Consider the following 72,089-nt stretch of genomic DNA (forward strand, 5'->3'; position numbering starts at 1 on the left):
GAATCATGTTCATTGTTCATTTAACACTTGACAATCAAGGTTTACTAATATTTACAGGATATACAATTGAATACTTGAAATCTCATAATTTAATTATACTGTTTTTTATATTGTAAATCTTAAAGTGGAAAATAGTGCCTATTGGTTAATTGAGAGATCCTTATTCATGTTTTGATTGCCCATGCTATTAATGTCTGTATTCCACTTAGTAACCAAGACTTCAACCATATCTGTTATATATCAGAATGTCTAATGCCTTGCTTTGTTTAAGTTAGTTTTGTGCTGTTTTGATGCTTTCAATTTTTCTAAAGCTCTTTGTTGAATGTAGAGTTTAGGATTTATAATTTAGAGATGAACATTTGATTTGAAATATGCTTAGTTTTTCAGAAAGATGAATCGTATATATTCTTTTAATTATTGTGCATTTCCTATGCCATTTAGAAACATAATTTGTTTGCATATTGTGAATATGAATGTCAAAAGCAATGGAGGAGTTTGCATCAAGAGTTTATAATACATTCCAAATTATTTTCATGAATCACATTCCTTCTGTTATGTACAATTTTGGAAGAGTTTGCATTATGTATTTTCCTTCCATTATGTACTATTTTGGAAGTAGGTTTCTCTATTTAGATATTATTTATCCAATTGTAAAATGAGATAATATTCTTATAAGCCATGGTTCTGTTTTCATTCATTTCTCATCATTTACTTTAAGTTAAATTAGTTTTTTAAAGTTTACAACACTTTATGCAATTGTTTGGGTATATGATTGACTCAAATGTTTTCTTAACTCTTGATTATTATACATTAAAACATAGAATCTTGAAACAAGCATGTATGGGACATCTATTAGTCAATTGACTTGACATCATAATTGAATCTCAAGCAAGTTTATTTTTTAAATTTACACATGCATGTATACAAATTAATTCAGTATTATTTTTCGTACTCCACTCCATGCCTAAAATAACAAATATGATTGAAACAAAGGCACAATTTTAATTTACTTAAGACAGTTTGCAAGAATTGCAAATTTGAAGTGCTGAACCCTTTTTTAAAGGTCTCTGATTTAATTAGCTTTCTTTGACAGAAGTAGAACTGGAAGTTTAGAATTGCTCAATCAATGTTGAAGTTTGTGGTGGAGAGCTTGATGTTGATAGTTAAAATGAACATCTCTTTACTCCAACAATGGGAAAAGTTTCATGATGATCAGTTCTGGTTGGATTTGGAGTACAGCGCTGAGCTGCACTCATTTCCTTCTTGGCTTCTCATATGAATAATTTTGCTGATAATATCTGAATGCAAAGAATATTTATTATGGAAAATGCGAGCATTTCACTCCATCCAAATATTTAAAGTTATAACCCGCATGAGTAGGTTTTGCTATCCGGCCCAAAATCCCCACAGTTCCTGTAGGGTACTTGGGGGCTAGGGAACTCATGTTTTTACCGTTGGATTTTTGACAATTGTTGATTTTAAAATGATTTTGAAATGAGTAATTTAATTGAGAAAAAGAAGGTATTATCTTAAAGTTGTTATATTTTAATTTTTTTATTTTGTTACATATGTCAAAAGTTAATTGAGCATTATACTAATTACACACTTATTGCACTATACTTAAGTCGGGTTGTATTTTTTAGTTGCTAGATTTTCAGAAGAAAGAATGCGGTCCCCTTCTGAGCAACTCTATAAATAATTTAATTACATGACTATTAATATGAATTCTTAGTCACGGCTACTTCAAAAATCTCATATTAAAATAAAAAAAAAATTTTAAACTAACTATGAGAAAAGTGATATGCAAACCCTAGAAACTCTGATCAAGATGATCTAGAACCATATGATGATGCAAACAATCAATCGTCATACTCTACACAGATTATTCAACTAACAAAAATTTTTTTTCAAGAAATTCTTGAGTTTCTTGAAAATAAAACTGAAGTATGCCCCTGACAATGCACAGGTTGAAGGCTTAAACCGTGTAACTGATTTATACGTTTTCATTTTTGTAATGTAACTTGATGCATTATTCAGTGATTTACAGGTTGAATGATTTTTTTAAAGTGGTAAGTGCCTAAGTACGTGCAAGTTGAGAATGACTAATTTAAATTAATTTAATTTAATTTAACTTTCAAAGCGCCCTAGAAGTGACCTGCATTTCATTGACCAGACCAGCTTTGGGGATAAAATAAAATGTTTTAATAATATATTTTAAAAGTAATTTTTCTGTGCATTGGGATTGCATAATTTTGTTTTGTTTTTTTGTTTTTTTTGTGTGTGATGTGGAGCTGTGTCAGATTCTTATCATTGGTTCAGTCCAGAAAATTAAAGTTTTGACTATGTCTAAACTCAAATATGACCTCATGAATAGTTTGGGCTGGGTTTAACCAGTTTAAATTTAAAATATAAAACCCATGGCCCAGCTTTATGAGTTTGGTTCTTTGGAGTAAGCTAGGATTGGGCCGTTGGATTTGGTTTGAATTGATCCGTTGTTATTATTATTTTTTTTAACTTTATTTTATTAAACTGTGTTGATTTAAAAATAAAAAAATAAAATAAATAATAAATAATTTTAAAGAAAATTACTTTTTAGTCCCTGCGAAGTTTCAATCTTTCTGTTCAGTCTTTCTGACTTTTTTATTTTCATAAAAATCTTTCCCTTAATGTTTACATTTCCTCTTTAGTCCCTGTTGTTAAAGGCGTCAGTTATGAAGCTGTGAAATGGTAACATTGCCCTTGTCTCAAAAGCAAGCATTGGAGGGCTTTTTCCCTCCATGTCAAATCAACTTTTGTAAAAAAGTTAAAAAGTAATCCAAAGAAGCTACCAATGTCAGAGCCCTTTCATTTCTTTTTTATATAAGTCTTGTTCTTGTTCTTCATCTTCTTCTTTTTTTTCTGACTTCTTGTTCTTTATCTTCTTATTATTATTCTTACTCTTGGTGCTGAAGCCTCTCGTATTTTTGACCTCCTTTGATTAGTTTGTTCTCTTTATATCTGTGTACCTTCTTAATTCCCGGAAAAGAGCTTTGTTAGTTTCGTTATTGTCTCATTTTGTATTCTACATCCTGTAAAGGCCGAGGCCGTGGGAAAGTTTGTTAAGGTTCTTCTTGTTTTCATCTTTTATACTAAATAACAGACGATAGTCTTTGTAACTTTTTCAATTTTCATATAGGTGTTCATAATTAATGGAAACCTTTTGTGCCGTGGCACGATACAAAGGAGAACGACGCATGCTTTAATTCACCGAATTGAGTTCATGGGAAACAATAATGGGTGACATAAGTGAGCGGTGGCCATTGGACGGTTCTAAGGTCAGGGTAAAGTTCGTGACACCTGACTCGTCAAGACGCTTTGTCCAATTGAGTCGGATGCTGACTTTCAACGCATGTTCCATATACATCATACTTTCAAGAAGACCATTGTCGACATCACCATCAAGGACGCGAGTGGGTCAATGGATGACAACTCGGGCTCATTGATTCCATCGTAATTGCAATGATAATTATTAGCAGTTACCTTTCATTTGTGTATTATGTGTAATTTATCTCGTACATGTTTATTAAATTAGTCTCTTGTGTATTAAACTACTTTTACCTGTGTAAGATTATGTGTTTATGTGTAAATTTATACTTTACTGTCTAAAATAACTTATTCTTGTGTAGGTTTGATGTTTTTTATGTAATAAAGTCTCGTATTGATATTGTCTGTTTTACGCATTCTCATATAGGGACGCCTTATCAGCAAGTATGAACGCAGATGTCGAAACATATCTGTCCCAACATTCTCCGGCGGGGGGGCTTAGTATTGTTCAGTCTTCGCAAACACTTGATAGAGTGACCGTAAAAGTAGGTCAGCGCTTTGACAATGCAGAGCAGTTCAAAGATTGCCTACGCAGCAACGCCATAAGACAAAAATTTGAGTTTACGTTTATAAAAATGATAAACTTCGGGTGACTGTCAAGTGCGCTGCTCCAAATTGCCAATGGCGTGTGCATGCATCGAAAGAGGGAAATGTTGGCAACTTTCGGGTGAAGACAATGCAAGTAACATACAGTTGCGGTGGGGGTATTGGTATAACATCGCACTCAAAAGCAAGTAAAAAATGGGTCTCTCAACGTGTAATACAAAACTCAAGGAGCGGCCATTATATAGGGTTGTCGACATTCAGAAAAGATATATTACAGGACCATGGAGTTCACCTACCATATAAGCGTGCTTGGATGGGGAAGGAGATTGCACGGGCCGACATTCATGGTAAGGAGGTTACTAGTTACGATTTGCTTTTTCTGGTATCCGGACAAAGTAGCTGAAATGAATCATGGCAGTTTTGTAATCGTTGAGAATGACGGTGATCGATTTAAATGAGCTTTTTTCTCGTTTCGGGCATGTTTGTTGGGTTTCAAGTTGGGATTCAAGCCACTACTTTTTGTGGACGGAACTCACTTGCTTGGTAAGTACGACGGGATTCTGTTAAGTGCTACTGCCAAAGATGGCAATGAGGGTATCTTCCATGTAGCATTTACAGTAGTAGATAACGAAACAGATGATAATTGGACTTGGTTTCTTGCTACCCTCAGGGAGGCATTGTACGGAGAAGATGATTACGACAAAGTTGTTACATTTATCTCGGATTGATCGAAAGGTCTTGTTAACGCAGTCGCGCGCGTGTTCTCATCATCACCGCATGGTTATTGTTTGCGTCATTTGGAAGCTAACTTCATGAAGGTGAACGACAGCCTTGGGAAATCATTGAAAGAACAATGTTGGTCAGTAATCATGAAAATTGAGTACGCGTACACGTCTAAAGAGTTTGATGATGTAGTTGTTGAACTTGTAGCGCTTTCGATCGATACACATGATTGGTTGTTACACAAGTCTGACATTGATCATTGGTGTAACTATTTGTTCAAGGTTGTGCGGTGGTACAAGATGTACTCTAATGTAGCGGAGTCTTTCAATGCCTGGATCAAAGAGGCAAGGCATCTACCGGTAACAAGCATGGTTGATACTATAAGGTAAGATAAACCTACAGTTCATTTTTTAATGTGTAGTAATCAACAATACTTCATAATAAAAACTACTATTATTTAAAATCCTCTTTTATCGTGTAGTTTATATAGGTCATGTGTACAAATGCAAGTTTATATGTAAATTGATAGTTTACTGCGTATAAATTATAAATACATGTGTACTATTTTATGTTACTGTGTAATATTTTGCATTAGTGGTTAAAATCGTGAGTTGCTATGTGCGCTTACGATCTCATGTGTATTAAGTTATCTTTATGTTCATTAGTAATTCTTACCACACTTCGCGCATGTTAATACCTAGGTTTAAACTGATGAACATGCTTACTAAGTCGGTTTACGAGGGTGGGTCGATCAAGAGATGACACTTACAAAGTGGTTGACGAGCACAATAATGCCGTCAACCTACGCTTACGTAAATGACCTTGTAGGAGATGGGACGTACATGGATTGCCATGCAAACATGCAACTGTTGCGATTATGCAAACAGACACAAATGTGTACTGCTATGTCGACGAATATTTTACAACAGAATCGTATCGCCGTGCATATGTCGAACCAATATACCCGATCCCTGACAGTGACAAGCCATCGGATGACGCCCGTCAGCTGAAAATGCGGCCACCGATAGCAAAGAAACGACCCGACCGTCCACGAAGAAAACTGGATCGAATCACAAGCATTTGATGTGCGCGATTTATATTGTGGAAGGTGTCACCAAAGTGGGCATAATAGACGATCTTGTAATGCAGTTATTGCGGACTAGCTATAAAAACTCCTTTATGCAGTCATTTTACTTTTTGCTAGACATTTATAGTGTGCTAGTGTAGTTAATCAGTTGAATTGTGTAGTTAATTAGTTTCCAGTGTATTACAAATTTTCCTTGTGTAATATTTGAGGTTACCATGTAGAAAACTACTCTATTGTGCAAAATAACAAGTTTCTGTGTTCTTAATGATATTCTTGTGCATATAATTAATATTACTGTGTAAAATACAACTAAGATATGTTTGAGAGAAAGTTAAAATCCTAGTAAACTGGATTCATAAATGATTTAAGTACAAACATTTACAGTTTCAATTCATCATGTTATGAAAATGTTGTCAACAGTTGCCATCTTTGATATTCTCGACGGGAGGTTCTTCGTCGGGTACAGGATCTACAGTAAGTTCTGCGTTTTGGGCAATAACAGTGTCGTCAGCAGTCTCGACGGCAGGTTCTTCGTCCGCTGCAGACTCTGCTGTAGTTTTCTCTTTCGCCTCCTGGGCTGTCTCTGCAACTGTGTTAGAAATAATTTTTCGCCTTATTCCATCAATTAATATCCGTAACGGGATGTCCCCCCATGGTATGTCCAGTCGTTCCCCATTCAAAATTTGCTCTATGTAGCGTAGGCAAAATGTTGGGCAGCCATTGCTTCCTGGGGGTTGTTGGGGGCAGTCACGCACATGCTCTAGAGGTAGATCTCTAAATTTGTTGTGGCCCAAGTTAACCTCCAGTAAGAGTTTAAAAAGATCCCGTTGAAGCATCATATTCCATCATCAGTAAGGAGCATATTAGAAGAGGAATGACAAGCGATTGCGAAGGACTTACCACGTCGACGGTATCTTAGTCGTATATAGATGACTGAAGTGACGAGTAGTGCATGTATTTTGAATTCTCCAAGTCGAGCGTTAGCAAATGATATTGGCCGTTGAAGACGATTGACATCAGGATAATGTCAGCATTTTTGTAACCAAACATTATATCCTTCATCATGTACACAACCAGGTCTGCCATAGTTTATGACTTCTGCATGGCGAGCGCCTGAGGACGTGTGGACGTGTGATGATGAGGACCAGAACATCGACGACATCGTCTGGGATTTGATATTTTCCTTCGAGGAGAATGTAAATGCTATCATGCGTTGTGTATGCGCAGTCATTCCTCTACACTACTGAACTGAAAAAATATGACAAGAAAAGTTCAACATGAATCATATATTACACATAAATAATTGGTTTCACACATTTACTATTTTTATTACACAGATATTTCAAATTGTAGAAATCTAAAGTGTTATTTACACACAAATATCTAAATTTACACAGATACATATTTATTTACACATGTATAATGTAATATAGACATATATAGCCATCTGTTACACAAGTAAAGACTTTATTTACACATGTATAATGTAATATAGATATGAAAGCAAGAGTCATACACAGTCAACGGATATTTCCTGTCCACTCGGGTGTTCAAGTAATGCGTAAGGGATGTTCGATTCTAACATGGTCAACCTACCGAAGCCTGCGTACTTCCTTTTTTGTGGGAGAAAACCCGGATGTGTCTTCGCTTCGGGGGTCGTCTCTCTTGGTGGTCCCTCTTATGGAACTATTGTAAGTGGATTGGTTTCTTCTGATCTATTCTTCATTCCAGTTAGGGATTCAACAAGTGCTGCCACTTGTCCGAAGACCTCTTCGTCGGTATCTGTTGTGTCAGCTGAAGTGGAGTCAATGGGAGCATTCTCCTCGGCGGGGCTCGCGCAGGTGGTTGGTTTTTCAGAGCATGTGTCCTTGTGCTTCTTGTTCTCTTTTGCGTGGCTTTCTTAGGTGGAACTTTCTTGGGGGCCCTGACTGGAGCTTTCTTTGGTGGAACCTTCTTCGCTGATTGTTTGGGTGAGATTGCTTCAGATATATCTGCCTTAGCCGTGCGGCGCGTTACGCGCCTTGGCGGTGTATCAACTTTGCTACCTTCGCTGGTGGAAGTCGGTGCAATAGGCGCAAGCTCTGTCACAGGTGTAGGTTTGGCAACAGGTGCAAGTTCTGCAACGGGGAAAGACACTGGGCCATCATGGTTAGTACTTTTATTTACAAGTACATCCTCCGCAACATGAGAAGGTGCAGGTACAGGCTCTGTAACAGGGGACGACGCTGGGGGTTCTAGGGTATCATCAGCATCAGGAGCGTCAGGGGCCATTTCTGAAGTGTCCCTTTCCCAAGTCAGGCCAGACCGACCCCTAAAACCCCAGGCTACTCGCTTGAATCTCCTACCTGAAAAAAAGGGAGAGAACAAACCGTTGGTTCCCGCGGTATGTTACTATTCGGCGGTGGTGACCTTGATACGGCCCTCCATCGCCTTTCATCATTCGTGTCATGCTCGTCCAAACGCGCACGCATACCACGAACTTCCTGTAATACTCGCTGCAAGAGGTTGTGTACATCATCGCCGTCTCCCTCTGATTGACGGCGAGAGAATTTTGATGAGTCGTAAGGGGAAGAGCCCGTCCTGGCTCACTTCCTTGCCTGCTGTTCACTTGCTTTTGCTGAGGATTGCTTGGGAGACGCATGTTTCCTTTCTACAAGCCTCGTTGTTGGGGAGTGGCATCCGACCTTTCTCTTTCGGCCGACCACTTCAAACGACATCTCATAACCTTGCTTTCTGGTTTCCAGCTTTCCAACGGCAATGAGTTCAGTCTCCTCACCGTTGGCTGGAACAAGTTCGTAGAACTGCAACATTATACATAGAAACTATATTAAGTTAAACACCTAAGGATTATTATACACAGGAACTATATAATTTAAACATGAATATGTTTCTTTACATAGATAGGCTTTATTATGCATAGGTAAATATATTATTAGACATGTAAAATATATTATACATAGGACAATAATATTATACACAGTTAAACAATTTCATAAATAGAAAATAACGTGATTTACATAATTTTGCTAGAGTTTGACACAAACTTAATTCTCTTCCTTTAAACGACTTCAACAGAGGACCGATTGAACTCGCCTTGATGTAATCGGTTTCCCCATAACACATTATACGGGGTGTCCTTTCTAGCTGCTGTTTTTTCATACTGCCAGTTACCTCGTAGAACCAAATGATGAGGGCGACAGTGCACCCTTTCAAGTAACCTGCGGTGGTGTAGTTTCCTTTGCACCGCATCTGTACACGTTCGGCCGTTATGGGGAGATCGACCATTAGCCACCTGTGAACGGCATGGGCCCAAGCGTAACGCCCAAGTGAGATAAGATCATTAGCGTACCTGGCTGCAAATATTGGCGCATTAAGAGAAGTGCTAGGGAAGAAGATGGTAGCCATGAAGTAAACGACCAGAAGCTTTACAAATGTCTCCTCGTCACCGCCTTTTCTTCGCACGAGCGAGCATTGGTTGTCTTTAATTGCGTCACGGTAACGATTATGCATTTTACTAAGGAATGACTCCTCAAACTCGTATTGGATCTTCTCGTGTTTGAACGATACAATATCCCCTCCACAACGGAGACCGAGGATGAGTGCCACATCTTCTGGCCTGAATGAGAGCATGCTCTCTCCTATCTCAAAGCGCTGGGTGCAATCGTTATACACCTGCAGCAGTGCGTCAATCTCTCCTCTCTCCGGATGATGGGTGTGACATCCATGAAATGAGCAAAAGGAGTGCCTCGGAGTATCTCCCAGTGCCTCCTATTCATATCCTTAAGACGGAGATCAGTTCTACAATAGGAGCTAGGTAACACAGTGCATATACAAATATTATCGATATTGTCTGTTGTGGAAATAAAACATAAAAAATCAATATCTTAAACACAAGCGTACTTATTTTACACACGAAGAAGGTATTGTACACAGGAACACCTCATGTTACACATGAACTCAAATGTTACACAACACGATGCACAAACTAAATGACAATCTCAAGTATATACGCATCATCATAATAATATCTTATTTCACACACAAACGAAGCAATGTTACAACATCTTGATTTCACGCATAGCACTATCATCCACCTTCTTGAAGGCATGTTTTCTCCCCTTTTGGTTGCGATTTCCTTTGACAGACTTCTTCAGTGGCCGGCCGTTAACGGGAGAACAAGAGATTCGAGAAGACGAAGCCGACGCTTGCGGGGAAGATGATTGCTAGAAGACAAACAGACGCTACCATTAGAGAAAAACGGCAGCTCCGCGAATCCCAACGCCTCACAAATCCAACCGTCAAACCGTGCACGATTGCCGAGATTTTCAAGGGTATACTCATCATTTCGCGGGCCTGGGAAGTTTCTCCATACAAGAATGACATTATGGTAGCTTCCATAGCCATTTAACACCTTTATTAACTCCGTTTGGGGAATAAGGGTTGAAAGGAAAAGACCCAATAAAGGAGGGACTAAAAAGGAAGTGGAAACCTTACAGGGACTCAGAGGGAAAGTGCAAATTAGGGAGGGATGTTTAATTACTTTCTTGATAATTTTATTAATTGATTAGTATTATTACATTTTTACTTGAGAAAAAATAATGTATCATTACAATATAAGTATATCCAAACTATATTAGCATCTATTCATTTGTCAATCATATGCAATTTTTTCCATTCTACATAAAATCGAACCTCTATGTACTTAATTGATCAATGAAAATATAATCCTCTTCCAAATTGAATCATGGAGGGAGTCGTTAGTTGGCATGATATGACTTATGAGATTGGTCTATGACAATCAATCACTTATAGCTAGTTAACTCTCTTGTATGATGGGTTTATTTCAATGAATCAATTGTAATATTTTTTTCTTAATTTTTATTATTAATATTTAGTAATAAATCCAATGGGCTAGAGCATGGATCGACCTTGTTAGATCAACCCAAAAAAAGTTCAAAATGGGTAGACTCGTGGGTTGACTCATCACTTAAAAATAATATCCATATCCAATTTAAGGTTTGTTTGGGCAGTGCTTGGACTAACCCATCAAACATTGACTTTGGATCAAGTTTGGGCCAACCTTAGACTGGTCCATAGGCCTTGGGCCAAATGATGGGAGTGAGCTATATGCAAGTTGCAGTGATAGTATTCTATTTCTTTTCAAAAGAGAAGAAAAGAAAAGAAAAAAAAGGGTCCGTATTTTAATTTTACACTAAAAATATATTCTAATAATATTTTTTTTGCACATCCTTTTTATTATTACTATTTAATCACAAAATACTTGAAATTAATTATTTTAAAAAATAATTTAACTAAATATTTATTATAATGTAAATTTATTAATAAAAATAATTTCAAATATTTTAACGACTTCAATAATTTTAATCTATGATTTAATTTATTTAAAAAATTAATTATAAATTTATTAATTAGCTTGATAAATAATAAAATTATTTTTTCATGCAACATAAAAAATATTTAGTACTTAAATACATTATTGTTGATTACAATTTTGTTCTAAATTCATAGTGCATGTGCCTTTTATTGTTTTTAATATATATTTAAGTATTTTAATTTAATAAATTTATCATAAATTAATTTAATTTACAATTTTATTATTAATTACACACAAATTTATAATTATATAAATTGACTATATTGATGAATGGTTAATTTTATAATTTTAATTATAATAATAAAAATTATTAAAAAAATATTAAATATGTTGTACTCTAAATTTGGGGTTAATTTTTTGGGTGATCTTAAACCAAAGTTTCAAAAATCGGCTTGGACCGGCTGGTTCAATGGGTTTAATCAGGAACTGGCCACTTATCCGGTTCACTCATATAATTTAAACCGGGTCCTGATCGAATCGATCATGAACAGGTTATGGACTGAGAACTGGTGAACCGGTTTGACCGGGTTTTAAATAAAAAATCTATGCGCTGTGAAGGTGAACGGGCATGTGAAGGAACGTCACACAAAGATGAACAAGCAAACCTTGAAAACAAGCAAATCCTAAAGCCAGTCTCTCACAGACTCATCCCAACCTTGTTGGCTTCTTCCGTCTTGAGCGCCCTCATGACAATTGTAGTGAAGTACGGCGATTATAGAAGGCTCAGTGTGGCGGAGAAGCCACTTGGTCGTCTCGCAGTCTGTTCGGTGATCGAGCTCACGGGTGAGCTAAAAAATCCTCAGAGCGCACTGCGTCAGCATGAACACTCTCCGGCCGTGCACATTCACCTTCATGTGCCGATCCTTTGTTGGTTTTTCTTTAATTAATTATTTGTTAAATATTTATTTTTAGATTATATATATATATATATTTATGGAATTCATGAAAGTGATGTGCGATTTACTTTTGGAATTTTTTTTTTATTGAAATAAGGAAAATGAAAACAAAAAGACATACTCAATCATCTGATTCTTTGGTTTGGCTTAATATTTTGATGCTGTTTAATTACTAATAACAATGATTACAAATGCAAGTCAATGTTTGAGAAAAATTCTTTTGTTTGACTTAATATTTTTCTCCATTTTTTTTCTGAATATATTTTTTATAATTTTATGATTTTTATAATTTTATTTATTTAAAAAAATTTAAAAAAATAAAAAAATTGTTGGTCAACCAGTTCATGGATCGGGTTATTAAACTTTTGTTCAAAACCCCAAATTTAGGGCAAGAAAAGGTGGTGGTGGGTGGGGTTGGTTGGAGATGGTGTTGAAACTCCTTTTAATTACCATGTTGGATTTCAGAGGCTGGTTCCTTATCATACTTCTGATTAAAACTTCCAAGTGATCATCAAAGAGCTGTGTTTTGGCAACAAGAAGAAAAAGAAGAAGATCATGGCAATGATAGTGGATGCATTTGCAGGAAAGCTGGTGGAGAGACTGGCTAATATAATTGAAGAGGAGGCCATCATGGTGTTAGGTGTCAAGGATGAACTCCAAAAGCTTCAGCGAAGGATGAAGATGATCGCATGCGTGCTCAAGGACGCTGAGAAGAAGAAGATCCAATACGAGACTGTCAAATTATGGGTCGATGAGCTGAAAGATTGGATGTACGATGCCAAAGACATCATTGATCTTTGCATGATACAAGGCTCTGGACTACTCTTGCAAGATGATGATCATCATTCTCTGGCTGAGTCAAGCACTACTGCCTTCAAAAGGGTACACCGTAGTTTATCTTCGTTCTCTAGTATTGTGCGCAGTGTACCATTTCGGTATGAGATTGCTGATTAAATTAAAAGTCTGAATGATAGATTAACTGAGATATCTGAGGATAAGGATAAGTTTCATTTCATAACTTCTTCTAAATCAAGTAGTGATGATGCATATGTCATGAATGAAGCTTCTTATAGCCAAAGTTCCTTCTTACCTGAACCAGACATTGTGGGGTGGGATATTAGAGATGCAACTAAGAGTCTTGTTGACTTATTGGTCAGTCCTAATGAACAGAAATGTTTCCTTTTTTCCATTGTCGGTATGGGGGGTATAGGCAAAACCACACTCGCACAACAAATTTATAATGATTCAAAGATAAATGATCATTTGGTGTTACATTCGTGGATTTGGGTTTCAAAATCTTTCAGATCAGAGGCTGACTTGTTGAAAGAAATCATAAGAAATGTTGGGGGTAGCTATGGAGAGTCAACGACAGTGGCAGAGTTACAAAAAATTCTTTCTAATGTTCTGCATTTGAAGAGTTTGTTCTTGGTTTTGGATGATGTTTGGAATGCGGATGTATGGATTGATTTAATTAAAAATCCGATACAAATAGCAACAACAAAATGTAGAGTCTTGGTTACCACAAGAGACAGAAATATTACTATGAGAATGGGGGCAATTCATAGTCACAATGTTAATAAATTGTCTTTGGATTTTGGTTGGGAATTATTTTGTAAGAAAGTTTTTACAGACAATGATGTGAGTGATATGCAAAGAATGAAGGATATTGGGTTGCAAATCGTTGAGAAATGCGATGGTCTTCTGGTCGCGATCAAAGTTATTGCCGGTGTTCTTATAACAAAAGACCGAAATAAGGGAGAATGGCAGAATCTTCTTAACAGCGATGCGTGGACTATGACTGGACTTCAAGAAGAGCTCCGGGGAGCATTATATTTTAGTTACGAAGCTTTGCCTCCTGCTCTTAAACAATGCTTCCTTTTTTGGTCCCTCTACTTAGAAATGCTCTCAACTAGTTCTTTTACTTTTGAAAATGTGCCCACTTAAATAGAATTGATCCCAACTAGTCCCTTTACTTTTAAAAATGTGTCAATTTAGTTCCTCTAATTGGGTAATTTTTAAAAGTAGAGTGACTAATTGAGAGCATTTCTAACTAAGTGAGCATATTTTCAAAAATAGGACTAGTCGGGGGCATTTCTGAGTAGAGGATCATAAGAGAAGAGAGAGAAAAGTAGAGAGACTAATTAGGGCATTATACTTTTTTTTATATGTATCTAAGATTATTTTGTACAAATTTTATTGCATTAATATTATTAATATTGTTATTGTAAAAAAATAATGTTATTTTTAAACTAATACTATAATTATTTAATTTTTTTATATTTGTTTATTTTTTTGTATTATTATCATTATTATTTTAATAAAAATGTTATTATTAATCTTCAATTGACACATTAAATATTAAAAAAATAATAATATGAAAAATGAAATTAAATTTTAAATATGTTAAGAATATATGTTATAAATGTAAAGATAGTAATAAGACTAGAGATCTAGAGTATTTACCAAAAACCCAAAAAACCCTGAAGAATTAACTTCTTCTTCTTTATTTCTTCTTTTATTTCTCTCATTTCTTTCTCTTCTCTATATCTCAAATCATACAAATGAGGGGGTATTTATAGGGTTACAAGAGTTGAATGAACGGCCAGGACCGATTTGATCCGACGGTCCAAAATACCCTGGTTGGTGGAATAGTAACAGTACTGGCGGCTGCTACAATATCACATTGGCGGCTGCTACATTGTTTTCTAGATGCTGATATAGTAATTTGCTACAGTAGGCCCATCCATTATATAATATATATTTATAACACTCCCCCTTGGATGCCTATGACCAAAGGATATGCCTCGTTAAAACTTTGCTAGGAAAAACCCAGTGGGATAAAAATCTAGCTAAGGAAAAAGAGTACACTATCCTTGATATATCTGAGAGTTACTGCCTCATTAAAAACCTTGCCTCGGAAAAACCCATTGGGACAAAAACCTTGGCGAAGGGAAAAAGAGTACAGTCTCCCCCTCAAATAAATAACATTTAACTTATATCAGAAGTACTTACATCCTTAAGTCTTCTCATCCTGATTTTGTGTATAAGTCTCTTTTGAACTTCTATAACACCTTCTTTCTGGAGATCATGAGTGTAGAAAAATTTTGGTGATATATGTTTCGTTCTGTCACCTTTAATATAACCTTCTTGTATTTGAGAAATACAAGCACTGTTGTCTTCATAGATTACTGTAGCATTTGTTGTTACTGATGGTAATTTGCATGATGGCTGTATATGCCCAATCATAGATCGTAACCATTGGCATTCACGACTTGCTTCATGGAGAGCTAGAATTTCAGCATGATTTGATGAAGTAGCTGTAAGAGTTTGTTTTGTGGAACGCCATGAGATAGCTGTACCATTGTAAGAAAACATGTATCCAGTCTGAGATCGCCCTTTGTGAGGGTCAGACAGATACCCAGTATCAGCAAAACCTGTGAGGTTGGATGAGAATTCTTTTGGATAGAATAAGCCCAGATCTGTAGTTCCTCGTAAATAACGTAGCACATCTTTTACTCCTTTCCAGTGTCTTCGTGTCGGTGTAGAACTGTATCTTGCTAGAAGATTTACTGCAAAAGCAATATTTGGTCTTGCAAGGTACATTAATGCACCGATTGCACTTAAATATGGAGTTTCTTGACCAAGAATGATTTCTCCTTCTTCCGGTGGGCGAAATGAATCTTTTTGAACATCAAGAGTCCGGACGACCATTGGCGTACTCAGTGGATAAGCCTTATCCATATTGAATCTCTTTAGCACCTTTTCTGTATAGGTTGATTGATGCACAAATATTCCCGAGGATAAGTGCTCGATTTGTATACCTAGACAGAATTTGGTCTTTCCCAAATCTTTCATTTCAAATTCTTTTCTCAGATATGATGCTACAGTTGCAATTTCAGAAGGAGTGCCTACAAGATTTAAATCATCCACATATACTGCTATCACAACAAAACTGTTAGTATAACTTTTAATAAACACACATGGACATATACTATCATTTTGGTATCCTTCTTTTATAAGATATTCAATGAGACGGTTATACCACATCCGTCCAGATTGTTTTAATACATAGAGAGATCTCTGTAATTTAATAGAGTATAAATGTTGTTGATTTGTAATATCTGATATCTTATATCCTTCAGGGATTTTCATATATATGTCATTTTCAAGTAATCCATATAGATATGCTGTGACAACATCCATCAACTGCATATCTAATTTATTACTTGCTGCCATGGCAATTAAAAATCGAAAAGTAATTCCATCCATTACAGGAGAATATGTCTCTTCATAATCAATACCAGGCATTTGAGAAAAACCTTGAGCAACCAGTTTTGCTTTGTATCTCATAATTTGATTATTTTCATTTCTTTTTCTAACGAACACCCATTTATAACCGACTGGTTTTATCCCTTCTGGTATTGGCACTATCGGCCCAAACACCTCACATTTTGATAGGGAATTTAGCTCAGCCTGGATAACTTCTTTCCATTTTGGCCAATCATTTCTTTGTCGACATTCTTCAATAGATCGTGGCTCTGGATCATTATCAGTATTCATTTCTATATCTGTAGCCACATTGTAGATGAATATATCATTTATTTCGGTCTCATGCCGATTCAATCTTTGACCATCATCTACATAGCAAATTGGATTTTCAACATTTTCAGAAATATCATCCCCCATTGATTCTTCATTAACTTGTTCTGAGGGTTTTATAATTTCCTCTCCCTTTTCACATGGGAGATTCTTCTCTTTATTTTTCTGCTTCTTTTTTCTAGGAGCTGAATCTTTGGCACCAATTGGTCTTCCACGTTTTTGTCGTGGTTTATTTTCTACTTGATTTTCTATCAATGGATTTTTAGGAATCTCAATTCTTGCAGGAGCATTGGCAGCTGGTATATATGATTTGGTTACCATTTTAGTATTAGTGAATGCATCAGGTATTTCATTCGCAATATTTTGCAATTTAATGATCCTTTGAACTTCAAGTTCACATTCATTGGTACGAGGATCATATGTATGTAATCGTGATGCAATCAATTTCTTTTTGGCTCATTTTGAGTAATCATTTCTCCCCCTAATGCAGGGAAGACAAATTCATCAAAATGACAATCTGCAAATCTTGTAGTAAATACATCCCCTGTTAATGGTTCTAAATACCGTATAATTGAAGGGGAATCATAACCAACATATATACCAAGTCTGCGTTGTGGACCCATTTTTGTACGATTTGGTGGTGGCATTGGCACATATGCTGCACAACCAAATATTCTTATATATGAAATATCAGGCTCTTTACCCATAACAAGTTGGTGTGGTGAATATGAATTACATGCAGTGGGTCGGATCCGTATTAAAGCTGCAGCATGCAAAATAGCATGACCCTACGCACTTGTAGGCAGTTTCGTCATTAATAACATTGGACAGGTAATAATCTAGAGTCTTTTAATTAATGACTCCGCCAACCCATTTTGGGTATGTACATGAGCTACTGGATGCTCAACATGTATTCTAACTGCCATACAATAACCATAAAATGATTTTGATAAAAATTCACCAGCATTATCAAGACGAATTGTCTTTATGGGGTAATCTGAAATTGTGTTTTTAAGCCCCGATAATTTGTGCCAATAACCTTGCAAATGCTACATTCTTTGTAGATGAAGTGAAACATGGGACCATTTAGTCGATGCATCGATTAAAAACCATAAAAATACTTAAATGGTCCCACATGATGGATGTATTGGTCCACATATGTCTCCTTGTATTCTTTCTAAAAAAATTTAGGAGATTCACCGATCACCTTAGTCATAGAAGGTCCGGTTATTAGCTTTTCCCATTGAGCAGTCTGAACATGCATATTCATTATGTGTTAGGATTTTATAATTCTTCGATGGGTGTCCATGAGAACTAGTAATAATCCGGTAGCAACATTATAGCACCCGGATGTCCAAGTCTTTCATGCCATATTTTAAAAATCTCTGGGTCATTAACCTTCTGGGTTAATACCGTATGTGATTCCATCACTTTAATACGTGTTAAATTAAATCCTGAGGATATACAGGGAAAGCTTTCAAGTACATGTTTTTGGCATAAAATAACTTGTGTAATATAAAGATATTTTTTTCGTTCCTTATCAACCGTCTCTAAATGGTATCCATTGAGACGTATATCTTTAAAGCTTAAAAGGTTCCTCCTAAACTTAGGGGAATAGAGAGGATTTTTCATCTGCAAGGATGTCCCATTTGGCAACATCATTGTTGCTTCTCCAGAACCTTCAACCAGGTCTGATGACCCTGCTATTGTGGCTATACATGCCTTTCTCATTGATAAGAATATAAAATATATTTTTCTTGTCAAAATAGTATGCGTTGTCTCACAATCAATAATGCATTCATCATCAGCCACATTCTAAACAAAACAAAAGAAAAACATAATTTAATAAAACATAAAGACATATTACAAATTAGTCCATAAGAAAATCTGACATATCTAAATATGTATTTTCAGTTACATTTAAATTATTTATAGAATTATTCTCAATTGGATCAACTATGGGGTTGTCAGCAAAATTTGTCTCAATATCTTTACCTTTCTTATTTTTATGTGATTCTTGGTAAAGATGGACAAAATGTTTAGGGGTCCTGCAAATTCTGGACCAATGACCTTCCTGGCCACAATGATAGCATGTATCCTTCTTTGTCTCTGACCCCATCTTGTGGTTTTGTTGCTTTTGTTGATGTACATCAATTCTGTTATCGCGTGGTCCGATATTATTTCGGCCCCCACCACGACCGCGTAGTCATCGACCACCATAATGTCCTCGTCCACCACGGTTTTTAAAAACTAGTACCGCGACCACGCCCATCTTCTTTGCCCAAAAATTAATTTACGGCGAGTAGTGCTGATCCGGATGGTCGAGATTGATGATTCTCGCATCAATAATTCATTGTTTTGCTCCGCCCATAAGGAGACAAGAAATTAATTCGGAGAATTTTTGTAAAAATTCTTTTCTCTATCTTGTTGTTGTAATATAACATTTCGATGCGTGAAATGTTGTAAATGTTTTTCTCGAGCATCATTCCTTCCAGTCAATTTGTTTCTCCACGAGACGTAGCACTCGAAAACAATTTTAAATAGCTCGGAATTATATTCTTGCACGCTTTTAAAATCTTGAAACCTGAGGCTTGACCAATCATTGCGTGCTTTGGGAAGTAGACCATTCTGAGATGTTCAAATCTCTCTTTCAGGGATAACCACAATTCCTGTGGATCCTCAATGGTCAAATATTCATTTTTCATGCCATCATCAATATGATGCCTTATAAATATTAATGCTTTCGCTTTATTATCACTAGGCTCACTGTTATTAGCCTCAATAGTTTTGCTTAGGTTTTTTGCTTTCAGATGGAGCTTGATATCGAGGCTCCAGGATATATAATTGCTCCCTGAGATTTGAAGGGTCTCGAATTCTTTTTTTGCAATATTTGTCATTTTCTCTTCAAAATAATATAGCATGTAATTAGAATAGAGTGTATAGAATAAAATATAAAGCATATATACTGGCATGTATAGGTACTGTTCATATATACGGTACTGTTCATGTATGATACTGTTCACATATACGGTACTATTCATATATAGTACTGTTCATGAGCTGCAATTATTGCAGCATTGGAAATAATGTTTTGTTTGAAAGTGAGTATAAGTTAAGAAGAAGGAAAGATAAGGGAGAGAAGAGGGTAGAGGCCGACGAAGAAGAGAGAAGAGCCGATGGAGAAGATTGAGGGGGCCGACGGAGAAGAAAAAGGATCGGAGGTCCGCCGGTAAAGTTTTTACCTGATTGTCGGGATCTGAGGTTCGCCATGGCAAACTTGGGGAAGATCATGCCAGAAGATTTGGATTTGATGGAGAAATTTATTGTAATAATAATATTATTGTTTTTCTTGTTTATTTTAAAGTTCTGGTAATATTAGCCTTAGTGGCTTTAGTACTGTATGTTTTTTATGTATGCTTCTAAGAAAATCTTATGTATGGTTGACTGAAATTATGTATTAAATTAAATGTATGGTTTGCTAGTATTATATATATTACCTATCGAACCTTCCTGCATTCAGTGTTAGAAATGGATTCCACATATATAACATATATATTAGATAAGCCAAAGAAAATTAAAATCATATGATCAAATTCGTGCTGATAACGTGTTAAGAATATATGTTATAAATGTAAAGATGGTAATAAGACTAGAGAGCCAGAGTATTTACCAAAAACCCAAAAGACCCTGAAGAATTAACTTCTTCTTTCTTTCTTCTTTTATTTCTCTCCTTTCTTTCTCTTCTCTATATCTCAAATCATACAAATGAGGGGGTATTTATAGGGTTACAAGAGTTGAATGAACGACCAGGATCGATTTGATCCGACGGTCCAAAATACCCTGGTTGATGGAATAGTAACAATACCCTGGTTGTAAAAAGTCTCCCTCTTTTTTTATCCAGCCATCGACCACTGATCCACTGGTGGTCTGGCCAGCCTCCGGCGACCTGCCGACGGTCCGTCAGGCCAATTACGACCAATCATCGGTCCATCGGTGGTCTAACCGACCTCTGGCAATCCGCCGACGGTCCGGCCGGCCGGCCTCTGGGAGACACCGGTGGTGCGGTCCGCCTTCGGCGATAAGCCACAGGTCCACCAGCCGTTTGGTCGCCGATCGGTTGGCTTCCGTAATTTTTTTTATTTTGTTAACCAAACACTCATTCTGTAATAATAAAATATGTCATAATTTGTATAATAATCATTTACAATTCCTACATAATAAAATTATGTCATATTTTTTTTATTTTTGCAGCCAAAATGTTTTGATATGTATGGGTTATCTATTTTTTTCACATAAAAAAGAAATAATACTCCCTCCGTTCCTTTTTATCTATCATAAGTTCTTTTTTATCTGTCATTTTTTAATATAAAAAATCATTTATTATTATTTTTTTCAAAATTACCCTTAGCTTCTATTCAATTCCCTTCTGTAATTAAATATGAAAGAGATATGTGAAGATATAAATTAGGAGTAATTTTGGAATGTTAACTACTTTCTTAGAAAACTGTGGAATAATTAATTATCTTGATATGTGAGATTCGGTTAATCACAACAGATAAAAAGAAACGACAGTTAAAAAGGAATGGAAGGAAAAAAAAGTTCTATATCCAAATAATAATAATAATAATAATAATAATAATAATAATAAAACGTTCTATATCCAAATAAATATCCAAATAATGAAAATTTTTTCCAAGAAATTCGTGAGTTTCTTGATCAACCAAGAAGGATTCTTGATGCAATATAATATGATGCATTGATGTTTGTTATATACAAGTTTAAATGATTTGTTAATTAATTACTTTCAAAGTACTTGATCTGTCACACAGCTCATTCATCATGTTTATTTGACAAAATATGTATTAAAACCATGTAATTAATTGGTACGGTGTTATTAAACCCAAGGTTTTTAGAACTTGGGTTTTGACTCAAGGTTTAAGTAGCGTCAATTATTTCATTAAAAATTAAATTATATTTTAATTATATATGATTAAAAATTAAAATATAGAGAATAAAAATGAAAAAAAAAAACAATATTTTTAAAGCTTAAAGTAATTCTACTGCATATTCAAATACATCAAATAACTTATGAATTTGTTCAAATTTCTACGAATCAAAAGTTCACACTATAATTTTGCAAAAATAAATAAATAAATAAAATATTCATAATAGACAAACATATAAATAATTAAATATTTACAAAAATAACATAAACATGATCTTGTTTAGAAAGAGTTTATGACCATGGGAATTTAAACTTTACATTTGAGTCAGTACAATAGTTTGAAATTATTATATAGGTATATTATATTAAAAATTAAAACTTAAAATTTGAAAACTGATTTTTTTTAAAAAAAAATAAATCCGGGTTGGTGATCCCGGTTGGTTCACCGATTCACTAGTCCAATTCAACAGGTCACCGGTTCAACTCCGGATTTTGGGTAGACCGGACTGGTTTTAAAACCGGGTCTGGGTGAACCCGGTTGGACAGGCCAGGCCGGTCCGGATCAAAAAACCAAATTTAAACCATCTTCTTAACATAAAGTTAAACCATCTTCTTTAACATAAACATAACCATATATGTTTTGGGATCTAGGGCTTTTCCTGGCAACAAGAAGAAGACGAAGAAGAAGAAGAAGAAGATCATGGCGGTGCTTGTTAGTACGTTTGCAGCAAATCTGGTGGAGAGGCTGGCTGATGTCCTTGAAGAGAAGGCAATCATGGCGTTAGGAGTCAAGGATGAGCTCCAAAAGCTTCAGCGAAGGATGAAGAGGATCGCAAGTGTGCTCAAAGACGCCGAGAAGAAGAAGATCCAAGACGAGACTGTCAAATTATGGGTCTATGAGCTGAAAGATTTGATGTATGATGCCGATGATATCATTGATCTTTGCCTGATTCAGGGTATGGGGCTCTTGCAAGATGATCATAATTCTCCAGCTGAGTCAAGTGCTACTACTGCCTCAACAAGGGTACGATGCTGTAACTTTCCTATGCTCTCTTGTGTGCGCAGTGTGCAATTTCGCTATGAGATTGCTGATAAAATTAAAAGTTTGAATGATAGATTAACTGAGATATCTGAGGATAAGGATAAGTTTCATTTTATTACTTCTTCTAAATCAAGTAGTGATGATGCATATGTTGTGAACAACAAACTTTATTCTCGTCAGAGTTCCTCCTTACCTGAACCAGACATTGTGGGGTGGGATATTAGAGATGCAACTAATAGTCTTGTTGAGTTATTGGTCAGTCCTAATGAACAGAAATGCCGCCTTTTTGCCATTGTCGGTATGGGGGGTATAGGCAAAACCACACTCGCACAACAAATTTATAATGATTCAAAGATAAATGATCATTTTGTGTTACATTCGTGGATTTGGGTTTCTAAATCTTTCAGATCAGAGGCTGACTTGTTGAAAGAAATCATAAGAAATGTTGGGGGTAGCTATGGAGAGTCAACGACAGTGGCAGAGTTACAAAAAATTCTTTCTAATGTTCTGCATTTGAAGAGTTTGTTCTTGGTTTTGGATGATGTTTGGAATGCGGATGTATGGATTGATTTAATTAAAAATCCAATACAAATAGCAACAACGAAATGTAGAGTCTTGGTTACCACAAGAGACAGAAATATTGCTATGAGAATGGGGGCAATTCATACTCACAATGTTAATAAATTGTCTTTGGATTTTGGTTGGGAATTACTTTGTAAGAAAGTTTTCACAGACAATGATGTGAGTGATATGCAAAGAATGAAGGATATTGGGTTGCAAATCGTTGAGAAATGCGATGGTCTTCCGGTTGCGATCAAAGTTATTGCCGGTGTTCTTATAACAAAAGACCGAAATAAGAGAGAATGGGAGAATGTTCTTAACAGCGATGCATGGACTATGACTGGACTTCAAGAAGAGCTCCGAGGAGCATTATATTTGAGTTATGAAGCTTTGCCTCCTGCTCTTAAACAATGCTTCCTTTATTGTTCTCTTAACCCTCATGGTGATAACTTTGATATGGATCAACTTGTTCCTGAATGGATCGCAGAAGGGTTTATAAAACCAAGTGGAAATGCATCTATGGAAGATGTTGCTAAAGACTATTACATGGAATTAATTAGGAGGAGTTTTTTACAACCTCATCCAGATTTTGCTGATATGTCTGTATGCATAATGCATGATTTATTGTGGGATCTTGCTCAGTCTTTAGCAGGTGATGAAAGCTTTGTAGGAGATCCACAAGACGCACAAGGCTCTGATTCAGTTACAAGAGTAAGACGGTTAACAGTGTCAAGTAAAAAGGAAAGCATGACTATTCAACATTTTGATCGGCTTAGAAGAGTATCATTATTTACCCCACCAAGTTTGAACACACAAGTGATTGGAAGTCTCAAACGTTTGCGTCTATTGATCCTTAATGGTGATGGGATTGAGAATATCCCCGATAGTATTGGGGATTTAGTACACTTGAGGCTTCTTGATCTATATGGTACAAAGATATGCAAGCTACCAGATTCTTTGGGAAACCTCATCAACTTACAATTCTTGATGCTTAATAGATGTAAATCTTTGCACATCCTCCCTAAAAGCATAACCAATCTATGTAATCTAAGGCATCTCAATCTCAAATATGCTTCTTTGAATTACGTGCCCAAGGGAATAGGCAAGTTGGAACATCTTAATTATTTGTCGGGATTTATCATTGAAGGCAATGACATTGACGAAGGAGAGCAATGTGGGCTAGAAGAGCTTCAAATGCTTAGAAATCTCAGTTACCTTGAAATAATGAACTTGGAGAAAGCAAGAGGTGAAAGTGTTTTAACGCTCTCAAATAAGCCTCGCCTCAGACAATTAAGTCTCAGATGCACACCTAACACTTGTGGACACATTCAACAGCAAGAGATGGACAAGATTGTGCAAGTCCTTGATAATCTATCCCCTTCACCAGGCCTTACTAATCTAAATATTGTCAATTTTTTTGGGCCTAGATATCCAAAGTGGATGACATCCGCTTCCATCAGTGCCAATCTTCCTGAACTAACTGGTTTGCACCTTATTGATTGCTGCAACTGCCCTCAGCTTCCCCAACTTGGCCAACTGCCCCAGCTCGACTATCTGAGGATAGATGGAGCAACTGCAATAGTATTAATCGGCCCTGAATTTCTCGGTAATGGAGAACTTGCAGCTAAAGCCTTCCCGAAGCTTGAATACTTAATACTTCGCAACATGATTAATTGGGGGCAATGGTCACTTATCAGTGGAGATGAAGGAAATAAGCATGAATCTAGCAAGCAATTACTCTTCCCCTGTCTCAAGAGAATTAGCATTCAAAACTGTCCCAAACTTGAAGCTCTTCCTGCAGGCTTGAATCAATCTAGTGTCCAACAATTGACAATTGCAGGAGCTCAAAGTCTTTCAAGAATCTCTGATCTCCCTGCCTTGAGAGAATTGGAAGTCTCTGATTGCCCAATGCTAGGGTGCATTGAGAAGCTTGAGTCTCTGCAGAGCTTGAAGATAATTAATGAAGGGAGCAACGGTCTACCTGAGTGGCTCATCTCTTTCCTCCACGAACGTGAAGAGCATCACGACAATCAATTCCACTTGCATTTGGAGTGCACTGCCCAAGCGTTGAGGAGATGTTTGAAAGGGCGTCGCTATTGGGTTTTCCTCCAGCAAGTACCCCGCTTGGAAGCCTATGCAAAAGGCGGAAGCATGTACTTGAAATATACCAAGGAACCATATTCCTACCAAACCAACCTTATTGAAGATACATCAACTGGTACATATATTACTCATGAAATCTCCTTTATGTTCTGTAAGTTGTAATTAATTGAGTACCTGTGTGGTGGCTTATGCAGATGAAGACTCGGATGAAAGCTTGAAAGTTTAATGAGATGTGGACATGTGTGACTGGTATGGCTCATTGCATCTCCAATCTTGCATATATATACATATTTATTCTTCAATCTGCTTTGTTTTATTTGTTTATTTTTTGAGAAAAGCTTTGATTAATTATGTATCTACTTTATGATTTGCCATTAATCTCATCTAGCAAGTTCTATCTTCTGAGTTGAGATATATATGCATTCACTAAATTAATTTTCATAGGAGGAATGGTGGGTAAAACTGTTTACAAGGAGAATATGTAATATCATGACTGGCCTACATAGTAGTTTGAGAGCTCAAATTAAATGGTTTCAATCTTAGATAATGTCTTATGTGTATCATGGATCCCATATCCATTCCTGTAAGCGTACAAAGAGGCATGCTGCCATGCTTTGCTTTAGGGGTTTCTTTTCTTCATCATGCTTTCTTTAATTTTCAATGTGAGTTGAGCTTGAAATTTGATGATCTCCTTGTTTTTTTTACCGCTTTATTAATTCACACCATGATTTTTGGAGATTGATAGAGTAGCATGACACTTTTCTAAAATTGTTTTCCTTCATTGCTTAGTTTTCTGAACTATATGTGAGTTTCTTCTGAGCTATATATTTCTATATATATATATATAATGATATTTGGGAGTGGGATATTTTCCAGTAGAATGTCTGAAAATACAATGGAGGCTCTCAAGGGGGAGTCCTTTTTCTCCAGTGAAAGTAAATTGGACAGAACCTTTATAGCGTGTAATAATTCTGCTTTTGATTCATGTGTACTGAAATATCACTATTAGCATTGAACAGGTTCTATGTGGATATGACAGGCAAGCAATGGTGTTATTTTATCGGCTACTATTCAATCTAATGAAATTGATTCATTCTCAAACTTTATCTATTTACCCTCTTCCAACTCCTTCAAAATCAATGAAATAATGAACCAATCTTGAAGCCTGGATTCTAGCTCAACAATAAAAGATTCATATTGATATGTGGAAGAGTTCTTGATATGAGAACATGAAACCTTGCAAGCAATTGAGGTTTGTTATCAATTTTTACAGGATGCATAGAAAAGATGGGTAAAACATATTTGCACAGCAACGCACGCCTTGATGAGTGAACTGCAAAATTGTTTCAGAGTGATCTCTAATCTTGTTTGACAGGCATGAGCAAATTAATATTTAACAAAGGGATCAAAATATTGTATGTTTTGAGTTCTTTCTCTCTCCTTTTGCTCTCTTTTTAATTTGTTTGTGATGACTTGAACTGAAACTCTTCTTGTACTTGTTGCGGCATACTAGAATTAATCATTGTCCTCTGCTTTCCACCATTAACAACAAAAAGACGCATCAAGAGCAGTGCATGAGAAGTTCGAGGTGTCTTTCATGTTAGTTCTTGAATTGATTTCCTTCTTTGATTAGTTTTTCTGAATATATATTTATTCTTGTGTGTGCCGATGGAAATATCACCTGTTAATAATGAAATGTGTTTTTGATATTGAAAAACAGGGTCAACTAGTGAATATGATGTGTGTGCAACTGTGTAATTGATGGCACATTTCCTGAGCTACAATTCAACCTGATGAAAATGAATTCTATGCTCAAGCACATGATCAAGACCAAGACAAAGCTCACCATGATCAAAGAAGGAGACACATAATATATTGAGGACTCATGAGATGTAAAGAACATTGAAACTTGGAAGCATATTGAGATTGAAGTCATCCTAGGCTTGCTGTTATGGATTTATGAGCCAAAGCCAAGTTGCCAATTTTCACATTTAAATATGATGAACAGAGTATTGAACTGCAGTTTTGAAATTATTATAAACTTTTATCTTGTTATGTTTGCTATTGAACTGCAGTTTTGAAATTGTAACACTATGTGGACAGTCAAGCCATAAGCTACAAGTCTGTTTTCAGGATGGCCACCAAATATACTTACAACAACGTTGTTGTTATTGCTGTTGTTTTTGTTTTTATTTTTATTATTTATTTATTTATTATTATTATTATCATTTTAACATTGTGGACAAAACATCCATTTATAGTTTGACCTTTCACATGAAAAATAAATTTACTACTAGTCGGCTATTGCGTTGGTAGTTATAATTGACTACGAGAATGTTTGTTAAGTGTATTTTTTGTTTTTTTGTTTTTGTTTAATCAGTTTTTTTTTTTTGGGATATATCACATCTATTCTTCAAAGTGATAAAATGAGAGTATTTTTTGGATTATAATTGCAAGTTGTAGTAGACATTTTGGAAGTCTATGCATTTGTTTTGATTGGCTTGTGAACAAAAAGAAGTATTTTTTATTTTTGGTAGAATGATTTTTCTTAAATAGATTAATTAGTTGTTTATATATATATATATATATATATAATATACATATATATTGATAAAACAGACGAGCTATTCCATAAGTGGGTGCTTATTTGTTACAATGGCTTAATAATTTTTAGAGATTTACTATAATTTCATAACAGTGATTTGTCATATGTACACCCAAAATAATATATTAGTGATTATAATATCATAATGGTAAATCTTGATAATTTTTCAACCTTGAAAGAGTGGAGAATATGTCTCCTCCTATATAAGACCTAGTGAACAATAAGTGAATAATACTACACAATATATCTGTAGTACTACACAGTGCTATTATAGTTTAATGACGAAAGAATTTGACCCAACACCTCCCCACTCATGTCCAAGTGCCTTTCCACTACTGGTTTGGTTTTTCATTGTACTATCTTTTCTTATTTCTGCTGGGTTATGAGATAGTTTGTGTCACAACAATCTTATTTGTTTCTATCTCTTACTTTTTACGTATCTATTCCACATTTGTTTTTTTTGTTATAACCAGGGTTTACTGTAGATTAAAGTAGCCATTGCTGTAGATTTTTCCAGCCAACACTGTAGCAGTCTAGTCTTGTAGCAGCCTGACCATGTAGTGGTCTGTTATTGGTTCTGTAAAGGTCTGTTACTGTAGCAATATGTTATTGTAGTAGTACAAATTTTTACTCTAAAACCTTTCTTCTTTTGTTCTTCTTCTTCTTTCCTAGTTTGGTTGAACCCTTTTCTCATCCTAATTTTATTTTTCCGGCGAACCAAGCATCCTTTCCTTTCCCCCTCACTCTTGAACTTGGTAAGTTTGGATTTAATATTTTATACCGTATTTTCTTCTTGTATTTCCTTGTTTTTTGATTTTTTTTTAAAACCTAGATTTCTCCATGGATTTAGTTGTTTATTTGCTTAAATTGAAGCCTATGTCTTGTTGTTCATGTATGAGAATGCTTGTGAAGAAATTTCTTGATTTAATGTTGTAAATTAGGAGAAAATCATAGTATAAGGGCCAGTTTTACTGTAGTAATTTCGAAGTTATTGTAGCACAACCAATCTTTAGTTGTTTAGTTGATTTTTTTGGATTAGAATGAAGCTAAAACCTCCAGAAAATCATTGGTAACCTTTAGACCTAGCTTTGAGCGAACCCTAGGATCGAATTAGGGTTGTTTGTTAGAAAACTTAGGGGTTTTTTTGTTTGATTTGTTTGTTGCTAATTATTGTTGTGTTTTGTCATGCTTTGGCAAGGAAAAGAAATCTTAGCTCGAGGCAAAGATTTAGCCGAGGACTAGCTTGCGGGAAGACAAATTACAAATTATGTGAGTGGAATTGTTTAGCATAGCTTTATTAGAAGAATGCCGATAGCTAGAGATAAATATTTATATATATATATATATATATATATATATATATATGCACATATCATGTATTAAATGAGTTTTATTAATTTATACTTGTTTGGCATTTTGGTGAATGATAGTTATTATTGAGAAAGATCATGGATGTCTCATTTAGCATTTGATTTGTTATCGTTAGATTTGTGATTGATGTATACATCCATAAGTTTGTGAAATCCGTATTTTGTATGAAACTTGGGATTTGTTGTGAAGATCTTTGATTTTGTGAAATCTAAGGCTTGAAACAAATTTTGAATTGTTGAAAGAAAATGTTTCCCATGTTATTTCTTGTGTTGGGATTTGTAAATTAAATTGTGTTAAAAGCTTGAGCTTTGTTTGTGTTTTTATTTTGTCCTCGTGCAAATGGCCGAGGTGTTATTGTTTTATAATTACGACTAGCTATTGTACTCCTAGCGGAGTTGTGTTTATTGTGGTGATTGTATGGTGATATCATACTGCAGTAGGCGGTCTCCATGGCCAGCCTGTTGAGGTGGTGTGCTGACCGGCTGATTACTACGAGAGCCAGTTTAGATGGGAGTGTAGAGCCCTGACTGGATATTCATCAGGTAGCCGGAGTCACCAACCGGTGAACTGATGGGTCAACGTCAAGGGCATGAGTACCTTGGCGGCTCTGAACCTAGCCATGACCACGACGAAGGTTTAGAGAGTTTTCTAGACCATGTTATGCTGGGTGATCGAGTGTTGGGTATTGTGCTTATTTATTTCAAAACCACGACATTTGGTTGTTTTTACTTATATTTGAAACCATGTTTTGTGATTTTTGTTATTGTAAACCCTAGTTGGGGTAAAAATGGTTTTCTTGGTATTATTATGTTATTTTAATTATTTTGAAGACTTCTATTATATGTAATAATGTTTCTAAACTAGTATTGTTTTGGTAAACCATTTATTTTGATGATTTATTATTATTATTATTATTATTGTTGTTGTTGTTGTTGTTGTTGGTGTATTCATGCTAAAGTTGTGCTAACCTCCTCTCACTGAGTAACTTTAGTTACTCATTTCTCTTTTTTCTTCCCAGTTTGTTGCAGGTAATAGGTGTGACTATGTGGCAGCGTATTGGGCATTTGTTATTGTTCTATCTTCTATTGTATTTCTTTCAGTTCATGTATGTTATTGTTATCATAAAACATGTTTTATGACCTATGGATCCACTAGTGTGTAGAAAACCTTGTTGTATGATTAGGTATTTAAATAACTCTTAAACTTTTGTGTATTAGCATTTCCTATTGTTGTTAGTGTTGTTTTCCTGTGTATTTCTGAATTTCTATATTTTCTGTATCTTACTGTTGTTGTTGTTACTATCGTTGTGTAACATTGTTCCTCTCTGCTCTATATCTGCGATAGATATTATTGAATTCAAAGGTGTATTGATCAGCCTTGCGGCGTCTTGAGGGTTGAGTGGCGGGGTATCCCTCCTCGGGATTGCTGCGACGATTGTCGCGTCCCGTTGGCCTAATATATTATTTTTAATAAATTTAATAATTTATTTACCTTAATAAAAGAAAAAGCATCAACTATATATTAGTGGAATCAAGGAACACATAGCTAAATAATAATGAAATGTTTATTTGCTATTGAACATGGAGGGATATATATTAAAGGTATCAAAATGGGTTGATGGGTTGAGTTTGGGTTGGGCAAAACTTGGAGCCTCCATCCATTTGTACTCAAATTTATCCGAATCATTTCATAAACGAGTTGGGTATGGTCACCCATTTATTAAATGGGCCACTTGACCCAGGTTGCTATATGATCAAAACACTAATTTTATTCATGAGTTACTACAGAATTGATCATCATGATAACAATAGTCTCAATGAGCATACAGCTCATAAATTGGTTGGAGTGTAATTCCTGGTCAAGTAAAGCCTTGCCTTCCCACAGGAGTGTCCTTCACTCCATGTGTGAGAACTAAGATGATCAAGGATGAAGCTATGTGTATTCAGAAAACACTTAACTGGGCTATAAAGAATAATATCAATGCTGCCATCATCGAATTAGATGCCTTTGTAGTCCAAGCAATTAATTCCCGTATTTTAGACAACACAATGTTTGGCTCCATTATAGTAGATTGCATATGCCTACTCAATCAAAGAGCAAGAATGACTCTCTCCCATGTTTATAGATCGGTTAACAAGCTTGCATACTTCTTAGCTCAGGAGTCCATTATAAAACCTGGACTTCATGATTGTGGGTGTTCTTTACCACATGCAAGTTCCCTCTTATTAGCCTAAGATTGTACTAAGTGATTTTAAGTAATAAATTTATTAAGTTTCAAAAATAAATAAATAAATAATAATAATAATAATGATCAAGAGCTTGACTTATGGAATACATTTGTTTTTTTGTTTGTATCTCAACTACTATTGAGTTCTTGTTTTTATCCTATGTGCTTGGTATTATTTATTTATTTATTTATTTTTATTTTTATTTTTTTAATATGGGTTTTCCATTTATATGTATGTATTTTTATAATTAAAAAAATAAAAAAAAATCTAAAAAAAATTATTCAAAAAAGAAATGTAAAATATATCGCAATCAGAAAGTAGCATTTCAAGTATAGGTCCTTGTAAGCTTGTTCTTTAAGCATAAAGTCTAAATATTTTGTGATCTCATCTCTTAATATAATTTATTTGCTTCGTGAGAGACAGAACATAATTCATCATAAGCCAAGTATTGTTTATTTAGTTGGACATTAATTCGCACTCTCTCGGAGTTAAACGTGCGACCTATATTTTTTGTCTCACTTTGATCACCTAAACAAAACAATGTCTTTTGTTGGCCATTAATCCGCAGATTAGTTGGTGAGAGACGCTCACTTTAAGTGAGACAAAATGCTTAGGTCAAGGGTTCGACTCTGAAGGAGTGTGAATTAATGCCTACTAAGTAAAACAATACCTACCTTGTGATAAGTTCTGTTCAAAGTTTTATTGAGGTAAGCTGATCTCTCACATACTTCTCAAGATATTCCTAATTAGCTAAACCCAAAAACCTAAATGTTTTTTTATTAAAATATGCACACTTGAGTTGAAAAACAAAATCAATTTAATGCAAACCGTGCCTTAATAGTAAAGAAGTCTATTTGATATTGAAGAAGATTTTGGCGGGTGTTGTATTATATATGCAACTATACAAGAAGTGGCGCAATTGATCCATCTGCTACAATTCAATCTAATGAAAACGATTCGTTCTAAGATTTCATCTTTTCTCACTTGTGTCACTTGTGGCCGTGAAAGTTTGATCAGTTGATAAAGTATTACCAAAGAACTCATAGTTTAACCGTTTTAATTTTGTTGCAAAAAATAAGTATAAAATATTTAAGAAATATTTAGTTTAAATTTTTTTGAACATAGTCATAGTAACGAATTTATGTGCTGATTTACTATTTAAACCCTGTGTTATTAAGTGAGAATACAAATTGAACAATTAATTTTTAGTCCATACAGATACCACTAGTATATATAATCATTTTTGTCAATATATATATATATATATATGCTTGATTGAGCTGCAGTTTTGATCGTTGAGGTGGAATTTGGACTTGTGTCTTTGTGATGAAATGAAATTGTATTGATCATGAATACTTGGTAGATTGTACATATAACCATAGGTTTTCATATTGTGGACTTTGATTTAAGTGTCAATAATCTACTCATCTGTCACTACGCTCCCAAACATTTTCAGTAATTTTTAAAAATATTTGACTAGAACTTTGCTTCTGAAAAAATAATCATAATTTCACAGGTATTTGAAGGGACAGTAAATCCAAGGACATCTCAGAATAGCCGAGAAATAATTGAGCATCTCTGTCCCACCCCTTCAGATATCACACTGCACTCTCTCTCTCTCTCTCATATAATTGAGCTTATGGCATCTCTGCCATCTCGGAAGACCCAAGAAATAATTGAGCACCAAGTCCCACCCCTTTGGAGATTTTATCCTGTCACTTCACACACATTCTCTCTCTCACTCTCAGAGTAAATTTTTTACTAAGTCACTAAACTTTAACTCATTTTCATTTTAATCAGCGAACTTCAATTTGTATCAATTTGGTCACCAACTTTTAATTTGATTTTATCGGGCAATAAATCAAAGATTTCAACCCCTAATTTATTACATAGCTGTCTGAAAATCTACGTTAGTCCTCCCCATGATACATTATTAAGTCTATTGGAGGTGTCTATGTCATCGAAAAAGAGCTACATTGTTCATTTGGCGGCCGAAATAGCTTGATTTACTAACTAGTGAAATTAAATTAATGTTGAGTGATCAAATTGATATAAATTGAAGTTCGATGATCAAAAATAAAAATGAGTCAAAGTTTAATGACCTACTAAAAAATTTACCCCATCCTCATATAATTGAGCTTCAATTATATAATTTTATAGGTATAAAATTTATATTTTAAATTTGCGAGGTACTCTTTAGTCTTTACAACAAATGATGTAATTCAATAATTTGTTTAAGTTATTTCTTAAAAAATAGATCTTATAATCTAGTGAATTAGAAGTCAATTAATAAAACTAAATTTTCTGTGATAGAAGAACTAAAATAAAAAAATGACTATAATAAATTAAAAAAAATTAAATTATCTCATTTGTCACTAAATTATTTTTTAATTTCTGTTATGGTCACATAACTATAAATAATTTCGACTCCTTCAAGTTATTATTTCTTTCCAATTAGATCATTGAGTACCACAACATTAGCATGTGGTTGACATGGACCGTTATACCACAAATCATAAAATTGATATAGCATGCCATGTTAATGACAACTTACCACGTCAGAATTTGTCTCTCTCTCTTTTCTTCCTCAAGTAAAATCTGAGAGTATTGTCCATTTCTTCTAATTACTCTAATTTCCTCTCCATTGAAAATTAGTAGGGATGCAACTTACCATGACAACCCTAGTTGGAGAATCAACCTTGAATTCCTTCTTTATATAAAACCTCAACTTTGGTCAACTTCTCAGCATTTGCAAATATTTTTTTTTTATGTTTTGAATTCTTAAGGTTTTCTTTTACTTTTTGATAGATGAAGTCTGTGTATGGCAAAAGTAGCAAAGGGCTCGACAAGGTAAGAAATCAAATCATAACTTTTTAAAACTGGGTGATTAAAATAAAAACATATGAAAAAATAAAAAATCATTTAAGTTGTTTACCTTTAATTTTATTTACAAAATTTTAATTTTTTTTTATAAAATATTGTTCTTTTTATGTGTTTGTAAGTTTCAAATATTGGATGAAATATATAAAATATATATTATATATTTAAAATAATTATTACTTCATCCATTCGGTTTGATCAAACCGAGTCATCTAATTGAGCTCATTATTGACCTATGACCTAGTTGCTTGGCTGGTTCATTTCCTGTTATGATTCAAAAAAACATTTCCCCACAGGCAACATACTCACTATATCTTCTCTTTACTTTTAACGATTAAAAATTCTTCTGGGACACATTTAATGTTCAAAGGTTTACAGGTAATTAAATGATTAATTTGCGAAATACTTTCAAGGCAAGGCAAAGCTATCATACAGCACAATCAGCACATGGATCCATCCTGTTTAGCACGGCAGTCTCATGGAGTCTTTCTTTGGTCTGTTCGTTGGCCTTAGTTTTAGTTAAACTATGTAATTACTTAGTATGATGATATGATTATTATTGTACAATTTGGTACAATGTTCAATGATGTACAAGCTTAGGGGTTCTTTGGCGAATTTTCTTTTATCAATTTTTAAAAAACAAAAAAATATGTTGGATTCACTAACTATTGTTTATTTTAATAAAACTGAGAACACAAAACTAATTTGGTTTGCATAAAATTAATATTATTTTTTTATATTTTTTTTTTATAGAAACCAAGAATTTTTGTTGTATTTTTTTTTTTAAAAGATAGATAAATTACTTCAATTAAAAAGGAACCAAGAATTTTTTATATATAAGTTTATTTGATTGTATTATTGAATAAAATTAATAATATGAAATTAATATTGTATGAGTAAAAAAAATATCTCATAAAAATTGTACCATTTGAAACTAAAAAAACTCATATTTGTTAATAATCTTCTAATAACTTAGATGCAATTTCATTATTAACAAGAGAGATTTGTTATAGTTTATTTGGTGTTTGTGGTAGAACTATATATAAGAAAGATGTAGGGTTTACAAACATGAAGTACTAAAAACAAATTTTGGGGGTTCACAGTAAAAAAAAATTAAAATAATGGAAAGGGGTTATAAAGACATAGTGTCATAATTTATTTTTGAGATAGGTAAAAAATCAATAGCTCAAACAATAAAATTTTATAAATATTTTTTTATATATAATAGTATATGTTATATTCTAGTTATAAAAATTATGGATCAAACAATAATTTTCACAAATATTTTTTAAAAATATAATTTTGTTAATATTGTATAAATTAATTTATAAAATATTAATATTCCAAATAATATAATTTTATAATTAAATTTTCAAAAAATATTATTTTTTTAAACTATTGATATTGATTTGCAAAATAATTGATATTTTAAAAAAATCAAAATCAAAATAGAGAGAGGGGAGTAGAAAAGAAGGGTTTTGAAACCATCAAAATATAATATTATTGTTTTATTATTTTTTTTAAAACATAAATATTGTTATCAAAATTTTTTAAAACAAAAATAAATTATGAAACATGATTTTTATTAATTTTATTTTTAAAACATAAAATTAAAAATAAAAAAAGGAATTGACCGTTTTTATAGTGTCCAAGCAGTGGGATACTTACAGCTCACCAACTATAATAACTTTGGGGAGAAAATAAAATGTTTTAATAATACATTTTAAGAGTAAATTTTCTGTCCATTGCAAGTTGCACAATTTTGGTTTTTTCTTTTGCTTTGGAGCTATGTGCAAGTGGTAGTATTTTACTTTTTCAATATATATATATATATATATATTGTGGTACTCAACCATTTTATCACCATGTTGGATTTCAGAGACTGGTTCCTTATCATATTTCTGATTAAAACTTCCAAGTGATCATCAAAGAGCTGTGTTTTGGCAACAAGAAGAAAAAGAAGAAGATCATGGCGATGATAGTGGATGCATTTGCAGGAAAGCTGGTGGAGAGACTGGCTAATATCATTGAAGAGAAGGCCATCATGGTGTTAGGAGTCAAGGATGAACTCCAAAGGCTCCGGAGAAGGATGGATAGGCTCGCACTTGTGCTCAAGGATGCTGAGAGGAGGAGGATCCAAGATGAGGCTGTCAAAGGTTGGGTCGATGAGCTGAAAGATGTGATGTATGATGCTGACGACATCATTGATCTTTGTATGATTCAGGGCATGGGGTTGTTGCAAGATGATGATCAACATTCTCTGCCGGCTGAGTCAAGTGCTGCTGCTTCAACACGGGTACGCTGCTGTAACTTTCCTCTGCTTTCTTGTGTGCGCAGTGTGCCATTTCGCTATGAGATTGCTGATCAAATTAAGAATCTCAATGTTAAGTTAGAAGAGATATCTAAGGACATGGATACATTTAAGTTCATAAATTCTTCTATGAACTCAAGTGATGCATATGTTGTGAATCATCAACCTTCTTCTCGTCAGAGTTCCTCCTTACCCGAACCTGACATTGTGGGGTGGGATATCAGAGATGCAACCAAGAGTCTTGTTGAATTATTGATCTCTCCTCATGAACAGAAAATGCCGTCTTTTTGCCATTGTCGGTATGGGAGGGATAGGCAAAACCACACTTGCACGACAAATTTATAATGATTCAAAGATAAATGATCATTTTTTGTTACATTCGTGGATTTGGGTTTCAAAATCTTCGACATCAACGACTGACTTGCTGAAAGAAATCATAAGGAATGTTGGGGATAGTTATGGAGAGGCAATGACAATCGCTGAGTTACAAAAAATTCTTTCTAAGGTTCTGCATGAGAAGAGCTTGTTCTTGGTTTTGGATGATGTTTGGGATGCGGATGTATGGATTGAATTAATTAAAAGTCTGATACAAATAGCAACAACAAAATGCAGAGTCTTGGTTACCACAAGAGACAGAAATACTGCTATGAAAATGGGGGCAGTTCATATCCACAATGTCAATAAATTGTCTTCGGATTTTGGTTGGGAATTACTTTGTAAGAAAGTTTCCACAAACAATGATGAGAGTGATATGCAAAGAATGAAGGATATTGGGATGCAAATTATTGATAAATGTGATGGTCTTCCGGTTGCAATCAAAGCTATTGCTGGTGTTCTTATAACAAAAGGCAAAAATAAAAGAGAATGGGAGAATGTTCTTAATAGCGATGCGTGGGCTATTACTGGACTTCCAGAAGAGCTCCAAGGAGCATTATATTTGAGCTATGAAGCTTTACCTTCTGCTCTTAAACAATGTTTCCTCTATTGTTATCTTAAAACTCATGAATTTCATCGTGAAGAACTTATTCATGAATGGATTGCAGAAGGTTTTATAAAACCAAGTGGAAATGCATTGATGGAGGATGTTGCTAAAGATTATTATATGGAATTAATTAGGAGGAGTTTCTTACAACCTAATTCAAGTTATGTTGATATGTCCACATGCACAATGCATGATTTGTTGCGACGTCTTGCTCAGGCTCTAGCAGGTAATGAAAGCTTTTGTGGAGATCTGCAAGATGCACCAAGCACTAATTCAGTACAAAAATTGCGACATCTGACAGTGTTCAATGAAAGGGAAAGCCTAAGTATTCAACATCTTAATCACCTTAGAACACTAAGGTTAGTGATCCCTACAAGTTTGAACACACAAGTGATTGGAAGCCTTAAGCATTTGCGTCTATTAATCCTCCGTGGTGCCGGTATTGAGAATATCCCCGATAGTATTGGGGATTTAGTACACCTGAGGCTTCTTGATCTAATGGGTACAAGAATATGCAAACTCCCAGATTCTTTGGGAAATCTTGTTAACTTACAATTCTTGTTGGTTGCTGGTTGTGAATCTTTGCACATCCTCCCTACAAGCATAACTAAGCTATATAATCTAAGGATGCTCAATCTCCGTAACACTCCTTTGAATTATGTGCCCAAGGGAATATGCAAGTTGGAACATCTTAATTATTTGTCAGGATTTATTATTGGAGACAATGGTATTGATGAAGGAGAGGGATGTAACCTAGAAGAGTTGGAGGCACTTAAAAACCTCAATCACCTTGACATAAAGAACTTGGAAAAAGCAAGAGGCAAACGTGCTTCAGTGCTCTCGAACAAGCCTAATCTCAGAGAATTGTTTCTAAATTGTACACCAAACATTAGTGGACATATTCAACAACAAGAGATGGACAATATTATGCAAGTCTTTGATGAGCTACGCCCTCCACCAGATCTTGAGAAACTAGTAATTTTCAACTTTTTTGGGGGTCAATATCCAAAGTGGATGACATCCTCTTCCATCAGTGCTACACTTCCTGAATTAACTTCTTTACATCTGTATGACTGCGCCAACTGCCCTCAGCTTCCCCCACTTGGCCAACTGCCTCAGCTCAACTATCTGAAGATACAGGGAGCAACTGCAGTAGTATCAATTGGCCCTGAATTTCTCGGTAATGAAGAACCTGCAGCATGTGCCTTTCCCAAGCTTGAAAACTTAGCACTTGTGGACATGCCTAATTGGGAGGAATGGTCATTGATCAGTGGAGAAGAAGACAACAAGCTTGAAACAAGCAAGCAACTGCTCTTCCCTCATCTCATTGCTATTTCCATGCAAAACTGCCACAAGCTTAAAGCTCTTCCAAGAGGCTTCAATTGCATCAGACATTTGTACATTTTAAGTGCTCACAACCTTTCAAGGGTCTCTGATCTCCCTACCTTGAGAAAATTGGTGGTCGCTGATTGCCCAATTCTGCAGTGTGTTGAGAAGCTCGAGTCTTTGCAGAGCTTGAAGATGACTGATAGAAAGAACAAGAGTCTCCCTGAGTGGCTCATTTCTTTCCTCCAACAGCACATAAAGCCTCACGAGAATCAATTCCACTTGGATTTGAAATGCAGTGCCCAAGCATTGAAGGGATGTTTGAAAGGGCGCCCCTATTGGTGTTTCCTCCAGCAAGTTCCACGCTTGGAAGCCTATGCAGAGAATGGAAGCATGTATTTAAAGTTCACCAAGGAACCATTTTCCTACCAAACCAATGTTGTTGAAGACATCAACTGGTATGCATATGACGACTAATGAAACCTCTCCTCTGTGCAATGTAACTAAGTACCTTTATTGTTTACAAGAATTATGTTGTTTACCTCTTATGGTGGCTTATAATGCAGATGAGGACTAGGATGAAAGCTTGAAGTTCAATGAGATGTGGACATGCATGACTGGTATGGTTTGTTGCATCTTTAATCTTGCTTGCTTCTTATATTTTTTCAGTCTGTTTTGATTTATTTATTTATTTATCTATCTATTTGATGATTTTGGAATTAAACTCATCAATAGCTGCTTCTATCTTTAGAATTGTGAACTTATGTGGTCACTGCATTAATTGTCACAGGAGGAACAATGGGTAAACATTTTCGCCAATAGCGTAGAAAGCCTCATGACGATTACTTCTTCTTGCATTTGGAGTGCAATGCTTAAGTACTGGAGGCTGGAGGGATGTTTGAAAGGGGGGCTTTCACACTGGTTTTTCCTCCGTCTAGCAAGCATTCTGCCTGGTAGCCTATGCAGAGGACAGAAGCATGAATTCGAAGTACACAGTTAGAACCATATTCTTATGAAACAAATCTTTTCTTGAATACATGACTGGTATGCTTTAATTACTCAGGATATCTCTATATTTTGTGGCACTTAATTAGTGCGTATCTGTTTATCATAAATATAATAATTTTATGTCAAATTAATGGTATATGCAGTTGAGGACTAGGAGGATGAAATCTTACATTCGAATTAGATTTAGACAGTCGAAGAATGAGACATGAACATGCATTACTGGTATGTATTCAATTTGTCTTTAACTATTTATTTATTTCTTTACCTATTTTCTTACCAGAAAGTAAGCTCATCACAAGCTACTTAGCTGGTTGCACACATCATTAGAATGAGTTTTGATATGCACGTGTTCGTTTCACAGGCAGATTAATCAGGGACTTGATAATCATGACTCAAGTGTATAATAATTTGATGTTTCAAATTACTTGGGTTTTCAACTTGAGATGATAAATTTGAAGTAGTTGAACAATATGTGGGCAAGCAGAATTAATGACTGGTATGTATATATATGCCTAGCTCGTTGCATCTCTAATTTTATTATTATAAATTTATAAGGTCAACGCTGTAAACTTGTTACTTGCATCTTTAGAATTGTGATATGAATGTGTTTGCTGCATTGGTTTCCACAGGATAAATGGTTAATAAGTATATATTTTTTATCGGAAGTATATGACATTATTATAACTCAAGTTTCAACTTGAAATAATGGTTTTTTAAGGAATTCATGTCAATTGGAGCAAGGCATGGCTTTCGTTTATTTTTCAAATTTCTCTGAGATATGCTGAAGCTCTCACTTGTTCCATAGGTGAGTCGATTTTCTTCTTTGCTCATTTTTCTGAACAATTAATGTGTTAGAGGTTTTTTTTTTCTTTTTTTTTCCTGGAGCAATTAATATATAGATGTCAGAAAATTGTATGGAGTACGTTACATGAGCTATATATCTCTATATATGTACACTAATCAAATCTTTGATGAAGCTTTGGGTAAGAGTGCTATGTTCTTTTCAACAATAATGTCAGAGCTATCTCTCTGTGCTCTTTTCTGTGTTTTGTTTTTTCACTAAGGTTATGTGACCACACTGCCCTTTACTATATATGTATGTATGTATGTGTATATCTGGTAATTCTGATTTTTAATGATTTGTATGTCATTAGGTGGCGCAGAACCGGAGGAAGATGGAATCTTGAATTACATTAATCAGAGGAGCACCAAAGGAATTAAACATGGACATGTATGACTTGATATATACGAATCATTAATTGTTATAGTTGATCATCAGAATTGTGATATATGTACGTGTTGACTGTACAATTGATATTTTCAGGGGGGAAGGTGAATTAACATATTTGTATGCCAGACTTTGTTACCAAGAAATCGTTTTCTTTTCCTAATTTCATTGATGTATATTGTACACTGAGGTAAGCTTGAAACTTGATGATCTCCTTGCGCTTGTTAGAGCTTAATTAATTTACACCATGGGTTTGGGAGATTGATAGAATAGCATGTTAAGTCTTTAATAGCTGATTTCCTTCTCTACTTGTTCTCCTGAACAATAATGCATGACAGTTTCTTATGAGTGAATAACATGTGTCTTTCTTCTGTATATATACTACTGCTTTGAGGAAGCTCTTTTTTCTAATCTTTGATACTTAATGTGACAGATATACCTTTTATTCATGCGTATCACCTGCTAGTAATGAATTGTCTATTTGATATTGAACAACAGGGTCAACTGATGGATATGGTAAATGTGCAACTATGTAAGCGATGGCGCATGCATTTCCTTGGCCACAATTGTAACTGATTAAATATGAATCCTATGCTCAAGCACATGATCAAGACCAAGATGAAGCATGGATTGTAGTTCATCAACAAAGGAGTCACATAATATACTGAGGTGGACTGAGATGTATGAACATTGAAACTTGGAAGCTCATTGATCAGTTTGAATTCACCCTAAGTGTGCTGTCTTGTGTTATGAGTCAAAGCAAAGTTGCCAATTTTCACAACAGTTTCCATGAGCATGCAGCTTTTTCTTAACCATCATAAAGTTGTTGTAATGTAGTTCCTAGTCAAGAGAAACCTTAAGAAGATCAGGAGCTTACCATTGGAAGTACACGTGCTGAGCTATTTTTGTCAGTGGTTTTTCAATTCTACATATATATATATATATATGCTTGGTATACATTTATTGTTTATTTATTTATTTAGAAAAAGTGGATAAATCATGCAGATTAAAAACTTAAATGAGTAAATTTTGTAATACAGAGTGTAGTTGGATATTTTTAACAATTAAGTTGGAATGATGTCCTTCTTGGAGTCCCCCTGGGCCCTCTAGGAAAAATCTGTCACCTCCAATGTGTTGATGATATGATCTTTTGAACAATTAAGTTGTGTTAAAATAAGTAGTCTATTCCAACTTAACCTCCTTCATGCCTTCCTCCCTTGCAAAGGTTCCTGCTTCATACAAACAAACCAAACCAAATATACCATACTGTTCTCATCACTATTGTCTTCTTTTCAAGCAGCACGTCGTCGACGATCATCTCTTCACCACACAGGCATCCCTAGTCGTCCCCCCTTGCCATGGCAAGCGGGGAACGGCATGCTGCCCCTGCACCTCCTTTGACACAGCCTCGGTCTTGGGCACAGATTGCCTCATCCCTCCGCCAGTCCACTGACAACTCTCCAATTCATAATGTCCATATCCTTAACCGAATTAAGAATTCCACTACAAACTTCATTCAACTAGACAACGAAGCCATCTATCGAGCCTCCAGACGGTTCCAATTTGCCCTATATGGAAAACTATTTGGAAATCCCCTCCCTTTGAGCATGTAAAGTCTGAACTTATTTCCAAATGGTCCAACTATGGCGAAATTCACATTTCAGACTTACCAAATGGCTTCATGTTGGTTCATTGTTCTTCCCAACAATCCGTGCAAAAACCTTTTTATCGGACGGACCCTGATCTGTGAATGGTATCATCCTTTCAATTATCTCCGTGGAACTCTTTTTGAGCCTTCATTTGCTAAACTGAATACGACAGCCATCTGGGTCCAGTCTCCACAACTTCACTGTGGAATTTTGGGATGGAGAAACGCTGGAAACTATCACCCAGTCATTTGGGAACACTGATCAAAGTTGATGATCTTACGACTTCGCTGATCCGATCCAAGTTTGCACGTGCTTGCATTGAGATCGACCTTTTAAAACCTCTTAGCCGTGGATTCTGGATTGGAGATGATGCTCGCCGAGTTTTCGTAGTAGTCATGTATGAGCGATTGCAGACTTTTTGTTATAACTGTGGGATGATAAGCCATGGCAGCAACTCATGACCTCGTTTTTCAGCGACTGGAGCCGGTAAGCATCAGCTACCTCCGCGTCCTTCGGACCAGATGGTAGTAAATGATTCCCTGGTTCCACCCGCTGAAGACCAGCGCATGGATATTGTTACCGGCCCTATCCGTCCCTCAGAGGAAACTACTGGCAATAATCACTTGCAACTTCCGGAAATGGATTTCGGCCTATGGCTTCTAGTTTCACGGTGACACGGCAGTGCTTGAGGGCGCGGGGGTGCTTCACGTGCCGAATGCGTGCCTTGGGGAGCTGTAGTCGACCCAATACCCGAGGCCATCAAATCTCGAGGCATTGTTGGGCGCAGCATTTATGGCGGGAAAAGTGGCCTCGGAAGTGGACGTTCTCTCCTTCCCCATGCCACTAACCTCGCCTCCCTTGCAACTCAATAGTTGCCTTCTCCTAGTGAACTGTCTCATCATAATTTGCCCGTTGAACAAGCCTATGCTGATGGCCATTCAAATTTGTCTATTCCCCTATGCCATGCTCCTATCCTTATGTCAACATTAATGGGCTCTCTTACCAATCAAACCATTCATATCACACCGTCCGATTTCCCCCAATCAAAATCCGAAATCCGTGCCGCCCACTCCATCCATTCATTTCCCAACACCCCAGCCGCCACCCCTACCAACCAAATACCCTCGTTTGATTATCTCATCTGCCCCCTGGTAACCCTCAGCCCACTCAAGAATCCCGCCTTAGTAGAAAGTACTCTTCCCTCCAAATCTGGATCCACCCCTCCAGTTCTCCGTTCCTCCATCTTGCCTTCCCTCTCCCCCTACCTTCAGGGAACCCTGTTCTCATCTATTTGTGGTAAATATGGTGTATGATGCACTTGATGAAGATAATATAGAGGAGGATTCCGGCGAAGATGATGAGGTTTCGGACGAAGATGATGATGATGATGATGATGATGATGATGATGATGATGATGATGATGATGATGAAATGTCTGCCGAAGACGTAGATGATGAAATGGTCACCGACGATGGCCCATATGACTCTATGACGCTCTTTCAGTACCAGGAAGGGCTAAGGAGGGACTCTCTCATCAGGAAAAATTCACATTCAACGATTTCATCCCAGAAGAAAAGGAAGATTGGAATTAGGGGATTCTAATGCTGGTCCAAGCCTTTCTCCCTGATCTAGTCATGACCCTAGTTCGGGGAGTATCTGATTTGTCTTTCCTTTTCCTTAGTTTCTCCATGGGTAGAACTAATATTATTTGTTGGAATTGCAGGGGTATCTTGGCACGAGACACCTCCTCTCGCGTTTTTCATCTCATTCGCACTTATAAACCTCTTTTAGTCTGTCTTGTTGAGACTAGAGCTAACTTGGACATAGCTGATCGTTTCTCCAAAAGAATATCTAGGAATTGGGACTGGGAAACTATTTTGGTGGATGGGTATTGGGGCGGTATCTTTGTTTTTTGGAGAAAAACCATCGGTCAGGTAACACTAATTGTTGTCTCTCGTTGTGCCATTCATATCATTATTTCCACTAATTCCACTAATAGTTTCATTGTCTCTGTTGTCTACAACTCTAACCATTTCTGTAAGCAATGTCTTTTGTGGCACGAGCTTTCTAAAATCTCTTCTCTGTGTCTCCCCTTACTCATCCTGAGAGACTTCAACTCTATTCTTCATAGGTCTGAGCACAGTGGTGGCTTGTTTGGCTGCTATGATCGAAAAGCCTTGTTTTTCTTGATTTCGAGGAAAATAATAATTTGGTGGACTTAAACTTTTCAGGTACCCCTTTTACTTGGTGCAATTATCAATCTGGTTTAGCCCGTCGTTGGGCTAGATTAGATAAATGTCTGGTTAATTTGGATTGGATTGATATCTTTAAAACTAATAATCTTAAGCATCTTAATCGAGCTTTCTCTGATCACTCCCTCTTCTTCTGGTTTCTTCCCTTTTTTCCAATCATAATAGGAATTTTTTCCATTTTGAGAATTTCTGGTTTGACTCTTTGGGTTGTCATCATGCGATCCATGATGCTTGGAATCATGTCCCTCATGGCAAACCTTATGTAGGCTCAGTGTTAATAAGATCGACTCTCTCTTATCAGACACCGAAACCCACATTAGTCGCCTAGAATCTTCTGATTTCTCTTTAAATTCCCAGTCACTCCTCATTGAACACTATGCTAAGCTCACCGCTCTTTAGCGGCAGTGTAGCACTAAATGGGCCCAGTGTGCTCATATGGATTGGATTGAGGATGGTGACAGGAACACTAGTTTTTTCCACTCCATCATTGGCACCCGTGCACACTATAATATCATTTCACAGGTGACAGATCATCAGGGCAATATCCACTCTAACCATGCGGGTATTGAGAACACGTTTCTCAATTACTATAAGGATCTCTGGTCGGCTCATTCCACCCCTAATATTTCACGTGAGAAGATTATCAGTCTACTCCTTAGCGATCTTCCCACTCTCTCCAATACTCAAGCGGTCAGTCTGATCAGTGAGGTGACTATAGAGGAGGTCTATTGTACCATTTTTGATCTCCCCTCTAGTAAGTCTCCGGGTCTCGATGGGTTTAACATTGAATTTTTTTGTAATTTCTGGCCGATCATTGGGAATCATCTTTTTCTAGCCATTCGGTACTTCTTCGATTACTCTATTATGCCATCCTCTTGGGGGAAAACTTTTATTATTCTCATCCCTAAGAAGGAAAAACCCAAGACGGTTTTAGATTTTAGTCCTATATCTCTCTGCAATGTCTGTTTTAAAATTATCACCAAAATTCTTGCTAACTCGTATCAAGATTGTTCTTCCTCATTTAATCAGTTGTGAGCAAGCTGGTTTTGTTGTTGGGTGTAACCCTTTTGATAATATCATTGCTGTCCAAGAGATTCCCCATACTTTGGAAAATGACACCATGAATCCCCCGAGGATGTTAATTAAATTAGATGTCAAAAAAGCCTATGACAACTTAAATTAGAGTGCAAATCTTGCCGTTCTCTCCAAGATGAATTTTCCCCCCTCTTGGATCTCCTGGATTCAGACTTGTCTTGAATCCAGCTCCTTTTCGATGATCATTAAATGGCAAACCCACCTCTTGGTTTACTTCTTCTAGGTGCATTAGACAAGGAGATCCCATCTCGTCTTATCTCTTTATTTTAGTTTCCCAGATTCTTACATCAATGCTTAATCACAATCTTATCAACAATTTGATCCCTGGCTTTTAGTGGTAACCTGAACCATAATTTTAATCATTTGATGTATGCTGATGACCTTATCTTGGTTACTATAGCTACTAGACAGGCTACACGGAACATTAATTATTGTCTAGCCAAATATACTTACCTTACCAGTCAACGACCCAACCTTTTCCAAATTCCAAATCTTCTTTCCAGCCTAGTGCAACAAGCATATTTTGAATAGAATTTGTTCCATCCTCAATCTTAAGCCAGCTGCTTATCCTTTTAAATATCTGGGTATCTTGATTTCCCCCTGAAAATTGCTTCGGTAGCCTTTAAACCTATGATAGATAAAATCAGGCATACTTGCTCTAAATGGAGCAACTATCACCTCTCTGCTGCAGCCAAAACAATTCTAATAAATTCAACCCTCCTTTTCAATCCCGGTTTACACCCTTTCTGCTTACTCTATCCTTGATTCTGTTCTAGCTGAGATTACCAAGGTAGTGAGGAAATTCTTTTGGAGTAGATCAGGCAATGGAAAGGGCATCCATAATGTGAGTTGGAGCACCATCAATGAAGGGCTGAGGAGGGTCTTGGTGTCAAAAACCTTTCCTTAGTTAAGCACTCTCTTATGGCAAAGAATATTTTTAATTTAAGTACCTTAATAATGATAGTGCCATTTGGGTCGATATTTTACTCGCTAAATATGGATGCAAAAATTTTTTGGAATGACTCTGCCCTCCCTAAATGTTCCTTGTTTTTTCGGTCTTTATATAACTTGGCTTGTAAAATCAAACCTCATTATCGGATAAATTCCTTTAATCCCTCTAATACTTCTCTCTTATGGGATCCATGGTGCTATGATGTTTTGATTGCACTGAAACCTACGTACCTCAACATGGATGTGGAACAATTTTCTTTGATTGATCTTTTTTAGGGAGATATTTGGAATCATGACAATCTGAACCTTCTTTTTGGTTCTAATGTCGACCTGAATGATTTGAGGATTGGTTCTATTGATTATAATCCCATTAAGCATTGGACTTGGGCTCCTAAAAACTAGCAAAACTAAACTGGCGGTGCTGTTTATCATCAGTTAAATATGGGCTCCATCCCGCCAGATTGTTGGCAGGGTTGGAGCATCATTTGGAAAATCCATACTGCTCCCCGTGTCAAGCACTTCCTTTGGCTCCTTATTCATGGTCGGCATATCAACTCTGGATTATCTTTACCGCATGAATCTTGGCCCTGATAAACCCTGCATTTTTGCGGTCTTGAGCGGGTGACAATTGACCATTTATTTTGTCATTGTCCTAAAATTGCCACTGTTTGGTCTCAGATTAGCATTATTTCCGGCAGACACATCTCTTTCCCTAATGGGATTAATGTTGGAAATTGGCTTACTTAGCACCGTTATCCTATGAAAATAATTTCTCTTATCTCTGTAGCAGCATGGTTCATCTGGAAAACTCGTTGTGATACTATTTTTAGGAACACTAAGCCTAACTTTTTTGTTATCGTTGGGAAAACATTTGCTCATGTGCAGGACTATATCACCTCCCGATTGGATCTCTTGGGGCAGAGGCTCATATTGAATAACTTTAACAGTTTTGATGGCCACTTTTTATTCATACATGCTTCTTTCAATCAAGGCACCAAGGTAAGTACTACAGGTTTTTCTATTTCCAAATCTGATTATAATATTCCTCTTGCAGGTTGCTGTTCTCAGCCTAGTGATCCCAACTCCATGCACACCCTGCTAGCTTTGAAGGTTGCCCTTCATGCCACGATTGCCCATCGCATCACCATCCAACACATCTTCATTGAAGATCTTACAACAGTCAATAACATTGTAAACCCGGATCCAATTTTGACTAGGATCTATCCTAAGCTGATAAGCAGTATTCAGAACCTTCTCAGCATGCATGGACATCCCCATTTGCATGCGATTCTTAGATCCTGGATGGTCCCTGCTAAGAAGCTTTCTATCCTAGGATTCAACTATTCAACACTCAATCTCTTCTTATTTGGCCAGGAGCTTCCTTACTGGGTTATGAAGTCTTTTAATGAGTCTAGTTTTGTTTTTTAAACCTTTGTTTTCCTGTTTAGTAGTATTTTTGTTCTTGCCGCCTTTCTTCTTGTATTCTCCCTTTTTTTAGTTTACCTTTTTAATAAAATATAGCCCTTTGTTGAGGGTTCTTTCAGAGTAGTCTATTCCTACTGATTTTGATCGTCAATATATATAAATGCTAGTATGTGATAACCTTTTTGTAGTGAATATTTGAATACCGCAACAAAATTATGCACACTCATGAATATCTAAACAAGTAGCAAATACATAGCTAATCACCAGGATAATGGATGTTTGATCAAACAATGCTAAATCTTGTGGGGCGTTCTTTTAGTGTTAGGGATAATCACAAGACTAGCTAATTTTAATCCTTTCAATGATAAATAAAGTCAAAACAAATCTTCTCACCCTTAAACTGCTCTATGAGCTGTAGTCATTTTTCTTAAAAGATGATCATGAACAGCGACTCTGAGCAAGTCTGAGCGACTCCTATCTTCTCGGTGAGAATTAAGCTTTTCTTCTTTCCCATTTTGCTATGGGTGGTGGGGGGTGGAGCTTCTGATGGAACTATGGCAAGGCTGGTGGGGTATGTGGATTGCAAAGAGGCTGGTACTAGGCCTAGGAGATCGTGGACTCTTTATAGTTGGAGGAATGGATAAGGAGAATACTATTGCTGCCATGGCGGTTAATCCTAAGGAAAACCTGGAAAGACTGCAGACATTGGTAAGGGATATGGTCTCTACTGATGAGGAGTTTTCTAACTGGGCCTTTGTTGAAATGCAGACAATGCTTTTTTGAAAATTCCTAGGCAAGGCGCTTCCCTTTGAGCAAACTCGTAGGTGTTTTCAGACCACTGGAAGAACATCGGCAGTTTCATGAATGCTGATATACCAAATGGTTTCTATTTAATTAAGTGTCTGGATGCAGAAATTGCTGATAGGCCGTTTGTGGGAGGGGCCTTGGATAGTGGGAGGTATGGTGCTCCAACTGACGCCTTAGAGAGAGAACTTTCAGGTGGCCTTTCAAATGGTTGGACACTGACACACCTCTTGTGTGTGTACTGCAAGTGCATGGGTGTCGAAATAATAAAATACCCAACGGGTCGGGTAGCCGAATCCATAGGGATTAGGGTTACTAGCACTAATTTGCTTCTCTGCTATCTAGCATAATGATAAATGGGATGATGTGATGATCTAAGGTACAAATAAATGAACACTGAAGGTGAATATACAAGGGTAAAATAGAGGGAGATCTCAATCAGTATAAGTGGGGTATTCAGGCAATGCTCCCCTTAGGATTTAGGTATTAAGTACCAGACGTGTAAAGTGTTTCTAGAATGAGTAGGTTAAGTCGTGGAAATTCAAAGATAATCATATTCTACCTCCAGATCACCGATACTGGTCCCCTACGAGGTCCCATTGGAGAAATATCTGAGTCTCATCACCTCACACCAGATATGACCGCATATCACTATAGGGATTCTAAAGGGTGTATTCGATTTCTAAGAATAGACCTAACCCTACCTCTAGGTGAAAAGTCCACATATGGTGAAAAGTCCATAACTTTAGGAGAAGGAATCTTGCTACTACTTTATTCCATAAGGGCCTAGACTTGCCTAGGCGGCTCATGGAGAGTGCTGAAGAAGCTGGTCTTTCATTTCTAGTGTTTTGTGTTTTTGTTATTAGCTACTGAGTAGCTCATCTTGTCAAAAGAAAAAAAAAGGCTTTATGAGCTTAAAGCCTAACAAATTGAAACTCACTACAATAGCAATCACTTCTTTCGAGAAACAATAATTCACTCTGAAAGGAAAATCAATTTGCTAATAACCTAATTCTCACCCTTGCAATATCGTTTGATATAGCAAGATTCAAGAATAAGATTGTGGACCCCACTGCCTGATTAGATCCTATCCATTGATGGAAATTTTTTAATCATAGCCATCGATTTGTTTTAAATTTTGTAACCCTTGTTCTTATCCTTAGCGGTTATCAAATATCACGATCTAACTACATCTCCACCACCCACGATCATCTATTATTGTAGAAATAAAAACTCCCTAATCTCCCTTTCGTTTCCTTCATGGTAATTGCGCCGTCAAGGACTAGTGGATCTTCTTTTCGAGAGTTTGTTTGCTTCTTTCAAGGTAGGATCCTAGAGCATTGTGCATAATTTTAATGATTATTATTGATGCTTGTTGGCTCTAGATTTCTTCCTTTTTGAAACCCTAAAATTTGTTCCTATTTGTGATTCACCTTTAAACCTTAGATTTAGCCCTTGAGTTTCTAGGGTTTGTTCCCGATTTGTAATTGAAGGAATTTTGTTCCTCTTTTGATGCGTGCACCTAAGCATATATTCTTAGGATCTTTGACCATGATGTTTTTATGGATTTAATCATGTCTCAAGGATGAGATTTTGCATGATATATTTGATGTAATGTGAAGTATAGTTGATTGAGGTATAATCTTTCACCATGAGAAAGGAATTGTTAGCTGATTTAATTTGATAGGTTTCAGATTTTCGTTTTTGACAATAGTAGAAATCCCTCTCCGATTTTAGAGATGTTAGAGGAAGAATTTGGAGGAGAGTAAAATATAAAAGTTGTCGATTTTGATGTTACCTAAATACCTATAAAATTTTAGATTTAATGCATCTATAGTTTGTGAGATATAGCCCTATTAGTATAATTGGCTCGGATGATATTTCTGTGTAGAACTTGAAGAATTATGGCCATTTCTAATGGTCATGGAGATGGAAATTAGATATGATGAAAAATAGGAAAATTGCTTTTTTTTTTTTGAGTTACCTGATTGGCAGTAAAATTTCATTAGTTTTGGAGTTGTAGGTTAAGAGATATGCATATTTTAAGAGTATATGTCTGAATTACAAGTTTGCAGAAATAGCTGAAGAATCAAATGAATGCTATAATTTGAATAATACTCCAAATAATGTGAATTTCATATGTGTCATAGTCTTAGGTGTCTACTTTTCGTAGGGTCTTGAAAGTTTTGATTTAGAATATTATATATAAAGTTATGAGGGGTTTAGTGCTCAATGGTCGTGATGGAATTGTTCATATGCCCTTTAAAGTGGATAATTGCTATTGTACCCTCGCAAGAATCAATATTTGGGAGTCTAGATTTATAACTTGAACTTTTTGCATCTGTACCCTTCTAAAAATCTCATTTTATAATACTATTTCTTATTAGCCTCTTAAGCTTCGTAGTATCATTAGATATTGTTTTGAAACTAATAGAATCTCTTCCCAAATATAGGCCATGCCAAAAGCCTTGATCAGGCAAGTATCCCACATATAAATCATATTATATGCATATACTTGAAAATTCTAGTTTTGTGAAATTTTGAAATTTTTGGAGAAAATTACTGATTATTTTGATTTTTATTTTGAATTATTTATTTATTTATTATTATTTTCGGAATTACTTTAACTTATTTAAAATTTCAATTTAGTGATATTTTATTTTGGATTAGAATTATCTGAAAGTTTTAAATAATTATTTAAATTCAGGTTATTTAATTTCTAAAGTTTTAGACAGCTTATCTAAATATGCATTATTTCAATTCGAAATTTAGATATTTTAGTTAATTTGTGATTAATTATTATTAAATTTTTTTAATTATTTGTTCATGTTTGGATTCAAGTAACTGGTTTATTTTGCTATGATAAAATGGGATCATGCGACTGCTAAAAATTTTGTTTGGCAAATTACTCGTATTTTGCCCAATCCGAATTTTGTTAGTTTATTGTTTTGTGAATAGAAAGTATTTTGACATAGAAACTAGTCCCCAATTAACTATGCAATAACCCTGTCACTAGGGGTTAAACACTGACTGTGTCAACACATATTTTATTCTGGAAACTATAGTTTCCCACCGCTTGCCATCGGTGAAGAATAATGCCTTTGATAATTTTGGCTCGGGTCACCGAGGGTAAAAATATGACTTTCTGATAAATTTTGTCTCGGGTCACTGAGGGTAAATATATGAATTTTGTAATTTTATTTTGCCAATAGTTGTTTGGGGGACCTATATGCTCAGTTTTGACCTTTGTATTTATTTGAAATAAATTTGAATTTTGATTTATGACTTTGATAAATTATAATTTTTGCAAATGGTCCCTATATTTTTAGTGGCTTACTGGGCTGTCAAGCTCATAATCTTGTTGTTGAATTTTTTTTTTCAGATTAGGAGTAAATAGTACAACAAACATCTTATTGAGCTAGCGAGAGATTGTGATCTTGATCCTTTATAAATTTGAGTTGTTATTCTTTCTGTGTGAGTATTTGTTTAATTTATAGAACACCATATTGTACTTGAAGTTGGAATTTTGAACCTTGTGAATTTCTGTTTTTGACTTTTGATTTTATAGCTCTGTTAGATTATATGTTTTGCTTTGGACCAAGTTTCGAGGCCTTGCATGCCTACTTGGTTTCAGCCTTATAGGTGTGCGGCCGTTTGTCAGGGCACTGGGCCTAACGAGCCGGGTTTGGGGCGTTACAAAGATCGTCAGTAGTACCTTTCTCTTCTTCTTTTCCTAGCTCCCAATCTTCTTTTGATGCTAAAAAGTTTCTCAAGATTCTTCTCCTAAGCCTTTATACGCTCTAAGCCACAGGCCTCTATCTTCTATCTTTTAACAACAACCCTAGACTCTTTAAAAAGAAAAGGTTGGAATAGGGTAGCGCCTTAGTGCCACAACCAAGCACCTAGGCATTGAACTTGATGTTTTCTTCAAGATGCAGGGTCTAGGCGCTTAGACCCTATGCCTAAGTGCTTAAGTTTCTATCAAGCTATAGAGTTACACCACCTAAGCACCACAAATGAGTGCCTCGGCACTAAAGGTTCTGACAGGCTTAGTTTTCTTGCTTGATTGATGCCTAAGCGCTATGACATGGTGCCTAAGCGTTGAGGTTTTTTTGCATGTTTTCTCTAACATGGCTTGATACATTTTTGTTTTTAAAAGGAGCCAAGAAGGCTAAATTTATTAAAATGAGAAAGAAAGCCACAAGAGATTCAGGGAAAAAACTAACAAACCAAAAGAACAAAGGAAACTAACTGCTAAACATTAAGCAAAGGTAAAACCAAAGTCTAAGAAGCATTTCATAAGCCATTGAGGCAACTCCCGCCTAGAGTGAGACAAACATAATTGATGGAGGTTACGTCTAAGACCAGCATGTTTGGAAACAACATGGAGCAACTATCGCGAGATAGAGTTAATGCAAGGCCTGTTAACTTGAGAGAGAGGAATCTTAAGACGATCAATGTACGAACTGAGGCGCCAAGAGCAAACAGGATTGCCCAAGTGAATGATCTTCAAAATATTTGTGTTGCTGACAAATATGTTGCTAAATTGGAATGGCATATAGGTGATGACGTTTAAAGTAGCAGCCAAAGTTAAAATATCAGCCTCAATTTGGGATTCAGCATTTAAGGGGAGGCAACCTGCAATAAAAATATTGAAATCAGAGAATGATACAAAGAACCACCCACTACAAACCTGGTGCGTGGCATTCCAAGAAGACATCGAGAAGAGGAAAGGGTCATCAGAGCTAGTAAAATTGGAAAGGACCAGTTTTCTGCAAGAAGAATTTTTGAGAGCACTAAGATTAGCATTGGCATAAGAAACATGTTTAATTACAATGACAAAAAAGTTAGGCCTGATATTTCTGAAAATTGCATCACAACGGGCTTTCCAAAGAAACAGGCTGCAAAAGCAATGAGAACTTTAGCTCTCATAGAATAAGAAGTGAGAGAAATCCAATTACCAGAAACAAAGCCAGCAGGGAAAAAAATATTCTTACCAGTGGCAGTAGAAATCAAATCCCAAACTCCCTGAGTTTTGCAGCATTCATGAAATAGATGTTCATGAGATTCCTGGGCAAGGTTGCAGAAACCACACATGGTATGCGGTCCCAGATTAATAGAATGCAAGAAATCAGTAGTGGACAGTCTACCAAGGAAAGTAAGCCAAAGGAAAAATTTAGCCCGAGGGAAATTTGAGAGACCAAGGATGTTTCCAACCAATCCAGGGGTGAGGATAAACAAATTTGTTATTCAAAAAGTGATATACAGCTGAGGAGATCATATGCTTATTATTCTTGGGAATCTATACCCATAAATTAGAGGAATTAAGATCAATTTGGCCCGCCCAAATTAGGAAGAAACATTTCAGCAGAGGGACCAAAAAACAGAGAAAGACGGTATAAATCCCAACTACTATCATAACATAAATCACCACAATTAATAAGGTTTAAGTCAAGATTCATGTTAATGTAGGTTGGTTTATAAGCAATGGGAATATCACCACACCAAGGTTCATGAAGCAAAAAAGTATATGAAGGATTAACAGATTTGATCCAAATATAAGGCTTCAAAGTGATCGCAATCATGTACAACCCCCTAAAGAACCAGGAACATTTAGGAGGAACATTATTCTTATAAAAGTTAATCGGCCATACTTACTCCTCACAATGCTAACCTAAATAGTATCATCTGAATTCAAATATTTGAAAACCAACTTAGCCTTCAGAGAATGTTTAGCAAGGAAAAGATTCTTAAGTGTGACGCCCCCCTTAGATCTAGCTTCAGTCATACGATTCCAAGACAAAGCTGGAATACCCTTTCCATTGCCACCCTTATACCAAAAGAGGTTCCTAACAAGTTTGGTGATTTCTCGGGGGACTGGAATCTGGAATGGGATAGAAGAAAAGATAATAGATAGGCACAGCAAGAATAGAAGAATTGATCAAAAGTTGATTTAGCTGCCAAGAAAAGTTTATAATGTTTCCATCTAGAACACATGAGAAATTTTATCAACCATGGGTTTAAAATAGGAAATACCAAGGAGTTTAGGAGAAATTGAAACACCGAGATAATTAATAGAAAAGGAAGAGAGCTTGAATCCAAGAAAGGAGGAAATGCTCTTGGACACTCTACTATTAAAACAGGAAGGGAAATAAATCTAAGACTTGGAAATATTAGCTTTTTGACCAGTGAGATGAGCATAAATGTTCAAACACAACTTAGTGTTCCTAGAAGCTTTACGAGAAGCATGAGAGATGAGAATTAAATCATCAACATACATTAAGTGATTGAAATTGTACGAAAGTTTAGAATCAAAACCTAGAATCATATCAGTTCCCAAAGCAAATTTAAGGATGGAGAAAAGATTTTGAGAAACTAAGATGAACAGGTATGAAGAAATGGGATCACCTTGCCTAACTCCACGAGAGGAAGGAATCCAAGAGGAAGATGAACCACTGATCAAAATATAAAAGGTACTAGAATTGAGACAAGTTCTGATCCAAGAAATCCAAATGCTAGGGAAAATTCATCTTAGCTAAAGTGTCAAGAATTTCATTCCATCTAATAGTATTATAAGCTTTCTTAATATCAATTTTCATTATCATCCTAGAGGGGCCATTAATATCATGCTCTAATGAATGAACAATCTCTTGAAGGGCAATTATGTTATCGAAGGGGCAACAACCGGATACAAAACCAACTTGCTCATGACTAATGAGATTGGGAAGAACAGTTTTAAGCAGATTAGCAAGGATCTTAGAAACAATTTTAAAACAGACCTGGGATTGCTAACCTTTGGAATAAGCGCAATGTAGGTTTTGCCCCTAAGAGGCCGGCAAAATAGAGTTTGTAAGAAAGTATCTTATAGCTTCAAAAAGATGATCACCAACATCTGCCAAAAAAGAACGATAAAAATCTACATTAAAGCCATCAGGGCCAGGGGCCTTACCAGAGGGAAGCTCACAATAGTAGCATAAAGTTCATCCTGAGTGAGGTCCCAAATAAGGTTAAGACCATCAGCATCACTAAGGGCCAGGAGGTCATTAGAAAGGGCATTAAAAATGTCCATCAGGTTGGTGTCTGAGGTACCTGTCCACAGATTAGAATAGAAAGAAAGGAACCTATTCTCAATATCAGAACAATCAGTAACATAATTGTCATTAGTATCTAAAATTTGAGTGATGGAATTATAATGAGACCTCAACCAAACAATATTATGAAAGAAAGTAGTGTTCTGGTCACCATTATTAAGCCAATCCATGTGTGCACGTTGAGCCCAACGAGCAGAATTCTTCTTTTAAAGAGAAACATACTTGGAATACCATTCGAACAACTGAGAAGAGATAGCAGGATCAATGTAATCAAAGCATTCAAGGGCACAAATATTGGTCTTAGTGTCCTTCAGAGCAGAGTCAAGAGGAGTAAGGCCAAATTTTTCCCAAAAATTAATTTTAATACGAGTATGGAAAAGTAAATGGGAGAAAGCATGAAAAGGATTTGTGGGATCAAAAATAAGCGCCCTGGAGTCGTGTCGGTGAAGAGACACCAGGCAATATATCGAATCACAAATGTTATTTATGTTATTTTATTTTTTTGTCTTTTGTGGGCTCTTCCATTCCCAATAGAGGTAATCTTCTATTATTAATTATCCCAGACTAAAGTCTTAGGAACCTCCGATTAAGGGCTCAAGTACAAATGAAGGCAAGAAAATTTATGAATTATAAATTTTATTATTTATTATATATTAGATCATTCATATGTGAACATATTATATATATATATATATATATATATTACTGCCACTGCTTGTGCCTTGTTTCTACGTTGTACGCCTTATTGTTGTCTTGCATATATGTCTTATTGCTGCCTTGAGATATGTATCTCATCACCGCCTCGTAATTTGTATATTTTCTAACAAATGTTGTTGTTTCCTCAAGATGAGTATTATTGTCATTTATTCGGAATGAGCTTTTTTTTATAGCTGCTTTGGGATGGGTATTTTGTCATCATACATCACATACGTCTTATTGAAGAGTTTCACATATAGAAACTTATCGGTTCTCATTGTTAAAAGAACCAATCATGATGCAGATCTAGTGACTCGATATAGCCAGTGATGATGAGAAATGCAAGAATAGCCACAGAAGTTGTTCTTCAAGTTATAGCTTTCACAATACGGTCTCAATATGAATCACCTCATTTATCAAGTATGTTTATTGCTTAATATGATTTGTATGTAGAACTTGAGTGCTGATGTTGTACCCTATGATGGTGTCATCTGCTGTATGATTCTGAATATGAGCACCGCTTTCTATGTTTGCCCTTCGCTAATAAACCCACTCAATGGCCTCATTTTTCTTCCATGTGTCACTTTCCTTCAACTAATAATATGACACGTTGCTTCAATATCAAAGCCTTCTCATTAATCTTTTTCACAGCCTTAACCACTTTGAATGTATATATATATATATATATTTGGACTCGTGATGTATATAATTGATACAACAGATAATTATCCAAGAGACAAGATTTCAGTGCAAAATCATCGTCACAATTTTTTTTTGAATCAAGCTTTTGTTTGAATTTGCATGCATGGCCACAATGAATGCAATTACACCAACTTCAAAGCAATGGCAGGATACTCGGCCCATACAAGCGCCATAAGCGAGATATTCATGATCATCAGCTCTGCCGAAGAAGATGACACTGATCCCATACGACACATCACTTGCTAGTATTTGTGCCATACCACCAAACTCATGATCGATCACTCAGGAATGAGCCATCGGACTACATGCTTTTTTTTTGTTTCCATGTATATCTCTATATGGTGGGATTATTTTTAAAAAACATGCACGTGGGCTTTTCATTAAAATTTCATCCATATCAAATGGAACAAAAGTGCCATCAATTCATTAGTCACCAGCAAAGAACCCACTCAACTTTACTGTTTTTTATTTTTTATTTTTTTATTTGTTTTATTTTGGAGTTTAACTTTGTCAATTACTAAATTACCAGTAAAGAGGATATTGATGACTTTAATAGCATGTCAGAATCCTTGCTTTCTTCTTCCATTAATAATAATTTTTTTTGGGGTTACGTACATGTTTGCATGGCAATGCTTTATATGCATAAATATATATATATATATATATTATGAAGTTGTACAATCATTATCAACCATTCAAGAAGTTCATCCTGTAAATATTTATCAAACTATTGAAGCTATACAAATCAAATTCTAGTTTCAGTTTACTAAGCACACCAGCAACATCGATGATATTAAAGCCGGTTCCCTTCCTCATTGTTTATCTCCGAATGCCTCGTCCGCATCTTGATGATGATCCGACATTCATATGATTTCTGTGACATAATGATCGTCCATCTCGAGCCCATGAGAGTAAGTATATACGTTCCTTGCGGATGAACACCAGTGACGAATGTTGATTCCTGCTGATTCCTTAAGGATGTAATGGCGAGAAGATCATGACCGACTCACTTAGAGCTAGGCCATGGAGATTGAGCGGATGAGATCATCCGCTGTTATAGAATCTTATGCTCATGAGCCTCCAACTTGTCTCTCCAGATTACGATGACTTCACAACTATTAGAAGCAATAGCAGGCCTGTGCTAAGCCTGTACATCCGGTGTAGTGAATGCAGTATTCGTATTAATGGGATGTCAAAGTAGAATCAGTGGATGATACACCGCCAAACATTCTTCTAACATCATAGAATGGAGTTTTGGCATCTAACAGGTTGAGGATAATTTTCTTCCTTTATGATGAGGTAGATATGGACATTATCAATCGTATTCAACGGCTGCTGGCCAATGCTGCAGACCTTGGCATTCTTTATATTGTTTATCATCAGTGTGTCCTTGTTTCCTATAATGGTCACTGATCATTGTCATCGGATATCGCGACTAAGCTCCAAAACGAAATCCTATCCACCATATCTTGAGGGACGTCTTCAGTGTAATACAAGGTCTTTATTATGTTAGTCTAGCTGAGAAGTTTGATCTTGGCATTGAAGATCTCACCATCATTCTAGAGCCGCCGGTCCTGAATGAAGTCCAGCATCGGAAAGACCAAGTGGTGGTCCGAGTACAGCGAAATAATGGGTTGCCATTGGCACGCTGAGGAGAGGGTTTGCATATTTTTTTTTTAGAGTTGTTGTTTGTTGTTCTCTCTGGCGGCTTCAATCTTTCGTATTTCCTCCGGCATTGGTAGTGTCACCTTCTTTGCGTTAACGGCTATTATCATTGTCTGGATACTCTGGCGCTTTCAGGGACTGGTGTTATTTACTTGGTCAATTCCTTTTTCTCTCTCCAGTAGTGGTCATCGTTATCTCGTTCCTTCAGACACCTTAGAGGATCGGTACCACCTTGCCGGTCCCCATCTTTCTCCAGCAACGACAGCAAGAGTGGCAGGCAACGACGACAACAGTAGCGGCAACATCGGCAGGTACTAGTGATGGCAGCAACAACGGCGGCGACGGCGAGAGTTTGAGCAACGGCGGCAAAGGCAGTAGCAGTGATCTTTCTCCTTTTAATTTATGTATATATGTATAGCAGAGAAAAATATCATACATCTTCTTTCTTCTTCTGATTTTCTCTTATGATGCTCCTCCTTCTTCAGTCTTTTCTCGCCGATTTCTTCTTCTTCTTCTTCTTCTTCTTCTTCTTCTTCCTTCTTCAATTCTCTCCGTCTTCCTTCTTTCACTCGTCTTCCTTCCGTCTTCTCTTCCTTCTCCTTTCGTCTTCTTCTTTGTCCCTTTTCACCTTCGTCTTCTTTTCTTCGTTCTTCTTTCTAGTTCGTTTATCTCTCCTTCTTTTTTTTTCTCTGGTTCCTTCTTCTTTCTTCTCTGTCTTCATGGGTTCATCATCAAGAGGCAGCGATGATGGCTATAGCAGCGCATAGCGGCTGACATCGTCGCAAAGGTAGCAGTAGTGACAAAGGCATTAAGCAACGATGGCATCAGGTAGCGGTAGTGACAAAGGCATTAAGCAACGACGGCGGCGTCAGACAATAGTAGCAACAACGTCGGCAGCTATTAAGAAAATCAGAGAAAAATACACAAAGAACACTGAAAGAAGATGAAATAATTTTGACGCGGTTAACCAAAACTCCCCACCTTTCTATCTTTTATGTTGATATTGATAACTGAATTCAAACTAAGTTACTTAGCCACCAAGAAACTAAATAGATTCAAACTAACAAACTTATCTAAACATAATCCTAACATAATTTTAAATACAAATGCAATTTATAAAACAAGGAGGGTCATAACTGCAAACTTAAATGCATAAATGCAACAATGTCTAAACATAATATATAAATAACATAGGGTCCTAAATGCAATAACAAGATTAATTCTAACATTCACCCGCTTAATCTTGTTATGTCTTATCTCGCAACTCGATGAAAGGCTTTGTCAGGACGTCTTCAAGCTGCTCCTTCGTTTTGTCATACTCAACTTCGATGTCATCCTTTTGAACACAATCACAAATGAAATGATATTTAATGTCGATGTGCTTATTCCTTTCTTCATGTACTAGATTCTTCTTCAAGACGCTCAATGCTAAAAAATTCAAATGATAATACTAAGCATAACATAGCCATGCCACAGCTCCATGTTTTCCAAGCAAACACACAGGATGTACTGCTTTAACATTGAGAATATATAATCTATTCTTTGATCTCTTCACCCTTGCAAATAGCCTTCCACCTTTATCATAGACACACAAGTATCCTCCTTTTATCACCGACTCGCACCCCATGCTCATCAAGTTGGCCCAAACTCACAATATTGCTGCACAAACTAGGTATGAAGTAAACATCTATGAGAAGACGAAGCTCACCATTTTGACACTGAAACATTACAGTGCCTTTTCCTTGGATGTTTACAATGGAATCATCACCAAACTTGACTCTCCCAACTATTATCTCGTCCAACTCTGAGAACTGGCTTCGGCTCTCGGTCATGTGGTTACTTGCACTCGTGTCAAGATACCACAAGTTGTTCCCATACACTATTTCCTTAGTTCTAACACTAGGCTTGATGTTCACCTCATGCAACATGATCTCCTCTCCCGCATGCTTCATGTCTTGCAAGCGCTCACATACTTCTGATATGATTAGCACTGGCTCATCATCATCATCTTATTTCTCCACAAGATGGGTTGTCATGAGTAGCGTCGGCTCATCATCATTATCATCTTGTTTCTCCACAAGATAGGCTTCCTCATCCTTCTTCTTGGATCTGCACTCATAGGCATAATGACCAAAATAATGACAATTATAGTATTTCACCTTGGTCTTGTCAAACTTCTTCTCTTGATGAGTGCCTTCATTTCCACTTCTATCATCACTGTGTCCGAGTCCACGCCCACGACCACGCCAGTTGTTTCCTCCTCGTCCTCTCAACAAGTTTGATGTACCTTCACCTTCTTCTCTTGCCTTCCATTCAGCCTTTGTCAATAGGATGTGTTCTTCTTTCTCATCCTCGTAACCTCGCAATCGTTCTTCATGGGCTTTAAGCGACCCGATGACCTCCTCCACGGTCATCGTTTGGAGATTGCCGAACTGCTCAATCGTCGATGCAATCTGAATAAACTTTGAAGGGACAGCATGAAGGAGCTTCTTGATGACGTAGGCCTCCTTCACCTTGTCGCCCAATGCACGAATTTTGTTGACTATTGTGGTCAACTTTGTGGCAAAGCCATCAACCGTCTCCGCTTCACGCATGCGTAGACCTTCAAACTCGCTTCTCAAAGTATGGATCTTTGCCTCCTTGATGAGCTCGGCGCCCATGTGCATTGTCTTCAACATCTCCCATGCCTCCTTGGCCGTCTCCTTCTCAGCCAACACAAGGAGCGTCTCCTCGCTAATGCCCTGATAGATGGCAGCAAGGTCCATCTGATCTTTCCACGTCTCTACCCCCTCATTTAGATCAATAGGCTCAATGGCATCCCACACGCCTTTTGCATGCATGTACACTTTCATCTTGAGCGCCCATGCCGAGTAGTTGCTCTTCGTGAGTAACGGATACTGGAGGGTCACCGTCCCGTCTCTTGTTGGAGCCTTCAATGTTGCCGTGCCGACGGTTGTTTCACTCTTTGATGATGAACTTGACATGATCTTTGGTATCTACTCCGAACCTTGCTTTGGTATCAATTGTTAGGAAAATCAGAGAAAAACACACAAAGAACACTCAAAGAAGATGAGATAATTTTGACGCGGTCAACCAAAACTCCCCACATTTCTATCTTTTATATTAATATTGATAACTGAATTCAAACTTAGTTACTTAGCCACCAACAAACTAAACAGATTCAAACTAACAAACTTATCTAAACATAATCCTAACATAATTTTAAATACAAATGCAATTTATAAAACAAGGAAGGTCATAACTGCAAACTTAAATGCATACATGCAACAATGCCTAAAGCGTAATATATAAATAACATAGGGTCCTAAATGCAATAACAAGATTAATTCTAACAGACTTTTCTTTTCTCTTTATATATATATATATATGAATATAAGTTTGGAGCGAGAAACAAGAATAAAGACCTTCCTCTTCTTCGTCTTTCTCCTTCGTTCTTCTCTTTCGATCTTCCTTTCTTCTTCTTTTCTTTTCTCCCACCTGTCCCTTCGTCTTCAATCCTCATTTTTTTATAGCCGACCTCTAACCTCCTGACGTGATAACAGTTGCATCATCGTGGGCACGGTTATGTTCCACGTAGGGAACCACGACGAGCACCACACCTCACGTGTCTCTTTTTTTATTTATTTATTTATTTATTTTAATTTTTTAATTAATTTTTTTATTATTTTTTTAAAATTTATTTATTTTTAATTAATTTTTTAATTTAATTTAATTTAATTTATTTAATTTATTATTATTTATTTTTTTAATTTATATTTTTTTATTTTTTTCTAGTTTGATTATTTTCGTTTGTTATTATTATTATTATTATTATTATTATATATTTTATATATATATATATATTAATTAAATTTTTTTATTTTATTATTGTATATGTATATATATATATATTTTTGTAATAATACTTTTTTTATTTGTTATTATAATAAATATTATTTTATTAGTACTAATTTATTATAATTGTTATTATTATTATATTTTTATTATTTATTTATTTTTTTATTGATCGTGGGGTGACCACGCCCCTAAGTTTCTTTTATATATATATATATATATATTATTTTTATTTTTATATTGATTATTATCATTATTTTAACTGATTTTATTTACTTATTTATTTTATTTATCTTTATCTGAATTTTATTTTATTATTATTATTTTTATTATTACTATTATTATTATCCTATTTTATTTTTATATGATTTCTCTTTTTTAATTGTTATCTTTATCTTGAATTGGATTTATATGTATATATATTATTTATTATTTATCATATATATTATTTTATCTTTATCTGATTTGATTTTAGTTTTTTTTTTAATTTTGATTTTGATTTGATTTGATTTTTTATTATTTTATTGTATTTTATTTTCGTGGTTTATTAGTGATCTTGGGATTTGACACCTTAGATCACCTCGAGATCGGTGTTCTTGGCTAATCTTGATATTTGAGTATTTTTAGATTGCCTCGAGATCTGTGCTCTTGGCAGATCTTGATATTTGAATATTTTGGGTAGCTTCGAGATCGGTACTCTCAGCTGATCATACTTCTCTCACGAAACACTTTATTGAGATTGAGTGAGAGAAGTAGGAATTTCAAAACTTTTTATATGTCATGGTCGAACATGTTTTTGATTCATAAAAATGAAACATTAAGATAACATGGCATGTATTTCATAATAAACAAAAGTACTTAAAAGTTATTGTTTGCCTCAGGAAGTACACACAATCGTACATGACCGGTCTACCTTTTTTTTATTTTAAGGGACCAGACATTCCATCATGGACAAACATTTTACATTATACATAGTACTTCTTTAGAAAACGACCATTAATAGGTGGCATGGGTCTTTCTCCTTTGTCATTAATGAGTTGGTATGCACCTCCTTCGTAGACGATCTCCACAACATATGGACCTTCCCAATTTGGTTTGAATTTTCCCCCGGCCTACTTGTTGGTGATGATAGGGCCTTTTGAGAACAAGAACCATTTCTCCTTTTGTAAATGTCCGAAATCTGGCCAGCTTATTATAAGCTTGAGACATTTTTGCTTTGTAAACTTCAAGATTCTGCTGTACTTCTATCCTTTTTTCATCAAGAGAGTCTAACTCATCTAGGCGAAGTTGAACATTATCTTCATTTGATATTTCATTCTGCAACACCATCCTTAATGAAGGAATTTGAATTTCAAGTGGCAGGACTGCTTCAGTTCCAAACACTAAAGAGTATGGTGTGCATTGTGTTGGAGTCCTATATGTAGTACGATAGGCCCATAGCATTTTGGGGAGTCTATCATGCCAATCCCTTTTATTTTTGGAAACAGATTTCTTTAATAATTTTGAAAGAGTTTTGTTAAATGCTTCCGCCAACGCCATTTGCCCTCGCATTATAGATAGAGGTATACCTCCAATCTATTTTGTGATGTTGTGCAAATCTCCCAATTTTGAAGCTTCTGAAAGCGGGGCCATTATCTGAAATAATTCTTCTTGGAGTTCCAAATCTGTATAGGATATTTTCTCTGAAGAATTTTATGATGTTCTCAGTCTTTACTTCTCTTAAAGGTATAACTTCTGCCCATCTGAGAAATAATCTGTTGCAACCAATATGAATCGGTGCCAGAAGATGATGGAGGCTCAATGGGACCAATCACATCTGTTCCCCATATCTCGAAAGGCCATGAAGAAACTATGGGATGTAAAGGATTCGGATGTTGATGAATAAAATCCCCATGAATTTGACATAGATGGCATTTTTTTGGCATATTCAATGCAATCTCTAACCATGGTTGGCCAATAATATCCCATGCGCTTAATCTTAAGTCGCATCTTGGGTCCGGATTGGTGTGCACCACATATCCCAGAATGTATATCATCCATGACTTCTTTTGCTTCTTCATATGAAAGACATCACAGAAGTAGCTGATCATATGATCTGCGTGTACAACGTCTCGTTAATGAGGGTAAATCTTAGAGCTATTAGCTTTATTTGAAGGCTTTCTGATTTGTCCCCTAGCAATTTATCATTTTTAAAATATTCCATGAATGGTTGTCTCCAATCTTCCTCTGGCATCTCGAGGATGAAGACTTCCATATTTTCCTTCAATATTTTCTTCATCGTTGAGGATTGTACTTATGGGTCTTCTATTTCTTATAGTGATTTGAACTTTCATCATGATCTGGATTTTGCCAGCTCTTTTGCTATTCTTGCCAAAGAATCAGCTTCTCCATTTTTTGATCTTGAAACTCTGCTCAACTGCACTTTGGGGATTTTCTTCATTAACATTTTGACCTTCTTATAGTATTTAAGAAGTTCAGCTTTGTATATTTTCTATTCTTCTTCAACTTGTTTGATGATGAGTTGTGAGTCTCAAAATATATGGATATGTTGAATTTCCATTTTGATTGCCAATTCCAAACCAGCTATGAGAGCTTCATATTCCGCTTCATTGTTTATGCATGACTCTGTAAGGAAAAGTGCATATCTGAGGATTCCTCCTTCTCGTTTGACAAACACAAGTCCTATCCTGGCTTTGATTTGTGGAAGCTCATACCTCAGTGCCGGCTTTATGGACGATGCTCCATCAAAGTACAGTCGCTATTCTGCTTCTTCTACTGTAAGCATCTCTTCATCAGGGAGATCATAATTAAGGGGTGAATCATTAGGGAGAGGATGCACTGCCAAAAAATCTGCTAGTGTTTGCCCCTTGATAGTTTTCTGTGGAGTGTATGTTATATCAAACTCCATTAAGATCAATGCCCATTTTACTAGTCTTCCTGTGAGTAATGGCCTTGTCATAAGATATTTGAGAGGATCACTTTTGCATATGAGGATAATTTTGTGCGCCACAAATAGTGCCTCAATTTCTTCACTGCAAACACCAAGGCTAAGTAATGCTTCTCAATGGGTGTATATTTACTCTCAGCTCCTATCAACATTCTGCTGAGGTAATATAATGCATTTTCTTTGCCATTTTTATTGTTTTGAGCTATCATAGCTCCCAATGATCCTTCTAAGGCCGCAATATATAGAATTAGTGGCTTTCCCGAAATTGGGGCTGTTAATACTAGTGGATTCAGCAAATACTGCTTAATATCTTCAAAAGCTTGCTGACATTCAGCATCCCATTTAAAGGGTGTATTTTTCTTAACCAGCTTGGAAAAAGGCTTACATCTTCTTGATAAGTTAGAAATGAATCTTCTGATATATGCTAAATGCCCTTGAAAAGACCGCAACTGCTTCAATGTTTGTGGAGGTGGCATTTCCAAAATTGCCTTTATCTTAGAAGGATCTACTTCTATCCCTTGATGTCTCACAATGAAATCCAGAAACTTTCCTGATAGGACTCCAAAGGCGCATTTCATTGTGTTCATTTTCAATTTATATTCTCTGAGGCGTGTGAAAATGGTCCTCAGATCTTCAAGATGTTTGTCTTTGGAATTTGTTTTCACAACCAGATCATCCACATAGCATTCAACGACCTTATGAATCAAATCATCGAATATTCTGGTCATAGCTCTTTGATATGTTGTCCTCGTATTTTTCAAGCCAAATGGCATTACTCTGTAACAATATATGCCCATAGGTGTTCGGAAGGCAGTATGTTTCTCATCATCTGGGTGCATCTTGATTTGATTATACCCTGAGTATCCATCCATAAAGGAGAACATCTCATACCCCGAGGTGTTGTCGATCATGATCTCCATGACTGGTAAGGGAAAATCATCTTTGGGACATGCTTTGTTCAAATCTTTGTAATCAACACATATCCTTATCTGGCCATTCTTTTTCTTCACATGTACTATACTGGCAACCCAATCTGGGTTTTTTTCTTCCCTGATAAAATTTGCTTCTATTAACTTCTTTGTTTCTTCTATTACTTTCTCTTCGAAATCAAACTTCATCTTTCTTGGGGCCTACTTAATTGGAGTGACATAGGGATGAATAGCCAATCTGTGAACAGCTACCTCATTCTCCAATCCTGGCATCTCATTGTAATTCCAGGCAAAACAGTCAATATATTCTTTCAAAAGAGCCTTGAAGGATTCTTTTTGTTCTTCTGTCAGTTGTGCGCTTAAGAAAGTTGGTCTTGGGTCTTCATCACTTCCCAAGTTGATTTCAATTAATTCATCAATTGTTGCTTGACCACCATCTTCTAATTCAGGTGGAGCACTTTTCATCTTAACATCTTCTTCTTCATTAGTCTCCATCATGTAACATGAATGCTTGGAAGATTCAGTATAATCTACCCCTCTCTTGTCAGGATGGGAATAATTCCATAATTGATGAAAAATCTGATATGATTTCTTTGACCAGTTTATTTTGCCCCATAACTCTTCAACTATCCTCCTGAGTTTATTAGAGTACTGGCTTAGGGAAGTTTACAGGTTGGACTTCACTATCCTCTTCTTGTTCAATCTGTAGAATGTCATCATTTGAGATTTTGTTATTTTTAACTCTGTAGAAGAGGATACCTCTTTAATTCTCATTTTGAGCTGGTACATAGAGTGTCTTCAATTGCTCCACTGTATCAACCTTCAAATCATCCAGAGACTTATAGAGACCATTTGGAACCCTTGTGATATGCAATGTGCTTTCTTGGGTAAACCCTTTGGTTTGAATTGTGTCACTTTCATCTCCTGAAGATCCAGTATCACTGCCATAGTGAGGCAATGCTGACTCTTTCTTTTTGAATATTGGCATAGCGTTAGATGGTTTTGCCAAAAGCCTTTTCCATCAAGTTCGGTGTTTTCCCCCTCCTGGAGGTACTCAAGGTAGTATTTGGCATCCTCATAATGTATTTCATGGACACCAAAGGGTTGAATTTCACCATCAATTCTGCATTCTTCTCCATCCACCATATATGTCATGCATTGATGAAGGATTGAAGGGACCATTCGGTTTTTTTGGATTCATGGCCTGCCCAACAAGGCTTTGTATGAGGCATCAGCATCAATTACATGGAACTTCACATCAGATATAATCTTAGCAAACTTGATTGGGAGAGTGATAGATCCCAATGCTTTCTGACTATGCTGATTAAAGCCTTGAATAATGATCCTTTCTGGAGATAAATGACATACTTCCAGAGCTAATGCCCAAAGAGTATTGAGGGTCATTAGGTTTAAAGAAGACCCTGGATCAACAAGAATTCGATTGATCTTTATCCCATCACAAGACCCTGTCACGTACAATGGTCTATTATGCTTTGCAGTTCCAAGTAGTAAGTCTTCATCTGTGAATGATACCGAAAGTGTATGTGTTGCGTATATAGCTTTTGTCATATTTATTTCAGCAAAATAATCCTGATACTCCTCAGGGTTTTGTAGGGCATGTATTAAAGATTCCCTGATTTCTGCTGACATCATCAGTGCGTCATACATGCTAAGTAGAGCCGGGACTTTCTTCAGGTGTTCCAAGATATTATAATCTGGTTTCTTCAGTGGTTTCTTTGGTGAGTCATTTTCCTCTTCTATCAACTTCCCTTTATTTTTATCATTTGAGTTGGAAGCTTGTCTTGATTGGAGTAACTTGCCGGTTCTAAGCTGCATTTGATGTACGTGGCATGATACTTCATCCTCCTCATTTGAAAAATTCAGCTCATCATCAGAACCTTCCGGGCACGTCATGGCACAACAAACACCTCTCACTTCAAAATAATCATCGGTTAACTTCAAATTTCTCATGGAAACTTGCTTTTTTAAGCCATTCTTGAAAATTCCGACAGTCTTCTAAACTATGTCCCACGAGTCGGTGATATGGGCAATAATTTGGGTGACTGTCCAAATACATCGAACATGGCTTTTTGGGCTTAGGTAAGTCTAGCCCTTCTTCCATGGCTCGATTAAAAAGCTCTCTTTTCTTGTCTTTTCTGACTTCAATTCCTGAAAAAATGGATTTGTCTTTGGCATTTACTACTGAAAATGTAGGCTTTCACGATTTTTGGATCAACATTATCACTTGTCGACTGTGGAGGATGTATCCCAGATTCATTCCATTTATTATCAGCAATATGCAATTACATTAGCCTATCAGCTGATTCTTCTGTCACTCTTTGTATGAAAGAAGGGATTTCTTTAGTAGGCATTACTTTTCTCAGGACTTTATATTTCAGTGTCTTTGGAGTATAGTATGGATTCTTTGGCTTTTCTGAATGGTGTGGCTCTGAGAGTTTGGCGTTTGCCTTTTTCACTCTTTCTCTAAATGCCATCTTTTTTTTCTGCTTCTTACTAATGTAAGGCCGACCATAGCGATCATACAATTCTTCTGACTTAGAAAAACTATCATCGTCATCATCTTGATCAAATGTAAGGTGTTCAACTCCAGAAATAGCCCTGCAAGTTTCCACTTGTATTATTTCATCATTTCCTTCGACTAATTCCTCAAGTAGCTCTTTAACCTCCTTAGGGAAATAGTCTTTAAGAGTGATTAACACCCATTCTTTCTGTTCATATTCTTCAAGTGATTCAATATATTGTTCTATGATGGATTTCTTGTGTTTTGAGTGTTCGCATTTTTGCTTTTTCTTCTTATTTTTCTTCTTGGTTTGCTTTACTGGAAGTTCTTCTGGAGGTTTCTCGACATTTCTCCACTTGATCCCTGGGAGTTCAACCAACTTCTTCAACATCTTCTTTGACTTTTTGGATATGAATACTTTCCCATAATTCCTCAGGAACAGAAGGAGGTTTACCATCAAATACAAATGGGAGCATTATTTTATCACCCACCACTGTGATTTCCTATTGGGATAATCCCTCATAGTTTGGGGGTAGTCACATATCGGATATGTTCAGCAGGCTGTTCCAAGAGAACACTCTTGAAGAGTGTAATCTTCCCTTCTTGATATTGACGCTCAAGCCAATCTTTAAAGACATAGCAGTCTTCAATTGTATGTCCCAACACTCTGTGGTATGGGCAATAATTAGGATGATCTTTTTTACTTTGTTTTTCCGGTCTTTTGCATTCAGGCAATTGAAGACCTCCATTCACAGCATCTTTAAAAATTATTAGCACTTTATCTCTTCGAAAAGAGTACTTTTTGTTCATTCTATCTTTGAAAGAAGGAATGTGCCTTGGTTCAGTTCCAGGAGCACCTAAGCTGAGTGGTTTAGCTTGTTCTGGTTTATATGATTTTATAGTTCTTTTTCCTTTATCGACATTGAAGGTTGTAGCAATGTACTTAACACCTTCTGCTTTTTTAGGTTTATCATTTCTGGAAGCTTGGAAACTAGACAACACCCTTGGGCTAGTCCTTTCCAATTTCTTGGCTTGTGAAATCAACTCTTGAAATATCGTGATACCAGATGTACTTAGGAAAGGTGTCATCTAGCTATCAATGTTCTCGAGTAACAATCCAACTGCTTGAGGTTGGTCCAGGGGTTGTTCACATTTAATACTCAGGTTTCTCCATCTCATAATGTAATCAACTACTTTCTCATCTTTGTTTTGGCGAGTGGCTGCAAGATCAGCTATTGTAATCTTATCACTAACACCTCCAAATTGTACTCGAAATGTATCTTTCTGTTGTTGCCATTTTTGAATCGAGTCAGGTTGCAAACTTGCATACCACTCAAATGCAACTCTTGTGAGACTGGCAGGAAATTGTCTGAGGAGAAGTGATGGTTTTGCACTTGTGTCTCCACATGCTGTCACAAAGTGGCCCAAATGTTGATCAGGATTACCAATCCCATTGAATTGTTTGAATTTAGGCACATTGTATCCTTTGGGATAGGGTACTAAATCATGATAGCCGGGATAAGGTTTGTCACTATCAACTCTTATCTCACTATTTTTGGCATGTTTAAGTTCGGTAGCCACCATCTGTTGTATTTCCTCCCGAGTCATTACAACTAATTGTTCTTGGATAGGGATACTTGTTGTTCCCCTTGGCCCCGTTGCTTGAACAGTCTCTTTTGGTTGAGGGATTGGATTATTTGACCTCTGTATCTGTTCGGGGTGATTTGTCATCAAGGATGCCATTTGTTTTTGCATCTATAACACCGTATCCATTAACATCATCATATTTTCATTCATTTTCTTGTATTCTGTTTCCTGGTTTTCCATTTGTTGGAATTTTTTCATGGTATTTTGGTCCAGACCAAAAACTGGTTCATCTTTATCATCTTCATTTGGAGGAGTTGCCCCCTTGTGATCTTTTGATGCATCATGTGGAATATGTCTTGAACCTTCCTCTCTAACCATGCTTTGAGAGTCTGGTGCCCTTCTATGAGATCTTGTGACTAGCCCTGGTTGTTCTTATTCAGCTGTCGGATCTCCCCGAGCTTCGGTAATCATTCGGACAGTGTGTATTTTGATATCACCATCAAACATATATTCATCTTTACTCCTCTTCTTTCAGCCAAACTTTGAGTGAGAAATCGAAGCTTGACCCTGTGAAGTTTAGAGTTGTGAAACTTGATCATTTGGCAAAGCGATTCGATCAAAAACAGTTTTACGTGCTTTCAGCACTAACTGCTTCTTCTTTTGATAAAATTCCCTTGTCTTCAATTTGTCTGATTGCAATTTCTTTTATTTTGCATATATC

At 36.0% G+C, this 72,089-nt stretch overlaps 5 protein-coding genes across 9 annotated transcripts; 4 read left to right on the top strand and 1 right to left on the bottom strand.

The window, feature by feature from the left end:
* Nucleotides 1-4,222: 4,222 nt before the first annotated feature.
* On the top strand, nucleotides 4,223-5,716 carry LOC120279189. Its single transcript, XM_039286052.1, has 4 exons — nucleotides 4,223-4,291; nucleotides 4,407-4,613; nucleotides 4,728-5,017; nucleotides 5,461-5,716. The coding sequence occupies exons 1-4, from the start codon at nucleotides 4,223-4,225 to the stop codon at nucleotides 5,714-5,716; spliced, it is 822 nt and encodes a 273-aa protein (XP_039141986.1).
* A 6,084-nt stretch (nucleotides 5,717-11,800) lies between these two features.
* Nucleotides 11,801-13,954, top strand: LOC120279191 (putative disease resistance protein RGA3). Its single transcript, XM_039286054.1, has 3 exons — nucleotides 11,801-11,897; nucleotides 12,516-12,945; nucleotides 13,048-13,954. The coding sequence occupies exons 1-3, from the start codon at nucleotides 11,801-11,803 to the stop codon at nucleotides 13,952-13,954; spliced, it is 1,434 nt and encodes a 477-aa protein (XP_039141988.1).
* An 8,232-nt stretch (nucleotides 13,955-22,186) lies between these two features.
* Nucleotides 22,187-27,445, top strand: LOC120279011 (putative disease resistance protein RGA3). Of its 2 annotated transcripts, XR_005541824.1 has the most exons (5): nucleotides 22,187-25,375; nucleotides 25,455-25,509; nucleotides 26,534-26,675; nucleotides 26,774-26,859; nucleotides 26,981-27,443. XR_005541824.1 is itself a non-coding variant. In XM_039285838.1 (3 exons), exons 1-2 carry the CDS (start codon nucleotides 22,255-22,257, stop codon nucleotides 25,484-25,486), a joined length of 3,153 nt encoding a protein of 1,050 aa, XP_039141772.1. In that variant the 5' UTR covers nucleotides 22,187-22,254; the 3' UTR covers nucleotides 25,487-25,509; nucleotides 26,981-27,445. The 2 variants fall into 2 exon arrangements, 1 of the variants encoding a protein (XP_039141772.1); XM_039285838.1 differs by lacking the exons at nucleotides 26,534-26,675; nucleotides 26,774-26,859 and having other exon boundaries at nucleotides 26,981-27,445.
* An 8,768-nt stretch (nucleotides 27,446-36,213) lies between these two features.
* Nucleotides 36,214-42,110, top strand: LOC120279055 (putative disease resistance protein RGA3). Of its 4 annotated transcripts, XM_039285900.1 has the most exons (9): nucleotides 36,214-39,421; nucleotides 39,530-39,583; nucleotides 39,754-40,007; nucleotides 40,115-40,193; nucleotides 40,333-40,467; nucleotides 40,690-40,776; nucleotides 41,126-41,202; nucleotides 41,296-41,389; nucleotides 41,698-42,110. In XM_039285900.1, coding segments are annotated over exons 1-2 (2,502 nt in total). In that variant the 5' UTR covers nucleotides 36,214-36,920; the 3' UTR covers nucleotides 39,531-39,583; nucleotides 39,754-40,007; nucleotides 40,115-40,193; nucleotides 40,333-40,467; nucleotides 40,690-40,776; nucleotides 41,126-41,202; nucleotides 41,296-41,389; nucleotides 41,698-42,110. The 4 variants fall into 4 exon arrangements, with proteins under 4 accessions (XP_039141834.1, XP_039141836.1, XP_039141837.1 ...); XM_039285902.1 differs by lacking the exon at nucleotides 41,296-41,389; XM_039285903.1 differs by lacking the exon at nucleotides 40,690-40,776.
* A 19,428-nt stretch (nucleotides 42,111-61,538) lies between these two features.
* On the bottom strand, nucleotides 61,539-62,513 carry LOC120279192. Its single transcript, XM_039286055.1, has one exon. The coding sequence runs from the start codon at nucleotides 62,511-62,513 to the stop codon at nucleotides 61,539-61,541; it is 975 nt and encodes a 324-aa protein (XP_039141989.1).
* Between the last annotated feature and the right edge of the window lie 9,576 nt (nucleotides 62,514-72,089).

This window comes from Dioscorea cayenensis, chromosome 16 (genome assembly GCF_009730915.1).
Source record: "Dioscorea cayenensis subsp. rotundata cultivar TDr96_F1 chromosome 16, TDr96_F1_v2_PseudoChromosome.rev07_lg8_w22 25.fasta, whole genome shotgun sequence".
NCBI lineage: Eukaryota > Viridiplantae > Streptophyta > Magnoliopsida > Dioscoreales > Dioscoreaceae > Dioscorea > Dioscorea cayenensis.

Coding starts and splice junctions, on each gene's coding strand:
- LOC120279189 (XM_039286052.1), top strand. CDS start 4,223: ATGGGGAAGGAGATTGCACGGGCCGACATTCATGGTAAGGAGGTTACT. Junction 4,614..4,727: donor GAGAAGATGATTACGACAAA/GTTGTTACATTT, acceptor AACTTCATGAAG/GTGAACGACAGCCTTGGGAA. Junction 5,018..5,460: donor AGCATGGTTGATACTATAAG/GTAAGATAAACC, acceptor ATGACCTTGTAG/GAGATGGGACGTACATGGAT.
- LOC120279191 (XM_039286054.1), top strand. CDS start 11,801: ATGACAATTGTAGTGAAGTACGGCGATTATAGAAGGCTCAGTGTGGCG. Junction 11,898..12,515: donor TTCGGTGATCGAGCTCACGG/GTGAGCTAAAAA, acceptor AAAACTTCCAAG/TGATCATCAAAGAGCTGTGT. Junction 12,946..13,047: donor GTGCGCAGTGTACCATTTCG/GTATGAGATTGC, acceptor TAAATCAAGTAG/TGATGATGCATATGTCATGA.
- LOC120279011 (XM_039285838.1), top strand. CDS start 22,255: ATGGCGGTGCTTGTTAGTACGTTTGCAGCAAATCTGGTGGAGAGGCTG. Junction 25,376..25,454: donor TATTGAAGATACATCAACTG/GTACATATATTA, acceptor TGGCTTATGCAG/ATGAAGACTCGGATGAAAGC.
- LOC120279055 (XM_039285900.1), top strand. CDS start 36,921: ATGAACAGAAAATGCCGTCTTTTTGCCATTGTCGGTATGGGAGGGATA.
- LOC120279192 (XM_039286055.1), bottom strand. CDS start 62,513: ATGTCAAGTTCATCATCAAAGAGTGAAACAACCGTCGGCACGGCAACA.